Below are 72,089 nucleotides of genomic sequence, written 5' to 3' on the forward strand. Positions count from 1 at the left end.
ATGCTGATCTCTGCTCCCGCACGAGAAAGAAGAATTCTGTACTTTACTGAACATCGTTGATCTGAATCATGTATGCTGGCTTTTATCCATCCAACAAGGTTAATTCAAAAATCATATCGGGTATGTCTACACTGCAATTAAAAACCCATAGCTGGCCCATGCCAGCTGACTTGGACTCAAGCTGTTTAATTGCAGTGTAGATGTTTGGGCTCAGGCTGGAGACCAGGCTCTAGATCCTGCAAGATGAGAGGGTCACAGAGCTCAGGCTGCAGCCTGCACCTGAACTTCTACACCTCAATTAAACAGCCGCTTAACCTGAGTCCCAGGATTCCAAGTCAGGTGGCACAGACCAGTCATGGGTGTCTAATTGCAGTGTAGACACACCCATGGAGGCTAGATGGGACATGGCACTCATTTCCCACGGGCATTTCAATATTAAATTGCTACTAGATTTCTAATTTGTGAATCATTTGCCTTTTGGAAGCAGGGAAGCTGGAAACAACAACCGTGAGCGTGTCAGATGGTAGTGAGCAACAGATGAGGTACAAATACAACAGCTTTGTCAACACTCAGGCTATAAATAGCTCTCTCTGTGGTACTTATGTGTCCTCCATTTGCATTGTATCTGCACAGCTCACAACACCCTGGTGGAGGTAACAGTACTTTCCTATCTCAGTTTACAGATGGGGGACTGAGGTGCTGAGAGTTTAAGTGACTTGCCCAAGATCACACAGTGATTCTGTAGCAGAGCAAGACTTGAACTAAGGTCTTCCAAGTCCCAGGCTAGCACCCTAACCACTGACCATCCTCCCTCCCATTCAGATGCCTGAATCATTCCATGCATGACCTGATGGGGCTTATCCTGGAGCTTCATTAGTCTGGATGGAAGGATGAATGAAAAAACTGTGCCAGAACCTACATGAGAAGAAACAACTCATAGAAAACCTGTCGGTCAAGAAGGTATATAGTGCTCTGACCAAAGCCTGTTTCAAACAGCTGGAAGATGTAGATTCTTGTGTTTGTCATTTTGGGGGCTGGCATAAAAGACTGAAACAGAGGTTCATTGTCTAAAGATACCCGGTTGTCAAGAAAGAGTTAATCCTGCAGAAATTAGACAAAGTGCCATCCCTGTTTGATTTACAAAGTGCTGAGAGGGACGAAGAAGCAGGGTAGAAGCTGCTCCAGGGTGCTCTACCTGCCTCGTGAGAATCAACACAGTTTGAAAGTATTACTGTGTTTTGAAAGAATGTTCCACCTCCCTTCACCAGCCATCTAATGGGAAAACCCCTGGCACTGACAGTTTGCCCAAAGAGTTTCAAAAACTCTAATTAAACTAATTAATTACCCTTTTAAAAAAAAAATGCACATCTTGGATGCATTCAGGAGAAATCACTGCCCCTTAGCTGCCTCAGAGCAGTGGCTACACTGCAGCTCAACCATTTAAAGAACTGGACACTCCTTTTTTGCTTTAGAGATTGTTTGAAAACCCCTAAAGTGCCTCAGACATGACATGCACTCATACTGATCATTTCAAATGTGCACCGAAGCATTGCATTTTAAATCAGAAATGTTTTAACACTTTGTAAATTCTAATGTTGATGTGAGGCTCATTTGTTTAGCGAGGGAAGAAAGCTTTTGTGAAAATTGATGATAAATATTTGTTTAGAACCTTCAATGTGTTTGTGAAGGGATTGTGACAACTTTGTTATCTTGTTACATTACTGTATCATTTTGATGAATTAGTGCTTTGAAGATTAAGACCAATGCTGATCAATATTGCTCTGTAGAAAAAAATCAGAGATGTTCTCTGTCCAGCATGGCATACTTAGGGTGACCAGATGTCCTGATTTTATAGGGACAGTTCTGATTTTTGTGTCTTTCTTATATAGCTCCTATTACCCTCCCACCCCCATCCTGATTTTTCACACTTGGTGTCTGGTCATCCTAGTCATACTCCCTCAGCACTGAGCCTTTTTCAGCAACTGTTGAGCAGCCATCTAGATTTCTCCATATTGGACAATAATGGAAATGCATAACTGTTTTATATATCTTGTTGGCACAAGCCGATGACCTCACTACCCTAATGTATGTTCAGGCTGTTTGTGCTTGTTTGGTAAAGTGTGAAAAATCCTTCTGCTTGGATAAACTGAGTTAAAAGTGATATTTTAGCTGATTATTAATAGGACAATGGCCTACTTCTTTCTCTCCCTCCAGGGGTAAGGGAACAAATGGAATTAAGATGCTGAAGGAGTGGTTTTCTTTGGAAATGATCAGATTATGATGGAAAATTGGAAGGAGGCAGTGGGGAAAGTTAATGTCTGGTTACAATGCTGACTCTTACCTGGGGTCTCATTTAAAGAACTACTTATATCTGTAAATAACCTGCCAGCTCCCATGTTGTGGCAAAGGTTAGTGTGTATCGACCTTCCTCGGGGGACTGATAATTGATCATCCCTTCTGGAATGCTAGTCATTTGAAACTCTTTGCCATCAGATGAAGGAGGATGGTGCTAATCAGTTTTGTTTGTAGGATGACAGTATTTCCATCTGTAGTCTACTCAGGGGCTCTAGTATATGGACTTCCCTATAACTTGTACAAGCTTTGCCATTTTGCTCCTCCTCTCTGCTAAGGGAATGGATATTAATACACATCTGAATAATACTAAATCTGGCAACATAAATTTCCCATTGAATTTTAACAAAATTGATATTCTTTAATCCTTCTTCCCTCCCCCCTCCTCCCCCACATTTTCTAGGAGTTTGTCTGTAATTTTTCCTTGAGCATTATTAACAAAGCTGTGCCACTTGATTTCACTTTGATCATTTGAGTTAGAAATCTGGAGTCCTTGTCTCAAGTTTCTCTCAGATATCTAAGCACTGCTTTCTCAGCAGGATGCACAGTATTTAACAAAGCATATTTGCATGGACTTCTTTACCAGAGTAGGATTCTCTTTCCTTCCCCCTTTGTCTCCCCTCAGTTGTGTGCAAACTCTGAACACATTGTGAAATTTCATTTTGGTTTAAAAACCTATTACCAATGTTCAGCTCGTCACCTAGAATAATATTTATAAAAGCAGAAATAGCTACAAGTGAATGAGTGTACAGAGTAGCTCTAAATCCTATAAACAATTATAATGTTTTTCTCCAACAGAAAATATTGTTTCTGCAAAATCAGTTTGGGGTCAGTTCAGCATTAATCTGTGTTGCTCTGAGATTTTGTGGTGCCTCATGCCCCCTTTTGTCCCACATGAGCCAGACTCCTGGGCTGGACTACACTTCCCATGATGTACCATGGTTTTCCTTCAGACTGAGTTGCCACGGTACATTATGGGATATGTAGTCTAGCCAGGAAGCCTGGGAAACAGGGAAGAACGGAGGTAAGAGATGCTGTGGTGGCTCAGGAAAATGCAATTTAATGTGAAACTGGGACTAAATTTAACATTTTGAAATGTCAAATCATTTTTATTTTTTTATTTTTTGGAACTTTTCATTCCTCAGAAAACTTTGATGTTGACCTTTTGCCCTGATTCAGCATGGAAACAAATGTTGAAATAATAAATTGAAGCAGGACAGAAATTCCAATTTTCAATTAGCTTTAACAAATTCCTCTTTTAGCCTTTTGGTGAGTTACAGTAGAGAATGTTGCATGCTCTTGTGGTAACAAGCCAGTTTCTGAACTTTGGTTAAAGTACGGTGAACTTTCTGTCGGACCTACTCTAAAACTCAGTGGAGTCAAAGGAAACACTCCTACACATTTCAGTGGGTTTTGGATTAGGCTGTTAACCCTACTGTTTCTCTTTGCAAATTGTCCAGGCACGTTGGTTTTTTTTCAAAATAGTTTGCACAAAATATTTTGTGCAAACAAATTTTAATCTCACTGGGGCTCAAACTCCATACTGTGAGTATTCTGTTTACCATTTACTGTTTACTATCATATGTGAGCTGTGTGATTGGGCAACCAAAGTTATGTGACTGAAAGGCCCAACTTCTAGGAACATATAGGCCTGATTCTCCTCTCATTTACACTAGTGGACAACAAGAGTCCCTACACCAGAGTCAAGTTACACTGAAGTAAAACCCAGTGTAAGTGAAATCACAGTCAGGCCCCACATCTACCTCACTCAGAAACAAAATTTTGATTGGTCACTAAATGAATTTCATTTTCTGATTAAACTAATCCAGGGTCTGGCACAAACATTTCTATGAACAACATATTCACTAAATGAGAGAGAAAAAGGGTCTGAGCCAGGTTGGCGAGATTCTATTTTAGAAGGTGCTGAAATATTTTATGAATAATTTCTCACTATTCACCCAGTTCTATTCTTGCTGTTATTAAACATTAACCTCTCTGTTGAGACCCAAATACAGGAAAAAATAGACTCTTTTCCCCCTGATTCTAAAACTGATTTTTTTTGCAAAAAAATGTCCACTTCTCTTCCTTTTCCTACCAACCCACCCAAGACCAACGTTTGTTTTAGGGATAAAATACCGTTCACATGCACAGCCCACTTGGCTACTTTTATAATTATCCAGGCTAAACTAGCAGTTTTCAAATCATGACAGTGTAAAGAAAAAGTGGTGGTATCAGAGGGACATGATATGGTCTGTGTTTGCAGAGTATTAATTGTGACTAGAATAAATATTGATTATGCACTTTGTAAAATGACTAATAAACATTTCAGTATTCTGTGAATGCCTGCTGTTTGTCCCTGATAGATTGCTGCATTCTCCCTAAGGAAAAGCAGGTCTAAAGTTAAAGAATGCTACATTGAAAGGGAGGGGGGGTGGAATCTTGTTAATAGAAAATTGTGCAGCCTTTACATAATTTTAATTAGTCTTAATTTTATTCTTTCCAAAGACTTTAAGGGGTTTTAAAAGAGCTGTGCTGGGAGGTTTTTCATAAGTCTCCAAGTTAAAGACATACAGTAATTCTGGTAGAAAAGCATCTCACTGTATCATATAAATTAATACCAGTCCCCAAATCTCTGCTAAAAACTAAGAATATTGTGCTAGCAATGTGACCTTAGCAGTCCAGCTTCTATAGTTATGGTTGAGAGAGGTGAACAAAGAGCTTGCTTTTTGTTCTGTCCTGATGTGATCAGGATGAAAATTCCCCTCCACAATTTTTATGATTTTAAAATTGCAGTTATTCATATAGGTTTTGTTTGCCACACTCACCACACAAGAATAGCTATAAAGTTATAAATGGAGGTAAAAACCATGTTCCATTAGTAAACTTCAAAGTGTAATTGACCTGAAATTCCAGTTCTTTAATTAAAAAAAAAAAGATTCATCTTACCCCTTCCCTTCTCTGATATAAAGATTTCCAAGAAATATTAGCTCAATGGCACATCCACATCTGGCATATTGTGATCACCCTGTGATAGCTGGAGGAATATGTCTCTGTCAACCAGAGAGGTCTGGAGTGGAGCTCATGTAAACATTTTCAAACCTGCACCTACTGCAGGGCTGAGGTCCAGAGCCCTGGCACCTCCCATGGGGCTGAAGCCCCAAGGCTCTAGGAAATACTCCAAGAATTTAAGCCCCACTGTCAACCTGTGAATTCCTTTTTATTTTATGAGTAGCATTTATGATTGTAACTGGATTAGAACTTCCTTTTTATAGCAGGAATAGACTACCTCAGGAAAGCTTAAACAGGGTCATCAAAGAATTAGCAGCACTCAATAGCTCTACCCTGATAGAACAATGGAGTTGGTCCTGGCTGAACCACTGAATTAACTATCCTCTGCCCACCAGTCCCACACTGGGTTGCAGCATGGAAAATCTCCTTTTGAAGAACAGGAAATAAAAAGGTCTGGCTGATTTTTAAAGTGACAGGTTTTCTGAGCAAGGGGGAGACATTCCAATGTGGTAAGTGGAAGACCCAGCTGGAGGAGTGGGGGTAAGAGAGGTTTTGCCTTCCCCCAAGGACACTGACGAAACTCAACGACTCAGGATGTGGGGCAGGCTCATTCTAATGTTAGTTTTGCCTAGATCTGCACCTCCCTTATACTGTCTAAGAGTAAACTCTGTGTGTGTCAAGTATCAGAGGGGTAGCCATGTTAGTCTGGATCTGTAAAAGCAGCAAAGAATCCTGTGGCACCTTATAGACTAACAGATGTTTTGCAGCATGAGCTTTCGTGGGTGAATACCCACTTCTTCGGATGCAAGTGGTGGAAATTTCCAGGGGCAGGTTTATATATGCAAGCAAGAAGCAAGCTAGAGATAACGAGGTTAGTTCAATCAGGGAGGATGAGGCCCTGTTCTAGCAGTTGAGTGAAAACCAAGAGAGGAGAAACTGGTTCTGTAGTTAGCAAGCCATTCACAGTCTTTGTTTAATCCTGAGCTGATGGTGTCAAATTTGCAGATGAACTGGAGCTCAGCAGTTTCTCTTTGAAGTCTGGTCCTGAAGTTTTTTTGCTGCAGGATGGCCACCTTAAGATCTGCTATTGTGTGGCCAGGGAGGTTGAAGTGTTCTCCTACAGGTTTTTGTATATTGCCATTCCTAATATCTGATTTGTGTCCATTTATCCTTTTCCTTAGAGACTGTCCAGTTTGGCCGATGTACATAGCAGAGGGGCATTGCTGGCATATGATGGCATATATTACATTGGTGGACGTGCAGGTGAATGAACCGGTGATAGTGTGATATCTTCATCATCTGGACCCATGGGAAGGAGACTTTGGAAAAATTCCACCACGATTTCAACAGCTTCCACCCCACCATCAACCTCAGCCTGGACCAATCTACACGGGAGGTCCACTTCCTAGACACTACGGTGCAAATAATTGATGGTCACATTAACACCACCCTATACCGAAAACCTACTGACCGCTATGCCTACCTTCATGCCTCCAGCTTCCATCCCGGGCACACCACAAGATCCATTGTCTACAGCCAAGCACTGAGGTACAACCGCATCTGCTCTAACCTCACAGAGACCAACACCTACAAAATCTCCACCAAGCATTCTCAAAACTACAGTACCCGCACGAGGAAATAAGGAGACAGATCAACAGAGCCAGACGTGTACCCAGAAGCCTCCTACTGCAAGACAAACCCAAGAAAGAAACCAACAGGACTCCACTGGCCATCACATACAGTCCCCAGCTAAAACCCCCCCAGCACATCATCAGCGATCTACAACCCATCCTGGAGAATGACCCCACACTTTCACAGGCCTTGGGTGGCGGGCCAGTCCTCGCCCACAGACAACCTGCCAACCTGAAGCATATTCTCACCAGTAACTGCACACCGCACCATAGTAACTCTAGCTCTGGAACCAATCCATGCAACAAACCTCGATGCCAACTCTGCACACATATCTACACCAGCAACACCATCACAGGACCTAACCAGATCAGCCACACCATCACCGGTTCATTCACCTGCACGTCCACCAATGTAATATATGCCATCATATGCCAGCAATGCCCCTCTGCTATGTACATCGGCGAAACTGGACAGTCTCTAAGGAAAAGGATAAATGGACACAAATCAGATATTAGGAATGGCAATATACAAAAACCTGTAGGAGAACACTTCAACCTCCCTGGCCACACAATAGCAGATCTTAAGGTGGCCATCCTGCAGCAAAAAAACTTCAGGACCAGACTTCAAAGAGAAACTGCTGAGCTCCAGTTCATCTGCAAATTTGACACCATCAGCTCAGGATTAAACAAAGACTGTGAATGGCTTGCCAACTACAGAACCAGTTTCTCCTCTCTTGGTTTTCACTCAACTGCTAGAACAGGGCCTCATCCTCCCTGATTGAACTAACCTCGTTATCTCTAGCTTGCTTCTTGCTTGCATATATAAACCTGCCCCTGGAAATTTCCACCACTTGCATCTGAAGAAGTGGGTATTCACCCACGAAAGCTCATGCTGCAAAACGTCTGTTAGTCTATAAGGTGCCACAGGATTCTTTGCTGCTCTGTGTGTGTGTGGTTAAGACATTTTTTTTTGTGAAGACTGTGTTCCTTTCCTGAACTGTCACATGGTCCTCAGAGAATTAGACAATAAGCCAGAGTGTCCTGTGGGATGGAGTTCTGGGGGGCACATGCATGGTTGATTAGGGAGTGCATGCATGGGTGATTAGGAAGACTTGAAAGATTCAGCACTGGTCTCAGAGCGTTGGGCAGTTGGTCTGTGGAGTCCCAGGTCCAAAAAGGCTCAGACAAGGAGAGTGCACCCCTGAAATGTGCACTAGAGGGCCAGAGTTAGAGACAGTGACTGGATGCTGTCCACACCCATTGGACCTGAAAACATTTGGGATGCAAAGATTAGTTGGGACTAATGCAGCAGACTGGTGACAGTCCACTACCTGGGGTGCAGCTAGAGGTGTAACAACCCATCCAAAAAAAAAAAAAGGCAGAAATTGAAGAGGTTCTGAGATGGACAATGAAATGATTAGGGATGTAGAAAAATTTCCATATGAAGACAGATTGAAAGGATTGGGGCTGTTTAGAGGGGAGAGGTATCAGAGGAGACAATGTATAGACAGAAAAAATAATGAATAGTGAAGAGAAGTAAAGTAAAAAGCTCCTATTTACCCTTTTTGATAATACAAAGGGACATTCAATGAAACATTAAATTTAAAACTGGTGAAATGCTTTTATTAGCACAGCACATTCTTAACTGATGGAACTCACTGCCACAAGATGGTAAGAGTAAGACAATGAGCTTTGTAAGATTCAAAATAGGTTTACATTTTGGTATTGATAATGAGAATAATTTGGTAAGAAAAATAGGGATAAGTGCATAAGGCATGATTCAGGGCATTAGCCAAATACTAACTAATGGGTGTAGCAAGAAGCACCTCTGAGTGGATTATTCCATATTTGACCTGCAATAGGGTATACTGGCCCTTTCAGGGCGGAGGGAGAGGGGGGTGTTAGGGGCAAGGCTACCCCCCTGAAGAAGTTTTGGTGCAGACAGATTCCGAGAGAGAGAGAGAGAGAGAGAGAGAGAGGTGGTCCCCGGGTAACTGTTGGCAATTGGAACAACCTCAGGCTACTCTTCCCTTAGGCTCTGGCAAGAGGTGACTTGTAATATAGGGTGTTGGGCAGGCTCCCCCCTCTCTCAGCCAATCAGGACAAGTTTCAGGAAGGACGATAGACTATATCTGCCTCTCACAGAGGTGAAAGTAAGCCGGTACGATCCAGTATGGCATACGGACAAGAGCCAGTACACAGACGACCGTATCAGCAGGGGGCAGCTTCCCCAGGACAGCAATTTAAAAGGGCCCTGGGCTCCGGACAGCAGCAGCAGGAGCCCCAGGCCCTTTAAATTGGCACCAGAGCCCCACTCCCGGAGCAGCGGTGACGGCCAGGAACCCCAGGGCTCCAGCGGCGATTTAAAGGGCCCAGGGCTCCCAGCTGCCGCTATCACAGCCAGAGCCCCGGGCCCTTTAAATCTAAATCCCCACCACTTCCAGTTGAGGCCTCACCCCCCTGCTCAGGACCTCGGCCCTGCGTACCAGTATGTCCTTTAAGTTACTTTCACCCGTGGCCTCTCACCTCATAACGGGGATGATGCCAGTAAGAAGAGGGCTGTTGGCTAACTTGTCACAGGCAAGGGAGATTAAGACTGAACTGTTTTGATTCTCCTTCTAAACTTTGCAGGAGTGCTGGGAAAATCCTACCCCAAAATATGCCTGGGAAGAAAATGATGTTTTCTTGAGAAGTTTTTTGTTTCAAGTTTTGTTTATTTGAAATGCTTTATGGCCAGCCTGGGTGGAAATAATTTAAATGGCCAGATGGGAGAAGTTGGCTCTAGGGCACAGCCTGCCACAACTGGCATAGTCATCTGGATCTTGCTGATGAAACCCCCTTTTAAATGAAGGTAAAATGGAGGAGATGCTAAAATTCATAGTGCAGCAGACCCAGGGAGCAGCCCCAGAGGCCCAGTAGCAATTTATGAAGAAGCAGCAGTTGCAAGAGCACCTTGTGTTGAGTCTGGCTAGACCCACCCCTTCTGTTGAGTGGAGTGCACTTGCTTCCCCAACAGCAAGCTCCAGCCTTTGACTTGTTAAGTTAGGACTTGAAGATGTCCAAGAGGATGTGGGCCCTGGCTCAGGGATAAGTCTGGGAGAGTTCTCCCATCAGAAGAAGAGAAACAGGTGAATCCCTGGTGACCCCTGGAGTTCCAGGTCTCTGGATCTACAAGGGAAAGCCAAGTGCTCATCCCCCAACAGATTAGCACATTTTCCCAGAAAAAAAGGAAAGGCCTGAGGAAACTACAAGCACCAGGGAATGTTTCTGGTACTGACAGCTTGGACAAAGAAATTCTGTCCATTTAATGGAATGTGATATCTCGGGACAGACAGACTAGTAGCCTTACTGCAGATGCACCTCATAAGGCATCTGTGACATTTCTGTTGTCTGTCCAAATTGAAGGAAAAACCACATTCTGACCTACTGGACTCAAGATGTGCCCAGACACTGGCCTGAGGGGACCTGATATCAGCAAAGTACTTGAAAAACACAGATCCTCTTGTTATTTCATGTGTTATTGGCCACTGCCAGAGACAAGACTAGCTGGACCACTGGTCTGATATGGCATTATAGGGACAGCGGAATCCTGATCACCTGATCCACTGTGGCAACACCAAATATTTGGATAATGGGAACCTGGATAAACATGCAGTCATGCTGACACTTTGAGGAAGGGAGGGACTGACAGCAGGGGTCCAGATAATTGGGATTCTACTATATTCAGTAGTTAAAGCACAGTCTGAATTAATACAAAACACTTTTTTTCCTGTTGACATTTGAGAGTTTTAGTGTCTGATGAAACAGCAAATGCAAAAATAGGAGCTTTGAGCAACAGAACAGTCAATTAACCTTGAATAAATCAAATTGAATAAAACATAGGTAACCTGTGAATTTCCACACTGGAACAGGCCAATAGCCACCTAGTCCTGTATCCTGTTTCCAACAGTGGCTAATGACCAATGTCTCAAAAGGAGGCATCAAACTCCTATAAAGCGCCTAATTGTTCAGTACTGAACTATGGAGGTTGGTGTAGGGCAATTTCTCTCCCACACAGCTTGTGATCAATTCATGTTCTAAAGCATAAGGATTGACAGCCCTTGTATTTATTTCCTCATTAGTGCAACTGCTGATGCTATTCCTATTAGAAAATGCCTATTTATTTTTTAAAAAGCTGTATTTGAAATAAGGACAAGTGAACTTTGGGTGAATTTTTAATTTGAACATATGATGCAGGTTTTCCTTTAAAAAAAAATAACCCTAGTTAAATTTAATCGCCTTTGGGAGATGGGGGTGGGAAGTATAAATTACAGGTAAACTGTTTCACAAGCACAAACTAGTTTTGCAAATCTTGCAAGCTCCAAAAGTAGATTTCAAAGTTTTGAAAAACTTTGAACTTTGTAAATGTAAACCAAATCATGGGAAGACATTACAGCAAAGTCACTTTTAAAAGTCTATGGCTCAGGGCTGGGGGGCAATGATGTAGATATGGAATTATTTACTTCTATATCACTAGGTCAAATGCAGCCCAGAATTCTTTGCCATCTGACTGCTGTTCATTATCCTCATGTGAAATGAGTGACTGACTTATGTCCATTCCTTAGTAGACATTACCAAACAGTATTGTTTTTAGCATTAATCGACATTAGCTACCACAGCAGAGGTCAAACATTGAACAGACATAGAAACTGAACTACCCTTTACTGCTCTGGGGCAGGGACTTCCCAGGACATGACTGAAGATGAAGAGTGATCAAGAGGTATCTTGCACTGCTCTTGCCTCGAGTTTGTCATTTGAATTAACAGACTTCAGTGTCCATGGCTGGGTAATCTGTCACCTTTAATCCAGGGACTTCACCATGAACTTCCTTCTGGCACTGGCCAACATGACCATATAACAGTTCTGGAGGAGAAAGCCTGATGAATGTGGGGCTGGGGGCGCTCTGGAAATGCAGGGTCTATTTCTGGTATCTTGTCCATGCATGAGCAGACTTTCTCTGAGGGGTTTCCACTGACTTCTTGGCTCCTTGTTAGAGCAGTGGGTGTTATCTGAGATTCTCTGCTCTGTCCTCCTCCCCAGATCCTTTATGTTGCCCCTATAACCTGCAACTCCATCCCTGTTTTTTCATTGTCACCCATACTTATTTCTAGGATATGTGGCCCCTCCCCTGAAGGGGTTGACCTTTGACTATGCTAATTGGTTCCCCCCACCAATCTGGAAATCGTAAGTTATATACAACCGATAAACCAGGTTTAATGTGGCAGCTAGAACTCAGCCTTAACTACAGAGGGCATTGTGTCTGTCCCCCACAAATACCATGAAGCATTAGAATATGTCATTTCAGATGTATCTATTCAAATAAATAAATAAAGTAAATTTTATGATGCAGGACGCAAAATCGCTTTTCATTGTGTTTGTTTTCATTCACTTTGCAAACTTAAGTAATTTTCAGTTGAGTGGGTCTCCCAGTCATTTGTGTATTAGAAAGTTCTATGCACGCTAATTAAAAGATGTAAAACTCCAAGATGAGAAACTGTTCTAACCCAGTGAGTCCACTCTATGCACATCTCAAGACTAGTTTTATTCATCAACTCTGAGCAGCTGGTCAAATGGTGCACCTTTATCTTTGACTGCTATTTAAAAAAATATAAGAGAATTACCTCTTCTCAATAATTTCCATGTTAGTCCCAAAACATGAAAGGGAATAAAACAGCAGAGACAGACTGAGGCAGAGATTAGGAACCTGGGGATATAAAAGGCAATGAGTTTCTGTAAGGCTTGCTAGTGGACTAGCACACTCAGCTTTCTTTCATGATTGAATTCTATTTGAAATTATAAATCAAAGGAGTAGCCTATCAGAGAGCTGGAAAGTGTGTGAAATTAAAAAAAAAAAATCTGTTATTTAGAAGAGAAGCCCTAGGCTGATGAAGAGGTGTTTCTGATGCTGTTTGACTGCATGTGCAGATAAAGCATCTGTACTCAGCACAAAACTGTAACTTTTCATATAATCCACCAATACTATACTCAGGCATGCAAGTGTCTGTGGAAATGCACAGGCATATATCACATATCACGGCTGAAGAAGGGACCTTTTAAACAATTACAAATAGGAATGAATCAATTGGTCTGGTGGTAAAAATACTATCTGGAATCAGCCATCTTTGGCAAACCCTAGTCAGCCAGCGTTATGGTAAGTATGAGCAATGAAATAAAATATAGTGGACATTTCTGGAAGGTTTGATCAGTTCCTGCTGAGCAGCAAAGGAAGAGGAAAATGGTCAGCAGGAGCCACCACATTAAATGTATTTCAGAGACCCAGTACAACTTCACAAGTGTCCTATAAATACAGTATAAAGGAATTCAGAAAGTAATAGTTCTGCTGGCAGACACTGAAGAGAACAGTGAGGGGGGATGGTTTCCAGCCAGTGTGTCAGCTGGGACATCAGGCTAACCCATCTATAATTTATTAACCGTAGTTTTCCAGTGAGACCTTCCAACAAGAATGTTCCTCATGTATGCAGGTGGTTACTGTATTGGGGTCAACTGCCTATTTCAGTTCCCATGTTATGGGCTCCAAGTAAAATTTGTTTATTCCCTAAGGCTGTTGTACAACAACTCTTTTTTTTTTGCTCTGAACATCCACTTGCTAACTTGTTTTTGTTCCAATCCTCCCCCTTCCAATCTCTTCATCTCAGTTTAATTCTTATTGCCTTCCATGCTTGGCTTTCCTTTCTTCCCTCTTCTCCTATTCCACGTATCTCCCTTTTAAGTAGTATAGTCTTCATGTCCCAGAGTCATGAGTTTCTCTGCTGCAAGGGCTAACACGGCTGCTAATTGTGATGGATGCTGTCTGCTGGATCAACACCATAAACTCATTCCACACAGGTTGTCCACTAGACTTCAGATGGAAACAACCTTTGGTCACTTCTGGCCTGGGCCACAGCGAAATGATGATCTAGGCATGAAAGGCTCAGTATCATTTCAAACCTTTGAGCCATCCTAGGGTGACCAGACAGCAAGTGTGAAAAATCGGGATGGGGTGGGCGGTAATAGGAGCTTATATAAGGGCTGGTCTACACTACGGGGGAAAATCGATCTAAGATATGCAACTTCAGCTACGTGAATAACGTAGCTGAAGTCGAAGTATCTTATATCGAATTACCTACCGTCCTCACGGCGCGGGATCGATGTCCGCGGCGCCCCATGTCGACTCCGCTACCGCCGTTCGGGTTGGTGGAGTTCCAGAGTCGACAGGAGCGCATTCGGGGATCGATATATCGCGTCTAGATGAGACGCGATATATCGATCCCCGAGAAATCGATTGCTACCCGCCGATACGGCGGGTAGTCTGGACATACCCTAAGAAAAAGACCCAAAAATCGGGACATCTGGTCACCCTAAGCCAGCCAGTCAAATCAGGCAGCACAAGAATTTGAATCATTATCATCAATGAAGTGCTCACAAAAAACCAACAGCCCTACATGTGGGCAGTAGTAATATGTTGCCAGATCCCAAACCATGCCACTAGAGTTATAAATTAGACAAGTGCTTTTGAATATTTCCAAAAGCTTATTCAGTCTCCTGAGAACTGCATATTCCATATGACAAATGCTAATCATTAGATCAAAATTATTTTAAAAATCATATGTACATGCACACATACGGGCACGCGCACACACACACACACACATATATATAGGGGAAAATGACATCTGGAAAAAGGATCTTGTTACAGGGTCTGCAAAGCATGATTAACATATGTCTGTTGACAGTAGCCTTGAACATCCTAATACATTTTCATCATCTTCAGCACAACTATCCAGCATAGTTTACCCAAAATAGCTGTTAGCATTTTCATCTGATGCCTGCATCCACAAATATATAGGTTATATTTCAAGTGAATACATTTCCCAATACCCATTAAATAAGAGTTGCTATTTTTACCCAGTATGAGCTAGATTTAAAAAAAAAACACCTCAGTTTCTAAACTCCACATTCAAAATACAGGTGGACCCCCTTGTGTGCAGGTCACTGCTCAAACCAATAAGCATGTGCATTGAAGTACGTGTTTGCACATGCCGCTACATATGGGCCTGACCCAACTGGAATTAAAGTTAATTGGAAGACTCCCAAAGACTGCACTGGGAGTTGGATCGGACCCTATATGCATAAATGAGGATCTGCATGTGCCACTGTGTCTGAACATGACATATTCTCTATTTGTCTGCATTTAAGCAAACATACAGAGGAATAGGAGACACATATGTCTATTTACTGAGGCAATATAGGGAGGGAGGGACTGTATCTCCTTGTGTATTTATACAGGACCTACCACACTGGAGCCTAGATCCTGATTGGGGCTTTCAGGCTCTACTGCAGTGTTGATATTTAATAATAATAGGCACCATACAAATGCCAAGAAGTTAGATAAAGAATGGAGCTGCCTCAAGGGTCTGTGTTTGAAGGATTCTGAGCTATTAAAAACAAAGAAAATAGAAAGAACAATATGCTAGATGCACACATCTGCACCAGTTCAAACCCAATCCCCAACCCACCAAGCTGTCAAACACCAACTTGCAGGAGAGAGAAAGATTTATTTATCCATGCATCTATCTATGTACACAAAGGTTGAGTGGGAAGAGCTCTGGGGGAAACACTTCATGGCTGAAGAATGTGTCCTTTATGTTTATTCACACACCACCATTTTATTGTTTCCCCATGGCATTGCAGTTTCTGTCTGGCTCTGGGCCAGAAGCGAACTATCCATTGCTGGTGGTTTTTGCAAAGTTTCTGGAGTACAGTAGCGTAATACATGGGGCACAGCATCAACACTGTTCTCTGGTGTACATGTGTGATTTCTGGACCCTACAAAACTTTGGGTTTTTTTTATTTTTATTTTTTTTCATATTAAAGATAGTATGGCTTACAAGTGCTGCAGATGGTGATCCGATTTGTAACTCAAAGTACACACTTCACCAAGACCAGGGTTTCACCCAGTGTGTGTATGTGAGAAATCACTGTTTGGACCCTATAAAACCCTGTAATCTAGAATAAATTGTGTATTCTACCTTGAGCAACACAGCATAGTGACACTGGGATCCTGACACTGAATAGAAATGCATGGAGCTCATACTAAAACATACATTTAGAATCATGAGTTTCAAATTTTGCTTTGGGGTTTTATGATGTGTGGAATGTGTGTGTGTGTGGGGGGGGGTAATTTATTTATTTTTTAAATGATTTATGCAGTAAAATTCTTCCCCATTCTCTTTCCCTAAGCCATGGGGCATCAGGATGAGCTGCCAAAGCTTTATTCTTCTTTTCCCCTCAGGCTTTGCACAATGTCTGAGGGCATGTGTAAGCTCTCCACTCCTGTTGTCACATCAAAAGCAGGACAAAAAGCTGCACACCAAGGCTTTCCAACAGGAGAGAAAGAGAGAACATAGGGCCATGTCTCTTCACCCTCCTATTGGGTGAAGTGGTGTCCTCACATCCCTAGATGGAGGAGCAGGAAGGAAGAGAACTCTCTGAGGCCAGAGGGGCGGGAGGGAACCAAAAGTTCTCCATCTGCTTTCAGCAAAATAGCAAAAGCTGCATTTCCTCACGCTCCCCTCTGTGTGCAGGTGGTTTGGAAGATGAATCCGCATAGCTGCAATCTACTGATAGGCCTCCAAATCCTCCAGTTCCGCCCTCCTGCAAGTGGAGTTTCCATGGCAGAGTTATGTGCTGCAAAGGTGTGTGTCCTGGGGGCCTTTTTCCATGACACAATGGAACATCACTGGTTTCTTTGCCTTTTGAGCCACATACACCCAACAGAGAACAAGGGGAGCAAGCAGAACTTGGGCCATATTGTATAAAGCACTTAGGTGTATACATTGCCAAGAACTGAGTGAAAACATCTCCATAAGAGGGGATGTAGCTGCACGACAAAAAACCACTCCGGAAAACAGCACTGAAGAACTGCTAGGAAATGCCTAGAATTTCTATTAGATATTCCTGTGAGGGATCTTGGACCTCAAACCTAGACCCATGGGTCCCCAAGCTGTGCACAGACCACAGCCACCACCCAGCAGTTCACCTGAACACCGGGAGAAGGGAGCCAGTGAAGCGCTAACTGGCAAGGGGGCCTGCCCAAGAAACTCATGATTGGGGGAACCATACAGCACCACTGATTGGCTGGCAAGCTCTGTTTAAGCCAGAAAGTCACAGGAAGTTATCTGACCAACTAGAGAAATTTCTGGCAGGCTGCTATTATGGACGTTGCCTGCTTCCCTGCCCTTTCATCTCCTCCTCATCCCAGACTCCTATCTGTTCCCAATCTCTGCTTCTATTCCCTACCCCCGACTCTGTGTCTGACTCTTGGTGTGATACCTTACTAACCATCAGGCCTGACTGCTCACACCCTGGTGTCAAGCTGTCTGGAGTGGCTTACAAACCAGGGTACCACCCTCAGGGCAGACTGTTACAAACCAGGGCATAAACCGCAAACTGGTTGTGTACTCTAGTGTCAGATTTCACCAATCAAGTTTCACGTGTGAACGCCTCAAGCACTGTAACAGTCTTAACATGGAGTCATGGACAGTCCTCTTGGGCACACCAATCTGTCTTGCCACCCAGGCAAGCCTGCCTTTGTGATAGATGGGCCTTTATCACAAAAATCACACTAATATTCAGGTATCAGAGGGGTAGCCATGTTAGTCTGGATCTGTAAAAGCAGCAGAGTCCTGTGGCACCTTATAGACTAACAGACGTATTGGAGCATGAGCTTTCGTGGGTGAATACTCAAATGCATCCGACGAAGTGGGTATTCACCCATGAAAGCTCATGCTCCAATACGTCTGTTACTCTATAAAGTGCCACAGGACTCTTTGCTGCTTTTACTAATATTCAGGTTACGCCCAGACCCAAAGGACCAGTCACTTACCCCAGGTCAATTGTACCTTAGATCTCTCACCAAAGACAATGCTTGGAGACAACCCTATAATAAACTAAAGGTTTATTAGCTAGGAAAAAGAAATGAGAGTTATTTATAAGGTTAAACCCAGGCAAACACACACACACAAATGAGCTATGGTCTTAGGTTTCAAAAAGTAACAGAAGCGGCTGTAACATGCAAGTTCTATATGGCCTTTATGGCTAACCCAAGCTAAGCAGCTTTGGGATCCCTTGCTTATGCTTAGAAATACTGCCCTCTCCAAATTCCAAGCAGCACAGTGATACAGATCCTTCTGGTCGGGGATTTTTATTCCCTTCTGCCAGAGTTCAAACTGTAATGGGAGGCAGGTGTGTTCACATCCCGTCTTCATGGATGTGGGCGGGAAGCAATCAAAGTTTTTGTCCACTGATGTTTCATAATGGTTTGTCTGGTGACTATAGGCCTTTTGTTGGGTAGGAGAGGACACCTCTTGTGGTAACCTAGTATTTCACTCTTCGTAATGCTTCTCTTCTGACTGTGGGGTATCCAGTTTCATAGCAAACACTTTTATAGTTACAAAGTAATCACTTAATCTCACTTGTAATATCTAGATCCCATGTTCTAAGGTAATATTTAATGTACATAGCAACTCTCAAGCATTTCATAAAGCCCAAACACTGAACACATTCTTATAAACTTAACATCTGTTGTAACAATGCTAACACACAGGTGAGCCAGACTGGTTTCCAGCTATGCACTTGTCAGTGTTCAGTAAGTTCTAGAGGCCTTGGCATGAGCTGCCACCTGGTCTGCCAGCATCACACCTGGTCCTTACAACTCCAACCTATTTACATGGCTACATTTTACTAAGAATTTTCCTTAATGGCACAAACTTCAGATTATTGCCCTTTTCCCTCTCCCAAGAAGTAACTGGGGACCTGTGCATGGGTGGTAAGAGTTTGGATTTTTATTAGTTTTCTACAGTCTTATTTATCATCAAATTCCAACCCTCTGCTACATCTATGGGAACTCTTACACACCATGTCCAAAGAAGAGAGAATATTAACACTCCCCTCCATCCCCCTTTCTTCCATTCTGTAACTGTTAAAGTTGGAGACCTGGAAAGGCAGGAGATTTGCTGACATCAGGGCAAGCATGAGTTCCTGGTGATGCACTGTACAGGCCTGCTACCAGCAGTTCTTGAATTTTTAATATTCAATTCCTCACTCAAATAATTTAAAAAATGTAATTAACTTGACTGTTTGTTCAATAAAATTGATTGAATATGTAATCAATATTCATAGCTATTAAATACTGAAAATAGCTAAATAAATGCAGTCAAGAGATTTACATGGTTTTCTTTTTTTAATTGCTGATGCTTTTTCAAAGGGAGAGACTTCGCCTAATCAGATGTTAACTCTTCAAGCTAGCTTTTTACCTTTTTTCATTTCTAAATATTCAATTTTTTAAGAGCATCCCTTTTTTCTTCTCTTAGGGGTCAGGACCCAAGCTAAAAGACTTCCCTATGTGTGGGGTTTTTTGGATCTTCCAGTTAAGATATCCATGAAAGAATATTTTCTTGGGGCAGGGGCTGCTGCACATTGAGCTTCAGCCAGTGCTCTCCATAGCTCTGATCCAATGCCCAGCAAAGTGAATAGGTGTCCTTCTTTTGACTTTACTGAGTGTTGGATCAGATGTCCTATCTGTCCTCAAGACCCACACATACATTTCTCAAAGGGTCCATTAGCAAAATTGCTACAAATACCAATCCTGATTTGTTCCCATTTACCTGGGATTTCCTGAAATGCAGCCATGTGGGCAGGTACATGTAACTCCTTCCACTTCTTACACCACTTAGTTCTCATCTTGAGCACAGTGTGCTCCCTCTCTATCTGAGATGAGATCAGTTGCAAGAACTAGATTATGACTGTCAATTTGCTGATGCCTTGCAGAAATATTTGATAAATTCAGTATGAAAACAGTTTAGCACGTACGGTCTGTTTTCTGTCCCTTGCTGAATGGACATAGGAATATTTACATGAAAATTGCATCCTTATTTCTTGATTCATCTGCACCTGCTGCTTATTTCCCTACCTAAAGTCAATGTGGGAGCTGGGAAAAAAACTCAGTCATTTTACTCAGTAACAGTTGAGGAGCACATGCAGAAAAGGGATTTATTCACTGCATGTTTTGCCCAAATTGTGCATTCCTACAGCAGGTGTACACTGTCCTAACAACAATGCAATATACAATTTGGGGTGGAGTTTGGTTCCAAACTGTATGGTAATGCAGACCACCATCTTATGTGAATCAGCATTTGCACTAACCAGGACATAATTTGTCACTCTCACAGCTGTAGTAATTTATCACTAATCCCGTGTTTCAATTAGAACACTGTGGTAGCATCTCTCTACAACCTTCTCAGCTGCCTGCTATAAATAGACAAGTATATTCCTTGCCTAAATGATGACTAGATTGTTCTCTCAGGGCTCTGTTTGACATCTGAGTGCTTGCTGGAGTTATTTCTCATTGGTTGTGCAGGGAATAGACAGAGTTGGCATGGCATGTGTCAGTCTCTCTTCTCACCACTGCAATATAACATAGAGATGACTCTAAACAAGAGTCTTCCTTTCTCCAGCCATTTCTGTTCATGCAGGCTAGTTCTGGACATGGATCTCTGCTTCATCCAATGGCACTGCAGAGTTTTGAGGATAAAAGCGCTTTAAAAATTAAAGTGCGATAGTCAAGCCATATCACTCTTTGAGGCCCAATATGCTAGGAACAAGCACAGAGCAGCCAGCCAGTACTAATGGACAGCCATAAACCTCAGTCCCAAATAACTTCCTTTTAAAAACAAGGTGAGTTGCTGCTTGCATGTGGGGTGGGAAAGCATAATACCAAACCACGACCTCAGCAATAACCTCAACTGCAGGAGCAGGCTGCTCCACTGCAAAAGCAGGACTGAGCAGAAGCTGATGCTAGGTGCCCACCTAATCCTTAATCACCAAGTTGGTTTTAGATCAAACCCAGTGAAACCACAGATTTCCCAAGATTCAGATGAAAAACCAGAATGTTCTGACTTTTCATTGCAAACATTTTGCGGAGATCAAGGTAGAATCTTCTCTTTGGACCAAATCCTGCTGAATGCCAGCATTCCTCAACACACACGCTGGTCCCAGCTGCAGACACACCATGCTGAGAGACTCCTCTCCCTTCATGTGCCAGAGAGCTGTGCTCTGTAGAGGTTCTTTCCATTCCATTGCATAAGGGAAAGCAAGTTGCCCAGGAAGGAAAGGGAGCATGTCTCCACTAGCCAAAACCACTGCAACTTCGATGGCAGCTGTGGAATGTCTCTGATAGAGTTCTCTGTCCTGCATGTGAAGATGGTGTGTGAGGGGGAAGAATGCATTCAAAAACTATAGTGATAGAACCCAGACCTGTGTGGAGATCCCCTGCACAAAGCCTGTTTACTTGAGCTTTGTGTAGCAGGCAGCGTTTGTACCTTTACAACATCACAGTTGGTTGCTGTGGGAATTAGATTAAAAATACAAAGCAGGAGAATGAGAGGAACTGTTCAGGTGAATGAAGTGAGCTGTTAAAAAGCATCAATCTTGTTTTCATATACATTACTATTAAAAAAGAGAGGGAAAACAGACTGCAAATATTCTATAGAAGCAGAATGGATTCTCATGGACCACTATATATAATTGCTCTTCAACTGTTCTTTAGGTTCAGTTGATACTAGTCATTCAATAGCAATTAATGTTTGGATCATTCCCTGGGGATTCCCCATTAGTGAAAGCTGATGGAACCCAGTAGAAAGCAAATGGACACTAACCCCAGTTTCATTACTGAGTCCCCTGTAAATATAATGGATTAAGGGGACACAGCGGAGACAAAGATACTACAGTGAGAGACAGATCAACTGATTATTGCTATTACAACCTGATACTTATAAGTTTTAAACATTTTCCTGCAGTGAGATTCTTCTTCCCAAGTATTGCTAAGGTGATGCAATCATTTAAAACAATGCTTTCTGCCCTACATAGAGCTAATAAATTAACGTACTGTGCCACAGCCAATTTAGTTTTCCTTTTAATATTTTGCTGTGAAAATTCCATTGTTCCACCAATATTTTTGCTGGCTATTTCTTCATTGCTTTACTTTTGGTGTCATGAGGCAAACGTATTTTCCACTAAGTGATAGTGCAGTATTTGGGCTGGTTTCAGTAGTCACCACTCACTTCTGATGTGGGGTTTTACTTGCCATTTTTTGATGGATGGTTAGAAAGCTGAAGGGTATGAGGTTCTGCAATTGTACGGCGGCCAAAGAGGTGAAAAAGCACAACACAGTCAGTCATTTCAGCCAATCCAAGCTTTGCAATGTTTGAACACTGGGAACTTGGAGGGGGCATAAACATACCCTTGCTACTACTTCAGCTATTGAATGTCATTCTTGTTTTATTTGTAACCACTGTGTTCTATGAACTTCTGCAGGACTCAAAAAGACAATTGATTTATGTCAAAAATACCCTCATTATATAAAATTTGGCTACCATGTGTGGATACAAGTGTTTAGTATCTTAGTTTCCTCCAGCATTCCTATGTTTTCATCCTCTGCACTGACCTCAAACTAGCTCAAGAGAGAAAGATCTTCCCCAGGATTTCCCTTTTCCACTCATGTCAAAATGGGAGTAGACTCAAGAATGGCAGCCTTCCCCTAAATCTGAGCTTCAGAAAACTAGATTTCTTGCCTGTGATGAGTTTAAATGTTATTACTGCCACAGAACCCTGCACTGCTTTTGACAAGGATCTTTAAGACAACCATAAAGGGGTTTATCTCCTTATAGGTCAATGCTGATAAGAACGCTCATTTTCCTTTCTTGGACCAATAGTATTTAAAGGTTGCAAAAGACCTGGTTTCAGGAATCTGCACTATATACACCTCTACCCCGATATAATGTGACACGATATAACACAAATTTGGATATAACGCGGTAAAGCAGTGTTCCGGGGGGGGGGAGAGGGGGAGGGAGCTGCGCACTCTGGTGCATCAAAGCAAGTTCAATATAACGCGGTTTCACCTATAATGCGGTAAGATTTTTTGGCTCCCGAGGACAGCCTTATATCGAGGTAGAGGTGTATTCACAAATTGTCTTGAATTTAGGCAAAAAGCTCATCCCTTCCTTGGGACTAAAGAGCTGAGGACTTGCAAATCTTCTAATATGGACCTGTGGCTCTGTGAAAGAGCTGCATGAATGATGGAGAACATAAGGCTGTTAAAGATATCAGAGGTTTCAAAATAAGAGAACTTCTGTTAGTTCAGAGTGGGGTTTTTTTAATTGTTGTAAAACTATGTTCCTTTTAGGTTTACTGAATGCAATTTAATGTGAAAAGCAGCAGCAGAGGCTGCTACATTTGTGAAATCCCCCAGGACAGTTGTTAAAACAAGATGTTATGTCTGAGATTTTTTTTTCCTTTGTAAAGTATTTCTCAAGTGAACAAACAATTTGTGTCTGTCAACACACACTGGCTAAACAGTTATTAAGACACAACAAGGGTTGTGGTATATAGGATGTGATCATTTGCATAGGGACAGCTTAGAGAACATGACACGCTAAGCTTTCAAGATTACATAGATTACATAGATCCCTGTCTTTGGGAAAAATAAAAAGGTTTGTTTGCTAGTGAAACGACAGTAATATCAAAACCAGTTAATCTCAACAGATGTGTGCAAAGCTGCTTTTAGTTAATTTGGAGAGCTAGCAGTCCAGCAGGTATGGTTAGGTTTCGATATTTCTTAAGAACAGAGAAGCAGAAGTCAAGGCGGCTGGTCACCACCAACATATGTCCAATATTAAAGAATGTGAAAAATGCACACATTTCCTTTTTAATAAATATCCTGCAATATGCCAAACAATTTGGAGAAGAAAAAGCTTTAGGCATGGGATGGACTTGCACATTGCATAAGTACTTAAAAACGGAGGTCACAATTACGGGTAAGAATCGAAATACAAATTGGAGATCAAACAGGTGTTCATTGAAATAAGAGAGAGAGAGAGAGAATATATAAGCTTAGATTCTGCCAGTACCTTTGGGAATGGGAAATTCCTCCCAAACCCTAAGTACCATCTGAGGGCGGCGGGGTGAGGGGAGGGAACCTAGTGAACTTATTCTATTTTATTGGAATACAAGAACAAATGGGCAAGAACACACACACACTATTTCCTGTCCATTGAACACTCTTTCTAAGCTGGTCTTCAAGCCCATTATTCTCTCCACACTCAACCCCCCACCACCCCCAACCCATTTCTACTCCAGTGTCTACAAGACATTATTCAGTTAATAATGCCTGAACATACCAGGCCGTGTTCGTCCATTGATTTCAAAGGAGCTGCAAGAGGGCTGCCTTTGTCCTATTCATTTCACAATTTTGCCAAGCGCAAAGATTCTAGACCACGGGCAGGGAGAGTCAGAGATGTTCTGTTTTTGAAATGAAGAGTCAAAAAAGCGAGTATGTTTTTCTTCAGCGTATTTATACATTTCCCCAGCACAAGATGCCATTTGCTCCTCATTCATCCCCTTCACCAGAAGATCAGAGCTTAACTTGCAGCTCGGTCAAGTTTGACTCCTCCCTAAGCCCTACTCCTCGAGCCTGAGAAAAGGCACTTTAGCAGGATCAAAAGTGTTTGTATTTCCTTTGATGTGTACAGTACATTGGTTCAATCAACATCATCAAGCTGTTTGCTTCTTCTCTATGGCTTTGCTTAACTACAATATAGCTAACACTTTTTTTAAAAAATAAAAAGGTATTTCCAAAAGACACAAAAGGATCTGTAAGATTATTCATTCTATAGCTAACAAACCCAGCTGATGTCCACCATCAGCCACCCGCTTCACTAGACTAGATGGAATTTATTTAACACGTTATGGGGAGGGGAGGGAATGATATGCTCTCACCTTAATTGTGGAGCAGATCAAACTACTAAAGGGTAAAGCTGAACAAGAATGTGGGTTTGGGGTTTTTTTGTTCCTTTGCTCAATGTTTAGAATTTAAGAGTGCCTAGCATTCTACACAGTGTTACTCTAATCTGTTTTCTTAGCTTTTAGTTCCTATTAAGAGTGCACTAGTATTAGTCTCATATCTAGGACATTATCTGGAGTATTTATATCCTGACAGTCTATGGATAGACAGGCCTTTCCCACTCTTTATCTTTTATGACTTTCAGCTATTACTATTATGTGTGTGTTAAGTCGCAGCAGGGTGCTCAGCACAGAACAAAGCGCAAAGCTGGAGAACTGCCCGTAGTTCTAAATTTGTTACACACATCTTTCAGGAACCTCAATCTGCTAATTACTGTGTCTGCAAAGCCTTGGCCTGCACATTCACTACAAGTGCAGCATTGCCAACCCTTGCAGGTTCATCGCTAGTCTCATGATATTTGGCCTTTTGTCTGAAAGGCCCCATCCTCTTGGAGCCATTTGATTATGTGAGACTCAGCGGGGGAGAGGGGAGATGTACATTTCAAGCCCTTATGTTTGCAGAAAAAAAACCTTGAATACTTGAATCATAAAGGCTAAAAATCAGAAGGCAAAGAAAAAACAATCCAAAATTCATTATTTTTTAAACATCTTGTGATTTTTGAATGTTTGGCACTGGCAATACTGAATTATTTCAGCAAACAGCTTCCATGAAACAACCTATTTTGTTAGCAATAACTACAGAGCAAACAGGCAGAACTATAAGGAACAAAGCTTTGTTAAACGTGTAAGGGAGGCCAATAATACATGTTGAGGTTCTGTAGCCCCAAGGTTGCATTTGGGAGCCTCTAAGTCCCTCACCAATCTCTGTCCCTCCTAAAACCTGATCCTCTTTATCCAGTTCCATTCATCATATTACACACTTATTTAGAATTCTAACATACCTTGTAAATAAATTTGCTGAGATCCCATATTTACTTTGAAGCTAGTTCTGGCTGCTTTGGAGAATTCTTTATTGGCCACTGTTCCTCCTGCAGCTCCTTCTTTTGTAAAGTTTGACTCCTGTTTCCAACTGTCTGACATATGATCTTTAGTCCCTCTGTAGCCTGTTCCTTCAAGAGCAGGATAGGATTCAGGATGTAGTTCTTCTGCTACTATCTGTACCCCTAGGTGAGCGGGAGGAAAATTTCTCTCTTAGAACAGGCTTTATGCCAAGCTGCTTCCAAATTTTGTGTTTCATTCAGACTAAAATTTAGAAGTTCACTTTCAGTCTACATTTTGGATTCAGTAACAGTCAGTTCACTGAGCTCTGGGGCAGCATTATCCATATTCTATTTATATAGCACTGTTGTGATCTCCTCCCCATCTACCAGGGCCTGTAATAGTTGCTTCATGAAATCAACATACAGTTTTCCTCATCACTGGAGTCCTTTTTTGCATTTCTTTTCCTTTTGCCTGCACTGTCTGGCAAAACATTTTGTTCTTTTGCCAAAGTGCTGGATGATCTCTATATGCATGTTCACGTCCACGCGTCACACAATGATCTTAGCTGTATTTGTTGCAAAGAAATGAAATCCATTCTTGTGCTGCCTGATTTACTTATGTTTTCATCTTATATCCATTCATATTCCACTGCAGGATAACCTCATGTACAGTTTGACTCTCCTCCTTACTTCAATCCTGCCCCTGAAATTTTTCTTGTTCTGCCACTTTATGTGGCATCTTCTATCATTAGCTCAGTCTCTGAACAAATATTCATGTACCTCCCCACTTCTGCAGCCCACCACCAACTAAATAATTTATTACAGGGCCAAAACTGCATGACTGACTCTTGATCTTTCATTGCCTTCCTGTGTCTTTTGCCTCTCATTTGGGAGAGGAAACTTTCAGAGTTTTCATTCTTTTAGGTACACAATTTTAAAACTGTGCTAGGACCCAATCAAAATCAGTACTGTCCAGGGGGGGTGAGCTTGAATATCTAGCATTCTACGCTAGCTAACATGTACACTGCTCGTTGTGTCTGCATCCACTGCAGTCATATACAAACATAAAAATATCTGTATGAAACATTTTTATAATTCTTCCATCTTTCCCCTAAACCTTAATCCTCATGGCTGTTTCAGGATGTTCATCCTTGCTGTCTGTGCATGTGGAGTTCAGGAATTGTGGTGAAAATTCTTCCCAATTGCTCTCAAATCTATCCACTCATGGTCCCATGTGTGCTCTTAAATAAAAAGATTTACAGGCTTTATTAACAACTAAATTATTTTTATTTAGACATTACAAACAGCACTGACAGCCTGCTATAAGCAGCAGTCAGCTTCAGTCCACTCTGCCCCTTCCAGTCCAGAACCCCACTTTCCACAATGGAGGATGACCTTTGAACTCTGCAACCACACACCCCACATCAGAACATAACAGAGACAACCCCTCTCAGCTCTGTGGGGTAGCTAAGAGGAGCTAGGCTAGGGGCCTGAGGTATAGCCAGGAGACACCTGCAAGGAGCAGGAGAGATTGGGAGGCTTTCCAGTCAGAGGCCTGACCTAGAATTCTGAGGCAACCAAAGAAGTGGCCCGGAGAAAAAGAAAGCCAGGTTTGGAATGCAGAAAACACATCATTCCACAAGTGAAAATGTCTGGCTCTGAACCTGGAGAGAGGCATTGGGGTACCTTTAACATCTCAGCAGTGCCATTAGGGAAGGTGAACTGATTGACCAATATAAGGAATATTGTATTTGAGCTCAGCAAGAGATCTGACAGGATTGACTGAACCTGACAATGGCTTAAGGGACTACAGAGCTCCAGGAGGGCCGGGTGCAACCTTATTTTGTTTCATATTACCTCGTTTTGTTGACCCAGAAAGGCAAGGTCATCTTATATAGATTTGGCTGGAGGACTTAACCCCAATCCCTAAAATCATCCATCCACCAAGAAGGGAAATGGATAAACTGAGGCAATGACATCACAGAAGAACTCTATTACATGCTGGTATCACTGCGAGACCCTTCCTAGTAAAAAGAACATGGAAGAGATTCTGTACCTGGTGGCACAACAGGAAGCCATCATGGAAGAGCAGCATCAACATCACAGGCTGCCCTGCTTAATCTTTTAAGAAGAGCCCAGTTGATGGGGAACTAGCCATCAGTTGGCTACCAGGCAAGGCCTAGCAGTTCTTTATCCAAGTGGAGACCAGATGACCCTGAAGCCTATCATATCATATATGAGGGAGTAGTGAAAGCAGCCAGGTGGGGCTAAGCATCTTAGGCCACCCATTTCATTCTCACTAGGGAAGCTCAAGACACATACCAAGGACTCAATGAGAAGGCAGCCAGAGATTATAGCATGATAAAGATTTCAGTTAGGACCAACTGGTCCAACACAGCAGAGGCCTATTGCCATCACTTTCTGTACTAGGTTTGCCTAGTTTGCCCAGGGGATTGTCCTCTAACACCTGCCTAAGAACTTTGCAACCTTGCCACTCACTGCTTAAAATCCAAAGCTTGGACAGTTGGGAGATTACTAATGTGATTGCTGAGAAACCATTCCAAAACTTTCTGCTACTGAAAATACAGAGGAGGGTGCATTGCTTCTGACCAGCCATGGTGAACGAGGACATGGACAGGATTATTTTGGAGGCTAAGGAATCTGTAAGGTCTGAGGCCATTTTCTGCAGCCACATTAGGACAGCTGCAGCCTTAAACTAAAAAGCAGAAAGTCACATCCTCACATTCCATCTAAATTATATTAAAACAATGTAATATTGGGCTGTTAAAAAGACGGTCCTGTCCTAATAGTACTCACAATCACCAGTTAAAGAAACAGATCTTAAAATATTTAAAGAAAACTTTGATAGCTTTCTGTCTGACGAGGAATCACTTATCAACAGTTGTGACTCTATTTACAGAAACAAATATTGCAGAAGTGCGGAGGTCAAGGAACACCAGTCTGTTAACAGGGAAACATCCACTGGTGGTGAAGGCATGTTTGGAGGCAAAATATGCATCAGATGCGAGGTTTATCTGTTGGTGGGAATGGGAGAATGAATGTAAAAATTTAAAGCACAAAGTTGAATTATTAAGGGAAAAAAAGTATGTAAAAACGTTGGTTGCTAAAAAAAGTAATCGGTAATAATTGGTGAGTCTTAATCAACCTCCAGCATGTAAGCCCAGCTGAATGTACCTGGGTATTGTATAAAATTTGATGTAAGGAAAGGAAGACCATTACAGCACCTTCCCTGATTACTAGAAAGGGCAGTACAGAAAAGGCCCAGTGAAAGTATAGCTGCCCTTAGATTATCTCAGTGTGAAATACTGAAGGTTATTGGATTTGCTTGGCAGCCAGGAGGGGTGGGTAGCCTTAAAATAAATAAATAAAAAGACTCCCAAGTAGCATATTGGAAACTGGTTTGCGTGGACCTGGATTCAGAGTTGGAATACTGGATGCTACTAACATAGAGGTAGTGGCAAAAAAAAAAAAAAAGTTATGTTACAGCTGAAATACAAGAAGTGGGAAAGCTCATCAGTGCATCCTTGTCAAAATTAGGAATGAGGAAACAATTATTTTCTAAAGCACTGCCAGCATGGCAACAGTAAGGTGAAAAGGATTTGTTACTTTTACTAGGGACTGTGGAAACAATAAAAGAAAATGTGTCCTTAGCATTAGCTTGTACACAGGCCCCGAAAATAAGTTAGCAATTGGCCATCCAAGTGATTTGGGAAGGCATGCAAGGAAATTTGCCTTTGGAAAGAAAAAGTTGTTGTGGGAAAATGTTACAGAAGAGGAGAGACAACTAATGGCCTGGTGTAAATTGATAAAGTTTACACTGAATAAAGACCAAATGCTTCTATGAGCATACTTAATAACCATGCACCCCATTGTCACTATTGATATATATCCGGTGGTACTGTAGGAATCCAGTTAATAAAATATTTGGTTATGTATTCTGCTGATCATCATTCCTGGGCATATAAAGAACATCAACAATGGAAAACTACTGACATGTTTCAGTGTGTGGCCCACAGAAATTTGGGATATGTGTGGGATAATTGAAATTTACAAGAAAGATGAATGTTTTTATGTTAAAGACAAAGGAACCCAATTTTTTGATATATTCACTGAACAAAAGTCAGCTGTTGTATATGCTTGAAGGGGATGTGTTTATATTAAGTGTCATTGTCCAATGGTAGTAGTACTTTATTATATGATTTATTTAGTTAATAGATGTTTTTGCAATATTACAAAGATTAAAAGTTGTGATTTTGAATACTATATCTGCATGGACTGTAAACTACTTGAAATTTAAACTACAGTTGTATCATAATGTAATGTCTGTAACCTTAGGCATGAATATGACCATGACAAGAAAAGTGTTGGTCCATCTTATGTTACATTCACATTTACGATATATTGCACAGACAAGAGAACAAACATATATTGAAGTACATGTTTATATAGAAATCACTCATGTACTAAAAACTATTGCAGATGCAGGACAGCACTCTTGATGGGAAACACTATTAGAGTGGTTACCTTCTGTAACTGGTGTGCTAAATATAATGGTTCACTCCATAGTGGTGATCATTGGAATCCACTTGGCTTTAGCAGTGAACATAATAGCTTTGGCTTGCTGGATGAAGATAACTGTTTGGAGAATACAGGAAGTTGGCATACAAAATCAAATAAAGCCCTTGTTATACCCAGGAAGCAAGCCCAAGCTCATCAGGTCTGAGTATTGGACTCCTGTAATAGTAATAATGGCTTTGGTAAAAGCATCATTAAGGAGGGCACTGTAAGGTCTAAAGCCTTCTTCTGAAGCCACATTAGGATAGCGACAGCCATAAACTAAAAAGCAGGAAGTCACATCTTCACATTCCATCTAAATTACATTAAAACAATGTAATATTGGGCTGTTAAGAAGGCACGCCTGTCATAATAGTACCCACCATCATCAGATAAAAAAATAGATCTTAAACTCTTTAAAGAAAACGTAGATAATGTTCTGTCTGACAAGGAATCACTTATCAACAGTTGTGACTGCGAAATCTATACTTCTGTATTGTTTTGCCTTTATGGTCCCTACTTCTCTATTGTTTATCTGTATGGTTTCTGTCTCATTCTTTGATAGTTGATTTAAACCTTGCAAAATTAGTAATGTAACAGACAGAAACAAAGTTGGTGGGGTATTATTGGGCAAAGCATTGTTTCACAATATATTAGGATTCAGAGAATTATTTTATAATACTTTAGTAAAATGATTTGTTAAGGTCTAGCTAAGCAGAACTCAAGTTTCACTATGTAAACTGGGGTCCATAAGGAAGTTTTTTGGAACCTAACTCCAGGACGCAGCCCAAGATCAGAGCTGCCAAACCTCAACACCCTGCCAACTGTATTGGGCAGAAGCTGGAATCCCCAGACAACCTGATCCTGATTGGCCACCAGAAAAAGTTCATCTGCCTTATTGGTAGTGGTGAGCATTCTATGCTTAGCATATGTATTCTGTTTTGGTAACTGTTAATAAATAGAGTTTAAGGATATTACTATTTAAGGCTCTTTCACCAGGAAAAGACCTCACAAACTTGCAGAAGGTTATACCCTGAGCCTTTGGAATTGGGTAAGGGTGGGTTTTTTAATTAACCAGGTTACGCCCTGTTGTATCAAGCAGGAAAGGTACTAACAAGCTTCAACAGGACTTTATTTTTAGAGTAGAAGCTCTACTCTACTTTAGAGTGCAAGCTGCTGCTGCACACTCTGTAACTCTCACTCAGTCTCCAACTCCTCCCCCCTCCTTCCTGTTTCCTGTCCTTTCAGACTCCCAACAGTTAGTGCTCCCAGTTCTAATCATTACAAGCATATCTGAACACCACACACTCTGAGCCCTAGGAATGGGGTAAGGGTAAGTGCCTTTTGCCTGGAGCCCTAGAAACCGGGAAAGAGTGTGGGGGTGCCTACATTAACCAGGTTATGCCTTGAGCTCACAGAAGGATAAAAGTGGGTGCCCTAGAATGAGCAGGTAATAAACCCAAGAGATCTGAATGAGCTGACACCAGAGAAGTAAGCTTCTCATTACGCTGGCCAACAAAGTTCTTTATACAACCTTAATGGTGGCCTGCAGAGAAAAGAAATGGGGGCTTGTATCCTTTTTCATCTTTTATCATTTACAAGGAGACCCCGAAAAGTGTTTTTTGTTTGTGTGTCCCATAAAATACATTTTGTCAAATCTCCAATCCCCCCTGACCCCCCATTTGCTGAGAAAGGTGCTCAAACTTAACTCTTTCTAGGCAGGCAGCTAAATGATAACATTTCCCAGGACAACCTGGGAGATTCCAATCTACTAAAGCCAATATTGTGTGTTCCTTCTCCACTAATCTAGGAGATTTAAAAACTCCAGCACTCAATAGTTTTAACTTGCAAGTAATTCTAGCAGCACATCAAGTGTGAATATAATTATAGACTCAGAATATTACTGCTTCTATTGTGCTGGAACTGTTTTACGCTCCTTGTTCAGATAAGATAGAACAGTTCAATGTGAATACATCTTGAATTAATACCGTCAACGGATAATGAAAGGGGCTGATTGGAAAATCACTATCAAGGTAAAAGTGCCCGAGAACTAAAGAAAACGCATGCCTGGAAGAGCCAACTACAGTTTTAGCAATGCCCATAGTGAAAACATGAAACTGTAAAACACTGGGGTGGAGGGTGAAAAACATTTTTAAAATGGAAATGTAAGTAGTTCCAATTATACACACATACGAGTTTCCTTCCAACATCCTCCCTGTATGTATTTTAAAGGGATAGCCTCTAGTAGTTAATACGCCTATTAAAATGTTTCCAAATCCAACATGAATGGAAACATTTTTATTAATGATTAAAGCTTTAATCAATAAAGAACAGCTGTGTGAATGTAAACATTATGATGCAGTGTTTGAAACTTAAAGGAGATGCAGCATTTTACTAGTATATGTATGTAAGTAAATACTCAGGGCATGGGCTATCTTCCTCTATATTGGGAAGGTGACTAATACATTTTAGGTGCTACCTCACGATATATACTAGTAGTAGTAGTAGTAGTAGTAGTATGTTGGCTCCAGTTGGCTATGGTTTCCTGCTAGGACTACCAGTGTAAGTGAAAATAGGTGCTTAAGACTAGCTCTTATGGTTGCAAAGATAACCTTCAAAACGTGAGCTGCATGTAAAATGCATGTACCCTTCCTGAGGCTGCAGACAGCTCCAAGCGAAATGTGGACTACCCCATTCACTGAAGGAGATGCTAACGCTGAAATTTAAGAGTGAAAAATTAATGGCAACACTACTAATCACCCTGCCAATCATTTTAAAAGAAACATCCTGTTAATATCCTTATCCGATATTATTGGATATAGTGACTGAGATTAGGGCAGGGAACCATGGGAAATCTAGCTGCTGTCAAGGTGGGGGGCCGGGGGCACGAGAAAGAGGGGGAAGCAGCATTCAAATTCTCTTCCCACCAATTTTAAAGTGACATTAAACAAGAAAAAGAAAGAACGGATGCATTTAAGGCTCAACAAAGTGCCCACCCACTCGCCTGCATGGAAAGCTGCTTCCCCTCCCCCACATCAGTGTTACTTGCCTTATTCACATGCACAGATGCCCAGGACAAGCCATGAACTGGCCCCTAAGTCCTTTACTATGTGTAGAGAAATACATGTCAATTAAGTTTTTCTTTCTCCTCAGGAGCATCACAGTGTTCTGTTAAAGTGGATTTCCTGCTGTGCACAGAGGGTAGAGTGTCAGTGGAAACAATCTGCTATGTGACAGTCTTGCCCTTGTTACATGCTTCTCTCTAGCACTGAAGAGCAGATCATTGCTTCAAGGACTGTTTACAGGTATGAGTTTTAGATCTGTAGCCCACCAGCAACAACTTCTCAGTTCGTTGTTTTGAGGCCCTGGTTAAAGCTATTAAGCTTGCTAGGCAAATCACATCCGTTCCAAAGTGGTGAAATTAAGGATATCAGAGACATTCCAACTAGTGAATTTGCTGTGGCATCTTCATTTCATCTACTTAGAATGATGACCCCCCTTTAAAATTAAAGGAATCTATGTGTCAAAGCAGGAAGAGTCTTCTAACTCAGAAGTTTGTTAGGGTGGTAAAACAATTAGTGTTGTTGATCCTGTATTCAATTCCTGAGGCTATGGAATTCATTCAGGACAATAAGGACCTCTATGTCTTGAAAGCCTATTGGAGATAGCAGCTGGGGTTAACTCTTGTAGTTCTGAGTCAGTGAAATGAAGAGAACAGAACTCAATAAAAATTGTACCTTTATCTTGCTGGCATAATGGTACTAGGATAGATTATTAGCTAATTTAGACTAAGCATTTTCAAGACTTGTCTTTATTGTCACTTGGACTATTTGTAAAACACCTAACACTATGATAGTACTATAAGAATAAAATTCATTATTGTGAATCATAATTAATCATACCCTCCCCAAACTGCTGGGTAGATTGAATCATCAGGTGAGGATGCTGAACAATTCATTATGAATAATGTTCATTGTGAATTTAGCTCCCTTTTGCTGGTGAATTGTTTGTGGACTAATCTTCATTTTCTTCAGTTCAACTTATTTCAAAATATTCACCAAATAGTTCAGCTGGATACATTTTCAACCTCTGGATTGCTTCCGTTTGTTTTTCACTTCTGTTATGTGGTTGGTCAGCTAAGTCACATGGTATTGTTTCTACTCCCAAAGTCTGAGTGATACACTTTTCAGTATGACTGTTCAAGGGAAGAATAATTTATTCTAAGGTTTGTAACATTTAGAATTTGCAACTATTTTCTCCAAATGCTTGAGTAATAGAAACTATTATGAGCAGTAATTGAGATCAATACAAAATGAAATGAAACGAAATGAACTCTGCACTTCTGGGGTTCAGATTTTAGTTTTGATTGTTCAAGCTGTTCTATCCATCAGTGGCTGAAATCACCCAAGTGCTAGTTGATGAAGTTTGTTAAGCTCTCTAATCTCAGCAATGCAATGTAAATCAATGTGCTTGTCATACTGTATCATCTCTAACAAGAAATACAATAGCCTGCTTTGTATTTTCAGAGACATAGCTGCTATTTGGCTCCCAAGTTGAGCCAGTGAGTGTAACCAGGCAGTGAACAGCAGGAATTCTGCAAGGAACACACTTCAAATTATTCCAACAAAGAGCAGCAACCCCTTTCAAGAGACTTTGTTTTTCTTGCTGAAGTCAATCTGTAGGGAAATGTTTGCTGGATTAAGTGACTAGATTAATAACCTCTACCGAAAAGGGGATTCCCATTGCCAGAGTGAGCCCTGTATAAAGAAAAAAAATGAATTGATAAAGGAGTGTTGTCTTAGAAGAACTTGATTGCAGACACAGGGGATGACATTGGTGCTCACAAAGCAGCCAAGTACCGCAGGCTACCAATGTCTGACAGAGGCTAGACAAAGCAGACATAAAAGTGCATTAAGAGTTCATTTCCATCAAGCAGGTAAAGAGTGTTCTCTATGACTCAAGGCAGAGCAGGCAAAGCCTATCCTGGGGAGCCCCCACAGAAGACGGACCTGGTAAATCCACAGCATTTTAGGATTTCCCATGGGAAAACATCCGTATGCTAAATCTATAGAGAAAGCAGTAATCTCTTGTGAAACCTATCTGCAAACTTAGAGCATGTGGATTTGCCTTAAAAACATAGATTTAAATAAAAATACCAGTGTAAAAATCACTTCCAAGAGTGTAGGCCAACTCAGTTCATTAGCAGAGCCCTTTGCTCTCCTCAGATCAATGCTGAAGCCAAGAAGTAAGTAATCCTGCCAGAGGAATCACTAGAAACAGACAGGTGAAGGGGTGTCTTCAGTGAAAGGACCATTTTCTCCAATCAGTCATGTGGGTTGTTAAAGAACAGGGCTGACAAAGTGATGACAGCTTTAGAAACCAATTGTTTGCTTGCCTTGCGCACAGAAAAAAATCAATCCAGCAAAGGTGCCTTGTCACTATCTTCAATTTGACAGTTGTTAGTTTCATTTAAAATCACACCATAAAGAAGGAAGCTTTTTAGTTAAATCTCTGATCAAGAAGATCTGCAACCAAAACAGAAGTAGAGAGTGGTCAGAACACCATCTCTGTACTTCATGGCTGTCCTTTTAGCAGAACAAATACATTCAGTATAAAACCCCTATCACCAAACTCTGGGCTTGTTTTCCTTTGATCATCTACCTAGCAAGCCACTTCAAAGTCAAGAAAGATTCTTGTTTGGCCTTCAGTGTCAGTCTTTAGAAATTAAGGTTGCACCACAGTAATACTCTAAAAGTGAAAGCAGCTGTAAAATTCCACTAAGCATCTGATATGCTCCACTTATACCACCCACTTGGCTTGTCTCCTTTTATCCAATACAAATTGACAATTTGTTTTCAAGAATGCTACCCAGCTCCCTATATAAACATACCACATTGGTCTGTGATCTTTTCTGACTGCACAGGTAAAAGCAAGCTTGGGTCAGGTTAGTACTTGAATGGGAGACCTCCAAAGAATGTGTTAAGAAATGGTGATGGTGGTACAATAGCCAACATTTTTCCCCTTGGACTCAGTATGGTTGAGGTTGGCCCATTAAAAAAATATGGCAAGGGATGGCACTGGGACTTAGGTTCTAGTCCCAGATTTGTCACTGACCTCATACATAACCTTGGACAAGTCACTTCACTTCTCTGTCCCTCATTTTGCCCATCTATAAAATGGAGATAATGGTACTTACCTTCCTTTGTAAGGGTTTTTGAGATCTACTGATAAAAAGAGCTATGTAAGCATTAAGGGCCACAATACTAGATTTTAAAACATATTCTGAAAAAACAACTTGAAAATCATGCCAAGTCTGTTTATCTCATGTTAATCAATGGCATTTCCCTCTTCCCTGACAGGTTACAGTTGGATACTTTCTCATATAGAAATGTAATCTGGCTTCCATTAATGAAAAACATCTTATGTTTCTGGTAGATACATCTACAAGATGAGAAGCAATTGTTTTTCTGATTAAGCAGCGTAAGTGCCTGAAGTGCAGTGTAAAACAATTGACTGATATGGAGCCAAGCAAAGTCAATTTTTCAAATTTCCAACCATTTTCTCAGTCAGTTTTGGTTTTGCTGCCAGATGAATGTTCTTCTAGCTCTGTTTCTGAGGCTCAATAGGGACATCTTGTGGCTAGATAGACAATACAGAAGTTAGTGTACCCAGTCTTAATGGATGTCCCCAGACAAATCCAATTTTGTTTTTCATATGTGAAAGTGCTAGTCTGAATACAAGATGAAATAGAGGCATTCACATTGATCGCACATATATTGTGTACTTTTCTGATAACAGGCAGAATGTACTTTGTATTTCCAATTGTTTTATTTTATCAAAACCTGCTAAAACGGTCCCCAAACTAGCTCCTTTATCAACAAACCCAGTCTTGCACTGATGTGGTGTTTAGCAGCAACCAGATTCAGTAAGACTGAAATGAGCAGAAAGTCAACTTCCTGCCTCACATACATAACTATCAATTTTGTAGATAGCTATTTTAGCTGATTGCTCATATCATACATCAATGTTTTAAATGAAACCATGATAAAATATTTCAACCTACCCTAAGTATTTTTGGAGTGTGTGTAGGGAGTGCTGAAGACAAAAAAAGAAAATTGAAAACTGTTGAAGCAATTTATTGATCCTTGACTAGTTGGTAAATAATCGTTTGGATGACATACTGATTTAGTTTTCACATACACACAGGCAAATTAGCCAAGTATTTTAATGTCATCATCTAGCATATAAATATATAGTGAAAATAAAATTGTCCCACGCATCACACACTGCATGGCACAATGCTGTTAAAGTGTTATAATCAGAGGCATATCCTCTCTCTGATTTTACCCTGTCCAGCATCTACCTCTGTTTCTCTATTTCCAGTCTCAGTCATTTTCTTTCTTCCAATCATCTTCAATAACGGTTGACCCTGAGGCCAAAGTCACCACTATGCAGGATGTATTTAAAAAATACATATCCATCGAATCTTATGTAGAAGGACTATAAAAGCAATGCAAGACTTAAGTCCCCACACGCTAGGATGCAAAAGCCTTTTGAACCATCGTGCAGCATAACTTCTAAATCACTAACATTAAACACCTGCCTGCTAGGCAAGGTGGGGCACTTCCTAATAAGGCTCTAGCCTACCATCTTTTGACCCCTAATCCCTTTAGAATGCGTTGACATGGCTAACTCAGGAAGAACAGGGGTTTAAAAAGCCAGTTCTTAAGTGCCCAGCAGAGCTAGTCAACAGTAGCAGCAAACAGGGGAGTTTAGCGACAGAGTTTACAGAAGGAGTGTGAGAGCCAGATACACCTAACAAACATTCTCTAAACTTAGACCAGCAAACATTCCCATCCCACACCCCAAAAATCCTGTCAATGTAAAAAGAATGCAAGCAGAATTCCAGCAGCAGAGTGGGAGCTATCTAGTTTATGACACTGAATGCTGCATGTATGATTACCTGCCTGATGGGCAGGAGGTGTACATGTTCATTCAGTGCAAGCAGCTCATGCCCCTGAGACCAAGTAACAGATCTTGAGACAAAAAATGTGCTGGAACAGGAGGAGCAAAGGGAGACAACAAAGTAGATAGAGGCAGCTTTCCAAAACACATTAGAGTGGTCCCACACCCAGTCTGACAGCCTTTGTGCTGCTGAGGGTGAAAGCCTCAGGGAAGGAGAACATCAAGCTGGAGTGGAGGAAAACAACCCCATAGTTGGGATGCTCCTTCCAGATGATGTCCAGGTATCCTCTCACATTGAAGATACCCCTTCAAGGGAGGGAACTCCTGTTATTAGAAAGAGACAAGTAATAGGATATTCAGTTATTAGAAATATAAATAACTGGGTTTGTGATGACCGGGAGAACTGCGTGGTGAATGACCTGCCAGTTGAAGACCTCTTGAGACATCTAGATAGAAGTATGTGCAGTGCTGGGGAGGAGCTGATGGTCAAGATACATGTAGGTACCAATGACATATGACAAGGTAGAAAAGAGGTCCCCAAGACTGCTAGGAAAGGGATTAAAATCCGGGACCTCAGTGGGAGCTTTCTCTGAAATGCTTCCAGTTCCACAATGCTGGGCCATTTAGAGAGGCAGAACTGCAGGGTTTCAATGTGTGGATGAGATGACATTGTTTGCAGGAGGGATTTAGGTTTATTAGGAACTGGAATCTTTTGGGAAAGGAGGAGCCTATATAGGAAGGATGGCTCCACCTAAGCCAAAACAGAACCAAGTTGCTGGCATGTAAAATTTAAAGGTCATAGAGGAGTTTTTAAATTAAAGGCTGAAGGAAAGTCGACTGGTGCAAAGGATCATGCGGTTTGGACAGAGACATCCCCTAGGAGAAGATTTATTAAAGGGAATATTCTATATCCTAGTAAAGAAAAGAGAATAGAAGTTGGAAAAGTACAATAAGAACTGAAGAGAAAAACAGTCAAATGAAAGAGTCCCATTTAATTACATTTTATGAAGGCAGAAAATTAAATATTGATAAATTATGACAGTGCTTGCATACAAATGCAAGAAGTCTAAATACCAAGATGGGTGATCTTGAGTGCCAGGTATTAAATGATATTATATAGTAGGCATCATAGAAGCTTGATGGAACGATGGCAATTAATGGAACACTGTAATACTATCATCAAAATGTATAGGAACGACAGAATGGGTCATGCTGGTGCAGGATTGGTACTATATGTGAAAAAAACAACAGTTAAATGTAGTAAAAATCTTAAATTAATAAAACAGCACCAAATAATCTCTATGGATAGATATTTTATGTTTGGATAATAAGTATAGGAACATAAGAACATAAGAATGGCCATACTGGGTCAGACCAAAAGGTCCATCCAGCCCAGTGTCTTGTCTACCAATAGTGACCAATGCCAGGTGCCCCAGAGGGAGTGAACCTAACAGGTAATGATCAAGTGATCTCTCTCCTGCCATCCATCTCCACCCTCTGACAAACATTGGCTAGGGACACCATTCCTTACCCATCCTGGCTAATAGCCATTAATGGACTTAACCTCCATGAATTTATCCAGTTCTCTTTTAAACCCTGTTATAGTCCTAGCCTTCACAACCTCCTCAGGCAAGGAGTTCCACAAGTTGACTGTGTGCTGTGTGAAGAACTTCCTTTTAAACCTGCTGCCCATTAATTTCATTTGGTGGCCCCTAGTTCTTATGGGAACAATTACATAACTTTTCCTTATTCACTTTCTCCACATCACTCATGATTTTATGTATCTCTATCATATCCTCCCTTAGTCTCCTCTTTTCCAAGCTGAATAGTCCTAGCCTCTTTAATCTCTCCTCATATGGGACCCGCTTCTCTGAACCTTTTCTAGTGCCAGTATATCTTTTTTTGAGATGAGTAGACCATATCTGTACGCAGTATGCAAGATGTGGGCATACCATGGATTTATATAAGGGCAATAAGATATTCTCTGTCTTATTCTCTATCCCCTTTTTAATGATTCCAAACATCCTGTTTGCTTTTTTGACTACTGCTGCACACTGTGTGGACATTTTCAGATAACTATTCAGGATGACTCAAAGATCTTTTTCCTGATTAGTTGTAGCTAAATTAGCCCCCATCATATTAAACTGTTGTATGTAACCTATTGCTTAAATCAGCCTCTGTACAAGATGATTGATGGATAGCTAATGTAACCTGGATTTTTAAAAAATGGTCCAGTGGTGATCCTGGCAAGTAGAGGCTGATAAGCCTAACTTAAATACCAGGCAAATTGGTGGAAATTATAGTAAAGAAAAGAATTATCAAGCCAATTAACATGATATGTTTGGGAAGAGTCAACAAAACTTTTGTAATGGGAAATCATGCCTCACCGATTTATTAGAATTCTTTTGTGGTATCAACAAACATGGACAAGGGTGATCCTGTGGTTATAATGTACTTGGACTTTCAGAAAATCTTTAACAAGGTCTCTCACACAAAGTAAGTAGTCATGGGATAAGAGGGAAAGTCCTCATGAATCAGTAATGGGTTAAGAGATAGGAAACAAAGGAGAGGAATAAATATCAGACTCCCCCAAGGATCTGTACTGGTACCAGTTCTGTTCAACATATTCAAAAATGATCTGCAAAAAAGTGATTTGCCAGTGAGGTAGCAAAATTTGCAGAGGATACTAAGTTACTCAAGAAAGTTAAGTCTGAAGCAGACTGCAAAGAGTTACAAAGGGATCTAAAAAAAACTGGGAGATTGGGCAACAAAATGGCAGATGAAATTCAATGTTGACAAATGTATAGAGCCCTCTGCAGATACAAATTTATATCTGTGGATGCGAATATCTGCAGATATAAATTGGTGTCCTTGGAACTGCAGGGCTCTCTCTGGTACTGCAGCAGTGAAAGTAGCAGAATGTGGGTCTACCACTCCCAGAAGCCTGTGCCCCGTGCCGGCAAATTCTCCAGCATGGCTGTACCACCTCCAAACAGGAGGCACAGATAGCTGCATGGAAGGGCTGGGAGTGGGACTGGGGGCGGTACAGCTGCATGAGAAGAGCTGCCGGTGAGGAGCGCTGGTTCCTGGGAGTGGTGGCCCTATGTTCTACTCCTTTCACTGCTTTGGTTCCTGGGAGAGCCCTGCGGTTCCACGGATACCAATTTATATCCACAGATATCCGTATGCGCAGATATAAATTTGTATCCACAAATGCAAAGTAATGCAGATTGGAAAACAATCCCAATTACACATACAAAATGATGGGGGTCTCAATTAGCTATTACCACTCAAGAAAGATTTTGGAGTCACCATGGATAGTTCTCTGAAAACGTCTGCTCAGTATGCAGTGCAGTCAAAGAAGCTAAAAGAATGTTAGGAACCATTAGGAAAGGGATAGATAATAAGACAAAGTATCATAATGCTATTATATAAATGCATGGTATACCCAGACCTTGAATACCATATGCACCCCACCTCAAAAAAGATATTATAGAATTGACATAGTACAGAGAACAAAAATCATTAAGGGTATGGAACAGCTCCATACAAGGAGAGATTTAAAAGAATGGGACTGTTCAGCTTGGAAAGAGATGACTAAAGGAGGAATATGGTATATATGTCTTTAAAATTATGAATAGTGGGGAGAAAATAAATAAGGAAGTGTTATTTACCCCTTCAACATAACATGATCCAAAGGTCACCCAATTAAACTAATATGCAGTAGGTTTATAACAATCAAAAGGAAGTACTTCTTCACACAACACAGTCAGCCTATGGAATTCATGGCCAGAGGATGCTGTGAAGGCCAGAAGTATACCTGGGTTCAAAAGAGAATTAGATAAGTGCAAGGATCATAGAATATCAGGGTTGGAAGGGACCTCAGGAGGTCATCTAGTCCAACCTCCTGCTCAAAGCAGGGCCAATCCCCAACTAAATCCCCAAATGGCCCCCTCAAGGATTGAATTAATAACCCTTGGTTTAACAGACCAATGCTCGAAACACTGAGCTCTCCCTCCCTCCTATCAATAGCTATTAGCCAAAATGGTCAGGAACATAACCCCATAACCCCATCCGTAAACCTCTGCCAAAACCTGGGAATGGATGAGAGGAGATGGATCACTCTATTAACTGCCCTGTTCTGCTTACTCCCTATGAACCATCTGGTATCAACCACTGTCTGAAGACAGGATACTAAGCTAGATGACCATTGCTCTGACCCAGTATGGCCATTCATATGTTCTTAACATAGCATACAATAGGTGTGACTATGCAAAAAAAATGTCCATTTCTTAATAAAAAGGGAGGGAGTGTTCTCTCCATAGCAAAGCACTGAAAAAGTTAAACTTAGTTATGAAAAGAATACTTTAAAAGAAAATAACTCTCAGTAAACATGACTTAAGCCTGGACCAGGAAGGGCAAATGATTGCCAGAAAAAATTGGATCCTGCTAGGCCTCATATACAATTAAATAGTGATTTCCTTAGATCCTACTGTGTGGAGGAACACTTTCCAAAAATTGTCACACCTGGCGGAGCCTGTTAATTGGACATATTGTTGCCAGTTATACTGAAATAAAAGTGTCTCCACCAGAGTGCAGAGATGTTATAGAATAACCGATTCACAGCACTGCATTTTTGTCCCCATTTATGGGATTTCTTGCACTCCAGTTTATTCCAGTTGATTCACCACTGTACACTAAACACTTATTTCTCAATAACCATACTGAGTAAGCAAATCACAGGAGCATAGAAATTGCCATGTCGGTGTCCATCTGGTTCACCAATGGTTCATCTCCAACAGCCACCCGCACCAATTTCTACAAAAGGTGCAATAAACCCTGAAGCAGGCAGATGTTTTACTATAGCAACACTGGACATTCTGATTTTCCAGATATCCAGCCTGTTTGGAGTCCTGCTAAGCTCGAACCTCATTGATATTGTGTCAATGAGTTCCAGACTGCTCATTGTGTTGAAAATTATTCTAATGATTTTGTTTTCAAATGATGGAAATATTTATATTGGTTCTTGATGCTATAAAGCCCAGCCCCGATCATCCCTTCTGCAGGATAATTTCTGGATTCCCTTCGGAAGACTCACCCCTAACACTGTCTCAAGTTTCAGAGTTTTGTCCCCACCAAGCGTAGCAGATTTTTGTGACCTGAGTCCACCACCTGTACCCAACTCCACCCCTAGTTCCATCAGACCCAAGCTCCCATGGATGTCCCCACTCTCTTCCCAGACATCACTTCACCACCCAGAGACCCTCAAAGGGGGTTGCTCAAGGCTTTAATATCCAGTTTTGGTCCCCCTACTACAGAAGGGATGTGGACAAATTGGAGAGAGTCCAGCAGAGGGCAACAAAAATGATTAGGGGGCTGAGGCACATGACTTATGAAGAGAGGCTGAGGGAACTGGGGTTATTTACTCTTCAGAAGAGAAGAATGAGGGGGGATTTGATAGCATCCTTCAACTACCTGAAGCGGGGTTCCAAAGAGAATGGAGCTTGGCTGTTCTCAGTGGTGACAGATGATAGAACAAAGACCAGTGGTCTCAAGTTGCAGCGGGGGAAGTCTAGGTTGGATATTAGGAAACACTATTTCCCTAAGAGGGTGGTGAAGCACTGGAATGGGTTACCTAGGGAGGTGGTGGAAGCTCCATCCTTAGAGGTTTTTAAGGTCCGGCTTCACAAAGCCCTGGCTGGGATGATTTAGTTGGTGTTGGTCCTGCTTTTAGCAGGGGAGTGGACTAGATGACCCCCTGAGGTCTCTTCCAACCCTGATATTCTATGATTCTATGATAGGGCTACAGAGAAAGAGAATGACATGCATTCCTCCAGGCCACACCTCTCATCTGATCATTTCTCCCCCCAATCTTCCCAGTCTCTCTGCCACAGATAGGCCTCCATAAAGTGGAGGGAAGTGTTCTGCAAAGGAAACTGAGTCTTCTTCATTGAAGTGAAGACATCTTTGAGTGGACAGTTTCCCCCCTCCATAGATTTCAAGGGGCATAATCTGATTCTCCATCTTTACAAAAAAACCTAAATCTGGGGCTGATTTGATCTGATGTCAGGCTAATAAATGGTTTAAACCAAAATAATAGAAAGTGGAGAAAGACACCTACTTCTTTTATATATTTGTCTGTTTTTCAAACGAAGGGTAGAACTGAGCCCTTTGAGTCTGCCTCGTGTTATCTGCGATTATCATTTCCTTGTTTTGAGTACTATATTTATTTCTATTTTTAAAAGCTTTTAAAAATCCTCTACATTTCCATAAGAACCCTGCAAAACACCTCACATACATCAAACACATGCAGATGTTCATCTGTGCCATGGATGTATAAAAATGAAGAGACCAGGAATGAGCTGGGGTTGGAATGAAAAGGAAATTGTTTCCTACCAATCTTTAGCATGCATGGGTTATCAAACTGCAGCGCAGGCTTGTGGGATTTATTCCTGTCTCACCTCTCCACACATTTGCAAAAGGATATGCATTCAGGGCCACTAATCTAAGAAAAGAGTTTGCAGTGAAGTGAGACAGCATGACAAGCAATATAGGTAATGGAAGAGCTTTGCAGTCCCACAGAAAAACATTTTTGCTTTTGTTTCATATAGTTTTGGTTACATGCCTGTTATTTGAATCCAAGCCAGCACCTGCTGTGACTATGCAGTTGATATCACAGAAGGATTGAAACTCCTCAGAGTGCTGTCAACATTAAAGCATCTTTGATTAAAAAAAAAGAATGATTTACTTCTGCTTTTCAAATGTTTTCATCTGCATTATTCTTGGTTGAGTCAAGAGTTTCCTTTCTATTCACCTCTACTCATTTTTATATTCTATAGATAGGGCTAGGAGCCCACTTTATCTGGGGGAAGAGGGAGCATAGTAGGAACTTCAACCCACATTTGTGGGATGTGCATTTTCCCCTACATTCAAGATATCCCAAAATAAACCTGATACTCCACAAACAAAAGGTTTCATGCCAACCAACAGCTAATGTTACAATTGTATTGCTCAACCCACCCAGACCCCATAAAAAAGAGATCTTCCTCTGAATTGCCTCCCAATAATTACATCAGTGTATAGCTCAGGATTTTATTAGAAAACAGCATCTCACATTTATATCAGGGAACTAGGAGTTGCTATTTATTTGTACAGTATAGTGTTGATTGTGCGAATTAATTTTGAGTGGTGATAGTTTTAGCACTGCTAACGGGTGCCAATAACATACAATATGTAACCATTAATGCTGCAGGGTTTTAATTAGTATGTTGCAGACAGAAAGGATGCTAAGTTAGCATCATTATTCACAAACAGTTACTGTTTCAATTTGTTATGATACACATATATTTCAGTCTCTCTTTTCTCTTTTTAATTGTTGCTCCATGCTATTTGTGTACTGTATTGCTCCCTTAAATGCTGTCTAAAAGATGCTATTATTGTATGATTGATGATTAAACATATATAATTAGAGGTGGAATTCCCCTTCAGTAAAATAGCAGGCTGAAAATCCACCAGTGAACTTTTCATGTCACATCAGAGGAGTCCCCATGTGTGTAAGTATCTTGCTAAAGAGGAAAAGTAAAAACAACTTTTAAGAATCAGTCAAATGGAACAAGAATGAATATATATGGACCTAATCCCACCTACTGCACTTTCCCTATAATATGGAAAAAATAAGTTAAAATTATTTAGACAAGTTTTAGAGGTCTTCTAGTTGCCAGGCCTGATGACATATATCCTAGAATACTCAAAGAGCTGACTGAGGAGATATCTGAGCCATTAGCAATTATCTCTGAAAAGTCATGGAAGACTGGAGAGATTCAAGAGGACTGGAAAAGGCCAAATATAGTGCCAATCTATAAAAAGGGGACTAAAGGACAATGCTGGGAACTACAGGCCAATCAGCTTAATTTCAGTATCCAGAAAGATAATGGAGAAAATAATTAAGCAATCAATTTGCAAACACTGAGAAGATAATAAGGTGATAAGTAACAGTCAGCATGAATTTGTCAAGAACAAAATGTGTCAGACAAACCTATTAACTTTCTTTGACAGGGTAACAAGCCTTGTGGATAGAGGGGGAAAGCCTTAGTATATCTTGACTTTAGTAAGGCTTTTGATATTGTCTTGAATGACCTCATTAACGAACAAGGGAAATTCAACCTAGATCGAGCTACTGTGAGGTGGGTGCATAAGTAGTTGGAAAACCATTTCCCAGAGAAGTTATCAGTGGTTCACAGTCAACCTGAAAGGGCATATTAAGTGGAGTCCCACATGGATCAGTCTTGGGTCTGGTTCTGTTTATTATCTTTATAAATGTATTCTCTATGCCATTATCTAATTCACTGATGAAGTTTGAGGATGATACCAAGCTAGGAGGGGTTGCAAGTGCTTTGGAGGATAGTATTAAAATTCAAAATGATCTGAACAAATTGGAGAAATGGTCTGAAGTAAATAGGACAAAATTCAATAAGGACAAGCAGGACACAATAAGTAATTCTTCCGTTCTACTGCATGCTGATACAGCCTCAACTGGAATATTGTGTCCAGTCCTGGACACAACATTTCAGGAAAGATGTGGACAAATTGGAGAGAGTCCAGAGGAGAGCAACAGAAATGATTAACGATCTAGAAAACATGAGCTATGAGAAAAGATTGAAAGAACTGGTTTGTTTAGTCTGGAGAAGAAAAGACTGAGGAGGGACAGGATAACAGTTTTCAAGTGCATTAAAGAGAACATTTTTTCTTCCTCCTCCTTGTAAAAACCTTTTACCTCTGAGGATAAGACAAGAAGCAGTGGACTTAAATTGTAGCAAGGGACATTTAGGTTGGACATTCGGAAAATCTTCCTGTCAGGGTAGTTAATCACTGGAATAAATTGCCTAGAGAGGTTGTGGAATCTCTCATATTAGAGATTTTTAAGAGCAGGTTAGACAAACACCTGTAACCGATGTTCTAGATAGTACTTAGTCCTGCCTTGAGTGCAGGGGATTGGACTTGAAGACCTCTTGATGTCCCTTCCAGTCCTACTATTCTATGGCTCTATGAAGTGGCTGCAGGTCCACAGTCCAAATAAAGCAGGATGGGTCAAATGCAAGGCTAATGATCTAGCCTCATTTAAAAAACCTCCAAACACCTAATTGGTTTGTAGAAGTGGAACCAGGCTACCATTCCAGTACAAATGGCTGCTCCATCAAGAATACTGCCAACCCTCATGCTGCATGAAGTATCCTGGTGAAAGACAGTCTCTGGAAGTCAGGATGTGAAAACATTTGAAGTATTTTCTTACTTCCAGCATCAAAGTCAGTTATTGGAATGTGAGCACAAGGTTTCAACTATCAAAGATCTTGCAGATCATGAGGGAGATGGGCAACCATGGACTTGAAATCTCGGTCATCAGTGAAAGCGGACTGAGAGAAGCAGATAAGGAGTGCTTCAAGCAAGAGCAAAAACATTTCACCTATTCAGCTTGAAGAGGGAGTAGCATTCATTCTGACAGATGCTGTAAAAAACATCACTAATCAGCTGGAAGGTTATCAACTAACATGGTATAGACCAGATTCCAAACCAGATTCCTAAAGATGTCAATCATACACTGCTATGCTCTGACAGAAGAACACAATGATGAGGGAAAAGTTAAGTTCTATAATTTCCTCCAAAGTGTGATTGACAGAATACAAAAACATAATTTACTACTTATGATGGGCAACTTTAATGCTAAAATAGGGTGTGACAACCAAGGAATGGAAAGAGCAATGGGGAAGCATGGGTGGGAATCATTAACCAAAATGACAAGAATGTCAGAGAAGTACAAGAAAGCAGACAAAGCAGTAGAAAGCAACACAAGGAAAGGTAAATGGAGATCTGTTAAAGATCCAGCAACAGAAGCTGCAGCTGCTGCTCTAATAGGAAACTGGAGTCATTTACCAAGTGACTAAAACCCTATGTGGAAACTTCAAAACAGGAAATGGGACAATAAAAAGTAAAGATGGAAAAATGTTTACAACTGAGGTAGGAACAGAGCAGATGGAAAAAGCACTTCAAATAAACCCTCAACAGACCTAGCACTAGAGTTTGATAAAACATGTGATTAACTCGGTATCAATATTGGTCCAACAGAGATGCTAGAAGTACAGGCTGCAATCAAGAAGCAGAAAAACAACAAATCGGAAGGAGATGATTAGATCACAGCAGAAATGCTAAAAGCAGTTGACACTACCACCCTAAGAAAAGTGGCAGAGCTGTTCAGTGAAGTCTAGGAAAGAGATCTCGACTGACCAGTGGAAACATGGAATAACTGCCAGAATACCCAAGAGGGTGATCTTATTGATAAGAATTGAAGAGACGTTACACTACTATCTGTTGTAGGGAAAGTCTTCTGTAGTGTTATAAAGAGGATGAAGGAGGCAGTGGATGCAAAGCTTACAAAGAACAGGTTGGATTCAGGGCCAAGAGATCGTGTGTAGATCAGATAGTCACATTAAGAACCATCTGAATGGCAAATTCCCCCTTCAATTTAGTTGATTTTCAAAAGGCATTTGATAGCCGGCATAGATGTACATTGTGGAATATTCTTCAATCTTATGGAATTCCAGCTAAAATCATCAACATCAAAGATCTGTACAGTGATGCAAAGTGTGCTGTCTGAACAACCAGACATGAGTGTTCAGTGTGGACTCTGACATGAAACAGGACTGCTGCTTTTTGGCATTGCCAGAGACTAGATAATGAAGATGTGTATTAGCAACACAAACAGTGGCATAGCACGTACAGATGGAAATTCTCTTAGATATAGACTTTGCTAATATTGCACTATTGAGTGGCACTCCTGAAAAGTTATGAACATAGGCAGACCCCTTAGCAAAAACAGCAGCCCAAGCGGGGCTCAAAATCAGTTACACCAAAATGTCCTTGAAACCTAGATGTCAAGCAGTGATACCTTATTAGAAGGCAAAAACCATCAAGCAAGTCAAACAATTAATTTACCTGGGCAGCGCCATACTAACCAACGGAGACCTCAAGAAAGAAGTGACATCGGGGATAGAAAAGGCATCACCAGTGGTCACTAAACTCCACCTGTGGTAATCAATGATATACAGCACCAAAACAAAACAGAGTCAACTCAACTCACATACATTCTGTGCTAACATATAGCTGCAGGAGCTGGAGAGCTGTTAAAATGTCAGCTAGAAAACTAGAAGACTTTGAAAATAAGTGCCTACAAAGATTCTGGGAATTGGATGGAGATGCAATTGTCAATGAAGAGATCTGAGAAATTATCAACCACCAGCTCTTCTCCATTAGAAGAAGAAAGCATTGGACATATTTGGGGTGTGTACTCCAGATGCCAACCCACAATGAACCTGTCATGTGGAAACCAAGTGGTGCAGGAAAACAAGAGCAGGCAAGAGAAACCCTATGAAGAACTTATAGCAGAGAGGGCAGAACAGTCAACCTCAGCACTATGATTCAGGAGCTGTGGCACACCCCATTATCAGGAGAAGTCGACAACTCGGTACTTGACAGAGTGCTTTGCATTGCTCAACAAATGATGCTCCCCATTCACCAGATCAATTAATTGTGTTGGCCAGATCCAAATGGAGATTTTTCCAGCCCTGTCCAGTCACAAAGATGGCTCTTGTGTCTTAGATTCTTAACAGAGGGAGATGGGAAAAAATTGGGATTCACAGCTCCTAGGAAAATATGCATACACTTTGCTTTGCCTCACGCTGTGGTGGCTTCAAGCAGGACCTGAATTATGATATCTTATTTGACTGTTAAATTTTTGTTCTTTGAAAATGTCAATACGTTACTGAGCCAAATCCATCTCTGGTGTTGCTCCATTCAAGTCAATTACACCATGACTTTGGGTTAGACTGGTTCCTTAAAAAAAAAAAGTCTTATCCTTCATCTCTTATTTTCTAACACTGATGTACTGGTTAGCTTGCTATGCAGCATGTCCCCCTGCTGCTGGAAAAATGACATCAGCAAAACAGAACAGGAGTACTTGTGGCACCTTAAAGACTAACAAATTTATTTTAGCATGAGCTTTCGTGAGCTGCAGCTCACTTCTTCGGATGCATAGAATGGAACACGCAGACAGGGTGTTCCATTCTATGCATCCGAAGAAGTGAGCTGCAGCTCACGAAAGCTCATGCTAAAATAAATTTGTTAGTCTTTAAGGTGCCACAAGTACTCCTGTTCTTTTTGCGGATACAGACTAACACGGCTGCTACTCTGAAATCAGCAAAACAAGTGTTGAATTCAGTTCAGGTATTTATACTTGATATATCTAAGCTTCCATGACACCTCTGGGTCTTTTGGAAAGCAACCTTATAAGCAACAGTGTTTCCCTGTCCCTACTCCCAACTTCCTTACGTGGCTTTTGAAGGGGGAAAAGAGGTAGGTGGTGTTATGGTTCATATATTAGCCTTTCATAGCCAATGTTTGTTGAACCAGGTGAACTCCACTTACAAGTTGACATTTGCAGATGTGGCCTACCACATCCTAGCTTGTTCATTTTAACCAGATTCTTAATGAGGATTCATGTGGGTTTTGGGAAGTGGGGTTGATGGCTTATATGTGAGATGGGAGGGAAGGGTATTCTAAGGGCACAAGAGAGTTACTGTGGAGGTAGAGATATTTGTTACTGGCCTTTCAGGAGTAGAAAACCAAGACTGAGCACTTTGCCAGGAGAGAGATCTGTACAATAAGAAGCTGATCGCTCTTTGGTACTTAGCTTTTATTTAAAGGAAATCTTTCGCTTTTCATTTTCTTTCTCTTCTTAAGGGAAGGTAACATACCTGATTTTGCAATTTTAATTTCATTACAGCAGGGCCATAAACTGTCAGATAAAGATTAACTATATTAAAAAGAAAAATCCACAGGTAATAACAATGTCTAAGTAGTAATTAATATTCTATTTTTGTATATACTGTACAATGAATGAACAAATTTTCTTGGCTCACCAGAAAATACTATCAATTTCACTACTGGATATTAATTCTTTCAAGTGGGAAGGGCCCTGCCCAAAGACAAGGGCTCAATATATTGACAGATTCAGGTCTGTAAAGTAAGCTGCAATTTATGCCTGATTATAAAATTCAACACTTATTTTCTCCAGATCAACACTGTTTTATTTTCTAAATTACAGGGACATTTCAGGGTAGGTTCTGATAGCAGTACCAAAAAAACACCAGACCAGTGTTTGTGGTTGATGCATTAGCAGTCACATTTGCAACAACGTTTCTACTCCAGGAAAGAGCCAATTTGAGATCTGATATATGTGCCTCCTGTGCTTCCACTCAAAGTGAAAAGAAAAGGATTATGTTTTAGCTAGAAATAAGAGGTGTTTGCCCAAGTTAGCTGTTCAAATTCACCTGGCCAACACTTAACAGGAGCACTGCTAATGAACACAGTTTAATATGTATGTTACACTTGCAGTAAACCCTGGGGCATAAGCCAGGACCAGATTAACTTTTTGTGGGCCCGGCACCAAACATATTTGTGGGCCCCCCTGGGGAATAAAGGGGCCAGCAGCAAGAGCACAGCAGGCAGGGTGGATCTGATTTAAATCACTAGTCAGGAAGACTTGATTTAATCATGGTTTTCTACGTAAAAGTGCATTCTTGTTGGTTGTTATAACCTTCATACATATTCTTCACAACTCAGAGACAGATGTAGGTTTCATTTTCAGAAGGTACACACTATACCATTTTTAAACAGTGATTTATTTTGAAAACTTTTCAGATTAGTTTTACAGCTATATCAGGAAATGAATGATTGTTTGGTTATTTCATTTACCAAAGGTAATTGAAGCAGATATTTATGAAGTCATTGGGAGGTGAACTATCTCCAATTCAACAGGTTAATCATTAATATTTGGAGGATTTTCTTGCCAGGCTGTATTAGGAGGAGAACATCACCACCAGACCGAAATTTAAATTGTTTTATTTAACTAAAACAACAAACGTTAAGTATTCTGGATATTTTTCTTCAACAGCAAACATATTTTAACAAAACATGCATATGTCCCTTGCTTCTCACATTTATCTCCAGACTTCTTCTTGTCCAGATCTATTTCACCCCCAACAATCTTCTATTCATTGAACTTTTTGAAACTTTTCACTTTTAAAGAGAAATAAGGGATTGACTCTGTGTACACAAATTTGCAGAGGGACAATAGAGTTGAGATCTGTTATTTCTCACCTCTATAGATTAATTATTTATTAAAAACATTTTTGCTGTTAACAGGCATGTTACCTCTGGAGACACAAATCCACAGTTTGAGAACTGCAAAGCTAAACATCTCTGATGGTATCTTTTAGACTGAGCACTGTGTTCCATTGAGTAGATAGAAAGATTAACCTAAATAATCTATACAGAAGCCTGGGGAACCCCATAAGATTGGGTCCCTAATCCATGAACTATTGGAACTCATTTACAAAACTTTTCTTAAACATTACATGACTATATTGTCTCATACTATAAAATTAGACTTTATAATACCTATTCCATAATGAGATATAATGCATCTTAATTAAAACTTTAGATATGTTTTTTCCTCAAATCCAATTTAAATAAAAAAATCCAATTTTTTTTTAAAGTAATTTTATTTTTATCCACCCTGACAGTGGGGCATGGGGGGAGGGGAGAAGGGAAGGATTGGTCCCCAGCTGGAGCGAGACAGGGGCCAGGGGCAAGATGAGCACAATGGGGCATGGATTAGTTCCTGCTGACTGGAGCAAGGCAGAGGCTGGGGGCAAAAAGTACAGCAGGGTGGGACCTAGAGTTAGTCCATGGAGCAAGGGAGGGGCCAGGGGTAAACTGCAGGTGCAGCAGGGCTGGGGAGGGGGTAAACAGGATCGCCCACATAGAGTGGGTACCTACCATCTCCCTGGTTCTAACCCATTCTCTTCGTCTCTTTCTGCACTGAGCTGAGGGTAGGGGTGCACTGAGCAGGGGATGCAGGGTCTGGGAGGGAGTTAGGGTGCAGGAACAGGTTGGGGTCCAGGGTCTGACAAGGAGCTAGAGTGAGGGAGGGGACTCAGGATTGGGGCAGGAGGTTGGGGTGTGGAGCGCTTACCTGGGGCAGCTCCCATTTGGTGCAAGGGGTGCAGGTGGGGATGGGGGCGTGCAGGAGCTCCCATTTGGTGGTCAGGGTGAGGGTGGGGATGTGAGGTGGTGGTGCAGGAGTCAGGGCATGAAGTGTTGGGGGGAGTCTGGGTACGTATGGGGTGCAGGAAGTCAGGATGGGGGCTGGGAGTATGTGAGGGGGTGCAGGAAGTCAGGATGGGGGCTGGGAGTATGTGAGGGGGGTGCAGGAGTCAGGGCTGGGGGTACTCCCAGGCCCAGCCCCCTGCCCTAAGCAGTTCATGGCAGGGGGCTGGAGGGGGTATGCCCCAATTACACTCTCTTCCCCAAGGCCTTCCTCTGCCTCTTCTCTGCCTCCTCCCCTGAGCAGCGAGCACGCTGCGGCTCTGCTCAGCTCCTCCCGCTCCCCTTCCTCCTCCCTCCTCCCTCGCAAGGGCAATCAGCTGTTTGGCAGCAGGGAGAGGGAAAGGGAGGGGGAGGGGCAGGAACGCAGCACACTGGGGGAAGAGGCAGGGATGGGGGAGCTTGGCAGCCAGCAGAACCAAGCTTCTGCCCCCGCAAGAGAGAGCAGCGGACAGGGGGTAGAGAAGAGTGGGCTGGGTGGGGGCTCCTTTGGACTGTGGGCCTGGCGCCATGGTAAATCCGGTACTGGCATGAGCCTCCTCCAATGTGGAGTCAATAAGGAGCTGACTGTCTATATGCAAATTTTCATATCTTTTAATGGATGCAGATCCAGATGAAAAATATAGCATTTATGGTTCTATAACCCATGGATTTGTCTCCCTCAGTGACTCTGGATTTATAAAACAGTGACTGAAATATATTTACATATGGCTAATTTTCTCATTTCAATAAGTAATCCAATAAGTTGTTTGTGTTTAACTAAAGCATACCTTCCAGAAAGACATCCAAATCTGGATTTGGAGGTATGCTTTGGTCAAACAATTTATTGAGTTCACTCAGTCAGAGAAGAGAAACATGAATATCTGACCAATCAAAACTAAGCACTGCTCACTACTCAGGCAGTCATCAAATAAAGGCAGGGAAATCATGATCCATTCATAGTATTCTATAAAGAAAAGAGTCTAAATTCATTTAAAAAAATCATTGCAAGTTATTTGCTCAGCTCTATTCTTTTCTCATCTAAATCTGATCTCATTTAGTATACTGCTTTATGTTTGGCCTACTGTTGACTAGGTAGCCAATGCAGGTTGAGACAGAATGAAAGACACAATTAGAACTAAAGACAAATGTGTCAATTGGTGAAAGTTAAACAATGATCATATTTGTTAGCAATACAGACATGGAAACCCAACCAGACAGACAAAAGTATCCTGCACCTTTCAGCAAAAATAAAGCAAGCCATGTCATTTGTGCTACCCTTAGCATCCAGATAGTCCTAGTGTTTTCAATAATTTGCTTTTTACAAACTAAAAACATAATCAAGTCCTCAGTGGGAAATAGGCATCACAGCATTAACTGCCGCAGTTCATGTGTATCACATTTAGAATATACTGAGCATTCATTAACAAAGTAACAAAAGGTATTATTTGAATACGCTGACTTCTGCCACGATGAATTATAGGATAACTATGTTCAATGAAATAAGTTAAACAAATGTTTACATTTAGGATGAAAGGGCAGTAGAATAATAAGTAAATGCAGAGTTATATTTCCAATATATTCATCACAGTGGAAGGAAATAATTCTGCATTCTTTTTCTTTCTCCCAGCTGCCAGCTGCACAACACCCAAAACACTACTGAGAGCCAAGTCCAAAGGCTTTCCCAGGATCCCAGTTGGTGGAAGTATTATACATAAGGGAGCACTCCTTTCTTTCATCCCACCTATCCAGGCCCTTCCAAGTTTCAGTCTCCTCTGGCTGTGTGAGTGAAAAGCATGGTCTTTTCCTACAGTTTGCAAACTAAGTTTAATTTGATAGATTTGATGGTTATTTGTTTTGGAATGTTGAGCCCACACTCCCAGTTACCTAATTCCCCAAATCGGTGAATGTCCATGCACTCTAATTCCAGTTATGTACTAACGCACTTCATTTCAGTACGGAGTGGCGGACCATCACTTACTGCTGTTCCCCATTATACAACATCCTCCACCCTCTTTTGGGAATATAAGACTGCCATTTCAATTTGTTAAACTAGACAACCTCTGATCCATAAAACCTTACATAGCTTGGCTACCAACAGACTGTCTCTTTTCAGGTGCTGCGGGGGCAGTTGAAATTGGCTGGAGCACTCCCCCAAATATCAAGAGGATGGTGACTGAGTATTTTCCAAGTTAACTGATTTGGGAATCAGCTGTGCCATGTCTGTTTACCTTTACAAGTCTATTGTGATAATTTGGTCTACCAATTTATCCTAGTTGCGAGCTCAACTGTGAAAAGTGAGCACAAGTTCATAAGATGTCAAAATAACCTAGAACAATAAATATGGCTGGGAAAAGGTACAGAAGGGAGATAGTAGGCATTTTTGGTTGGACTAGTGCAGTCTGATATAACTCAAGGACTGTGTTAAGATGTTTGATAAACAAGAAAAGTGTGGAATCAAAAATCAATGAGCCAAAATTGGTGTGTTGGAAAACTAGGCCTAATTAGTGACAAAATAATGAGGGGGTGAACTATTTGGCTCCTTGTTCCCCTTTGATGTCCTCAACAAAAAAACAAAACAAAACAAAACACAAAAAAAGACATTGGGAGAAAAAACTGGCTACTTGAATGAGCTTCACCATCACGGCTGCTACCCCATTCCTCTCCTCGGTCCCCAGGCCTTCATCATCCTGATCCTGAGAGAGATTCTGACCAGACCAATACACAGAGAGGGACCCACATGATGTTGCTACCTCTACCTGCCTTGGCTGAATCCCAGACACCAGCTGGAATGTGAATTTTTCCCCGCCCCCCACATCTGTCCCTTTCCTTCCCCACCTTATTTCTTCTTTCCTATCCCTCTTTTTTCCCCCTTCTTTCTAATGAGAGAGTCTTAGCTGTATATTTTACAACATTACTCATTTTCAGATGTGGGCAGGCAAAGTAAAGTACTTTTCCTTTAAATGTCTGTTTCCTTTAAGTGTTGCTGTAGCTGTGTTGGGCCCGGGATATGTGAGAGACGTGTGACCAGGAAGAGGCAATTAAAAGCAATGCCTAAACATTCCAAAGCTGGTACAAGTTTTCCAGGTCTCAGAGTGGCTGGTAAGACTCTGTACTGTGCCTGTGTTTCTCCAGCAGCGAGGATGCGCGTTGACACAACATCAGACAGAAGCTGCGTTCTCTTTTTTTTGCAATTCTTTTCTCTTCCCTCTTGTGTCTGTTTCTCTTGTTTCATCTTCTACGAAACAAAGTCAGACTTTAACAACCACAACAGTAGTGACAGCTCTGGCCCATCTCAACTAACAACATCTCTTTTCCCCCAAAGGACAATTATTGCCATCTTTGATACTGATACCATCTAAAAGACATCAAGCAAGGCATTTTTTTTTCTACAATCTCTCTCCAGCTAAAGGGACAGGGAACAAGAGATGTTAAAACAAAAGTCTTATTTAATACTTTACATTGCAAATGTTTGTCCTTTTCTATATCTTTAATAAAAATTTAAAAGGATGTTTAAGGGTGTGTTTGCCCTAGTACTAAACGGGCCTAGGTCTCCGTATCCCAAACCCCAAAACATTATTTAACACTGGTTAATGTTGGACAGTGACTGAATTATGTTAACCCCTTTGGTCCATTTATTCCTTCTGAATTTGACAAGGCAAATAACATCTCTGTTCAGGTATGAACTTGAGGGTGTATTTAGACAAGAGGGAAAACAGGCTTCCTTTGGCCTATGAGAGAGAGGCAAATAAATGTGCTTCTTAAGTTGAAGGAGAACCAGTTGGCAATTTATTAAGACTTACATTGACAAAGGCATTTTGAATCTCACAGGAGAGAATTAAGGAAAGAGAAGTTCTGTTAAGGATTAAGAACAAGAGACCAAAGGCAGTGAATAGGAGGAGAAAGTCAATTTCTCAATGCAGAAGTTTCATAATGAATTTCCCAAGAACTTGATACCGGGACTGGTGCTGATTAATATATTAATCATGATCTGGAAGATGGAGTTAAACACAACAAGGTGACAAAATGGGCTGGCCTTAGGGGTGGGCCATGGGGGTGACCATCCAGGTAGCTGTGGTCAGGGAAGCACCATGAAGCAGCGCAGACCTGCACGCTGCCGACTTTCAGGGGAGCGCCGCAAACTTGCAGACTCTTGCTCCTGGTGGATGAACGTACGTACGTGAGAGAGAGAGAGAAACAGTGATGCACAGATACTGCTCGACCTCTGCATGTTCCTCCATGACCCTCTGTGTGGCTATGGGCAGGGAGCGAGGAGCAATGCCAGAGAGAGGAGCTGCTGTTTTTCTACCCTCCTCTTATGCAGCCCAGGTGGGGAAAGTGATCTGGATGCAGGAAGCACTTGGCGTTGCTCCTCACTCCTCCCATCAGAGCCCCATAGGGGGCTGCAGAGAAGCAATGTTCTGGAGGTGACCAAGGAGTACTGCCAGCTGCTTCGTGCAACCAGGTTAGTTTCCCCATGTGGGCACAGGAAGAGAGTGCAGGGGTTAGAGGCACGGGGGGTGCAGAAGGGGTTGGGGTGAAGGGGCTATTCATTATTGTTGTTATTGTATATTTTACAATTAATTTCAGACACACATCTCAGAATAGATGCCTGAAATCACACTCAGTTTTTATCAGTGACTACCATCTCTCAGCTTCTTTGGGTCCATCTCCCCCTTCATCTGCCTGGATTCTCCTCTTCCCTTATGTTATTCTTAAGAGCATGCAGAAACCTACCACCAGGAGCCAAAGATTTGATCCTGAAACCTTTACTCTGCAAGAAATCCCTCCTCAGACATTTAATCCCATTGAACTCCTAAAGGTTGCACAATCTGTCCTCAACTCTTGCAGTAGCTCAGCAGTTCAGAGGTTTGGAGCAGAACTAGATATGTGTTGATTTGTCTGCAAACATGCTAGTGTTTTGCTTCTGCCATTAAGAACAAAGAATGTTTCTATGCTCCACCATACAGTTTTTGTATCCTGAAGTAGAATGACGTATACTAGACTCCTGTTGGCTATATGTAGCATGTGCTGAGAGAGATAAAGCATGTTTTCTTCCCGATTCTGAGACAGACATTGCAGATGTGTCATGTTGTTGAAGCTAGAAAGTATAAGTTTGCAGAGGAGGAATTTCCCTACAAATTAATTCCTAATAATGATAATTTCTTTAGAATAAGCACTGGAATCAACTTTTGCAATATTGATTAGTCTAATCAAATCATTATTTTTGTAAAGGCTGTTTAATAGACAATTTATGTCCAAGTCCCAAATTTATACCATGTTTTTTGCGTGTGTGTGTATATATATATAATTTTTTAGCTAACATAGAAGTTGCTAAGTGGGAGCCAATGGTGATAGGGGAATGGGGAACCCATGGAGGTCAAGGGCACTGGGGGGCAACCATAGGGGCCTGGGGCAATGGGGGGGATACTGTATGCACAAGAGCCAGGGGCATCAAAATACAAGTTCACCCACAGCGCTATTTTCCCTAAGGCAGGTCCTGGTGGCAATATGGGCCTGGACACAAAATTTAAAAGTAAAAAGTCTATTAAAGACTGAAGACTAACAAAAACTAGATGACTAGGCAACACAATAGTAGAGCGAAGTAGTATAAAGGGAAAATCTGAATTATTCTTACTTGTTGATGGGTTTTTAATTAATGAAACCACTTGGGACAAGCAATTAGAACATAAGAATGGCCAGTATCCTGTCTTCCGACAGTGGCCAATGCCAGGTGCCCCAGAGAGAATGAACTTCGGTACTCAATGACTGGAAGTTAGCTAATGTAACGCCAATATTTAAAAAGGGCTCTAGGGGTGATCCCGGCAATTACAGACTGGTAAGTCTAACGTCGGTACCGGGCAAATTAGCTGAAATAATAGTAAAGAATAAAATTGTCAGACACATAGAAAAACATAAACTGTTGAGCAATAGTCAACATGGTTTCTGTTAAGGGAAATCGTGTCTTACTAATCTATTAGAGTTCTCTGAAGGGGTCAACAAACATGTGGACCAGGGGGATCCGGTGGACATAGTGTACTTAGATTTCCAGAAAGCCTTTGACAAGGTCCCTCACCAAAGGCTCTTACGTAAATTAAGCTGTCATGGGATAAAAGGAAAGGTCCTTTCATGGATTGAGAACTGGTTAAAGGACAGGGAACAAAGGGTAGGAATTAATGGTAAATTCTCAGAATGGAGAGGGGTAACTAGTGGTGTTCCCCAAGGGTCAGTCCTCGGACCAATCCTATTCAATTTATTCATAAATGATCTGGAGAAAGGGGTAAACAGTGAGGTGGCAAAGTTTGCAGATGATACTAAACTACTCAAGATAGTTAAGACCAAAGCAGATTGTGAAGAACTTCAAAAAGATCTCACAAAACTAAGTGATTGGGCAACAAAATGGCAAATGAAATTTAATGTGGATAAATGTAAAGTAATGCACATTGGAAAAAATAACCCCAACTATACATACAACATGATGGGGGCTAATTTAGCTACAACGAGTCAGGAAAACGTTCTTGGAGCTATCATGGATAGTTCTCTGAAGATGTCCACGCAGTGTGCAGAGGCGGTCAAAAAAGCAAACAGGATGTTAGGAATCATTAAAAAGGGGATAGAGAATAAGACTGAGAATATATTATTTCCCTTATATAAATCCATGGTACGCCCACATCTCAAATACTGTGTACAGATGTGGTCTCCTCACCTCAAAAAAGATATTCTAGCACTAGAAAAGGTTCAGAAAAGAGCAACTAAAATGATTAGGGGTTTAGAGAGGGTCCCATATGAGGAAAGATTAAAGAGGCTACGACTCTTCAGTTTGGAAAAGAGAAGACTAAGGGGGGATATGATAGAGGTATATAAAATCATGAGTGATGTTGAGAAAGTGGATAAGGAAAAGTTATTTACTTATTTCCATAATACAAGAACTAGGGGTCACCAAATGAAATTAATAGGCAGCAGATTTAAAACAAATAAAAGGAAGTTCTTCTTCACGCAGCGCACAGTCAACTTGTGGAACTCCTTACCTGAGGAGGTTGTGAAGGCTAGGACTATAACAATGTTTAAAAGGGGACTGGATAAATTCATGGTGGCTAAGTCCATAAATGGCTATTAGCCAGGATGGGTAAGAATGGTGTCCCTAGCCTCTGTTCGTCAGAGTTTGGAGATGGATGGCAGGAGAGAGATCACTTGATCATTGCCTGTTAGGTTCACTCCCTCAGGGGCACCTGGCATTGGCCACTGTCGGTAGACAGATACTGGGCTAGATGGACCTTTGGTCTGACCCGGTACGGCCTCTCTTATGGTCTTATGTTCTTATGTAACAGAACAGGTAATCATCAAGTGGATCCATCCCATCACCCATTCCCAGCTTCTGGCAAAGAGAGGGTAGGGACACTATACCTGTCCATCCTGGCTAATAGCCATCAATGGCTTTTAGCCAGGATGGACCTATCCTCCATGAAGTTCCACAGATTGAATGTGCATTGTGTGAAAAAATACTTCCTTTTGTTTGTTTTAAACCTGTTTCCTGTTAATTTCATTTGGTGACCCCTAGTTCTTGTGTTATGAGAAGAAGTAAATAACACTTCCTTATTTACTTTCTCCACACCAGTCATGATTTTATAGATGTCTATCTTATCCCCCCTTAGTCAACTCTTTTCCAAGATGAAAAGTCCCAGTCTTATTAATCTCCCCTCATATGGCAGCCATTCCATACCATGCCAGACCAGCAGCTCAGGCAGCAGATGGAACCCCAGACCGGCAGTGGGCTGAGCAGCTCATCCTGCTGCCAGTCTGGGGTTCCGTCCGCCGGCCTCTGCCAGCCAGGGTCCCGGCCGCCAGTCCCGTTCAACCCGTGGCCGGCCCAGGTGCCATCCATCTAAGCCAGCAGCAGGCTGAGCAGGGCCAGCGGCCAGAACCCCAGACCAGCAGCAGGCTGAGCGGCTCATCCTACTGCTGGTCTGGGGTTCCCACTATTCCATTTTGTAGTAATTTGAGATCAGTAAGGTAAAGATGTGGTCAGTGGTTCTTTTCTCAAGGAAGAAGCCAATTTGGCTTTTATGGACTATGGAGATGCCATACTATGTACTATTCTTTTATTGAGGGGTTACACGATGGTTTGCTGATGTTGCTTTTAACCCAGATATTTAGTAGCTCTTGAGCATAAGGACATCTCTACTTTTGTATATTGGGGTAATCAATCCATCTTGTGTCCAGATCAGAGGACTAGCTTAAATTGCATCCAGAAAACTTTTGTAAAACTTTCGGAGCAGTGTTTCAGCACTTTGTCTGAGATATTATCTGGGACACATGATTTACTGGGCTGGAGAACTTTCAGAAACTCACTCAATTCCTGCATTGTTATAAGAGCATCCAAGTGGGTTGATAGTTTTTACTAAGTCTTCAAGAGTAATTTTTTTGTAATATATATATAATGTTTTGTTGTTCTGTCAGATATCCAAGTTTTTAGTGTTCTTTCCATAGTTTTCCATTTTGGATGACTAGTTGTTTCCTTGTTTACTTTAAATTATTTCCACCTTTGCCAGAAGGAATTGGTGTCTATAGTATCTTTGTGCTTAATTTTTCCTTTCATGTGGTCTGATTTTTTTTCTACTGGAGTACTGGTTTGAGTTCTACAGGGTTTTATGCTCAGCTATACAAAGTTAATGTCATATGTGTGTCTATTTTCAGTTGCAGAGTTCCCTCACTTTTTTCAGCCTCTATCAAGCCATTTTTGTTTCCTTTTCCTTCCCTTTGAGCTGAAATCTCCTTTTTCTTGTTGTATGGCTAGCAATTGTTTTGTTTCTCAGATGAGGATTCTTTAGAAGTCCTTTGTGGCTGTTTAGCCATGGTGTTAATTTTAAAACATTAATTAAATTTTCAGTAATAGTGGTTTTCAAGGCTCTCATTTTTTTCCCCAATATTGTCCCCAGATATGTTTGATGAGTAGTCCATAGAAGTTCTGTGGTGTTTTGTTATTCACTGGCATTCAGTATGATTGGTTTAGTGACAGGACCAATTAACTATGGTGTAATAAGAATTACTGGGGTTTGACTATTGGTACTCATGTTACTGAACTCTAGATCCATTATGGGATAATCAATTACATTATTTATCATTAACTCAGGAAAGGGCAATTTGCCTAGGCAGTTCCCTCCTGTTTTCCCCATTGCGGGTGTATAGACCAAGGCTCTTATGCATATTGAGAAGTTTCTTTTCATTCGTGTTGACAATCCCATTGAAGCTGTGCCAGTGTTTTGGTGGGATGCTGTGCTAAGGTGCAACATCTCCAGATATGCCTGTTTCCTTTGGTGGGGATAAAGCCTGGTTCTCTGCCTGTACATGTGTTTACGTCTGAACAAAAACACCCTGTATTCACACCCAGCACAGTATTGCAATAATCTTGTGCAAAATATACCAGTATTGCAATAATCTTGTGCACAGTATTGCAATAATCTTGTGCAAAAGGTATCATTTGAAAGCTAATAACAGATAAATATTCTTGTATAATGTAAGAAATGTGTGTTAAGATTTATTAACATAAGATGAAATTCTGCCTAGAATGTGTTTACCCAAAACAAGTTGGGGGGTGGGGGAGGTTGTAAACCTGTTCCTCAAAGACAAAGGAGAAGCTGACGACTCCAGCCAGGTGCCCAAGTTGGTTGGCAATCACCCAACAAGTGGCCATTCTTTGGCAAAAAAGCAGGGCAGGAACAGATGGATCTGCATTTTAGCAAGCAGCATGGAACCTCTTTGTCTCCGTCCTCACAGCCTGAATGAACTTTATCTAGGGGTAACCTTCAGGAAAATGTATTTCAAAAGGTGACTGGACTATGAAAGTGAAGGGCAAAAACACCCTATGTTCTCTTCCCCCCAAAGAAGACAAAGGAACCAGCCCTTTGACTTTGGGGAGGGATTCTGACTTTGGGGGTCAGACATATTGCTGGGAACTGTGGAAAGGATTTTACCATGAACTAAGTCTAGCTTGTTAAGTTTTATCTACTAGAAAGCCTTTTGTTTTATTTCTTTTGTGACCATTTCTGACTAATATTTGTACTCACTTAAACTTTGTAATTAAGCAAAATTTGTTTTATTTTTTAATCTAAACTAATCCAGTTCTGTGTTTAAACTGAACTGTTTGGTAACACCAGTTAAAGTAGCAAACAGTTGCATTTGGACCCCTTCCAGGGGCAACAGGCCTTTAAGAACTGAACTGCCCAAGAAGAGGCTGGACTGTGCAAAACATACATTTTTAGGAAGATTCAGGACTAGGAGTGTTTTGGGATCACCCTTTAAGTAGTAACCAAGGCTGGTGGAAGCCAGAGCATGGCTGTGTGTTGCTGACAGGCTGCTGGGCTCAGAGCAGCTAGGCCAGGACTGTAGCTATATGCAGACACTCAGGGTGTGACCTGCATGCTGCTTGGTTGTTTGTGGGTAACCCAGGTTGGGATCTACAACAGCAAAACATTGTGAGGCACCCAAGTTTGTGGGGCAGGCAGTGATGACCCCTCACTGATCTGAGCTGCACACCAGAATGTTAGTCTCTACAGACCAGCTTTCCTGGGCTTGAAAGTTGTTGGTTTCTGATGGGATGTTTGTGAAATCTCTGATAATAAGGGGAAGTTGGTAGGTCACATATGTAGGGCAGAAGTAGAGATCAGAATGCAGATGCAGGAGGCCTATGGATATTTTGCCTCACAGGTGAATCTGCCTTTTCTCAATGACTGTGTTGTATTTTGCTCATTCTTCTTTGATCTATACCAGAGAGACCCCTAGAACAACTGCCACTTTTTCTGTTTCCCTCTGCCAACTTTGATCTCCATAAGTAAATTGGAAAAGGCTGAGGAAAAGTGCTAGTTGCAGAGGTGTATGTTAGGAGAACTATTATCACAATTATATACTGAAGGGCTCCTAGATGTTTACAGGCAGCCTTTCTTGGAATTCTATCAAAATTAACAGGTAATTAGGATGATTTCCCTTCTTTTAATAGAAGGACTCTATATAGTATCTGAATACTTCTGTTTCTCCCTACATCAGCTCTGTATACTGATGAGTCATTCTTGATAGAAAGGACTCCTCTCCAAGGCTTCTACAAACACTTCAGTAGAACACAGGGGTTTTTTTTGTTTGGGTCTTTTTTGCCCCTTAGAATTGGCCTGATTGCGCCAAGTACATATCAGGGAAGGATACCCTAGACAGCTCTCTTTCAGTTTACACAGCCCAAATACTGCACTATATAAGCATATTTAATACACTTTTCAGGAATGTAGTATAAATAATCCTAACAAATACCTAGTGGTTTTGCCTCCCTATTTAGCTATAGTTCTAAGAAACCATTTTCATTTAAATAGGAAAATAATAGACCAGAATCTTTCCTCTCTAAGCACCCAAACCACCCTTCCCTATGAAGCCATTTTTATTTTTATTTTTTTAAGGCCTCTACTCTCTGGCCCCTCACTCTTATAGGGTGGTGGGTAATTGCTTAATTTATGACAGCTGGTCCAGCCCTGCTACGCTGACAATCCCTAGGCTTAGGGCTTGCAGCTGTGGCTTTTGCTCTGCTCAAAGAGAGGAGAGTGTAAGTGGGTTATGTCCTTCCTGCCAATCCTTGAAGAAGGTCTGTACATTTCAACATCAAGAAGAAGCTGGGGTATTGATTAATTTAAAAGAGATTTTCTTCCCCAAATTTGTGAGAGGTTTCTGGTTACAATGAAGAAAAAAACATAACATTTCTTTAGCATGTTGAAATCATATGATGTTGTTCTAGTGGGTCAAAAGGCTGTAGTTATATTACCCCAGCTGATTGGTGTTGTTTTGTGGTATAACTAGAACTTAGGCCTGACCAAAGCCAATAGATTCAAACACCACTAAACTCTGTGGTGGGGAGGGATTCTGAATTTGTTTTGTAAATGTTTTCACAATTTATAATGACTGGAGGAAATCCTAGATCTGAAAACTCCTGAATTTTGGAGTGGACCCTAATTTTGTGTTTAGACCCATCTCAGGATTTAACACAATAAATCACTCACAAACTGCAGCCATGGCACAAGATGTCAGCATAGGCAGGATGGTCGAGCAGATAGGATAGTTGTCTAGCATTCAGAATACTTAAGTTCCATTCTTGGCTCAGCCACAGACTTCCTGGGTTACCTTGAGAAAGTCTTTTAATCTACCCTGTGTCTCAGTCCTATATCCCTACCTCTGAGAGGAGTTTTGAGGATAAACTCCATTAAGGATTGTGGGGTGATGAAGGGCAATCTAAGTACCCAGACAAATAGCATGTTTAAGGGGAGAGTAGGTGAAACTCCTTCTTGAGTGCTCTCATGTTAACTGTGGTAGCATAGCCAATGTCCATGGAGAAGGAAACTCAGCAGAATTCTTTTTCCAGTGCTCCAGGTATTAAGTTAAAACACATGGTTTGTGCTTTTTCCCTCCTGCAGGTGGAGAGGTAAACTGGTTTCTTTCTTTTTCTTGACAATCTCTGTTTTCATTCTTCATTTGTGTACCCATTGTTACTACTACCTTTTCTGTCTCCATCTGCCTTCTGCTGAATGGGATGTGGCCCTTCATTGCACACCTATCAGATTGTTTGCCCAAAAGTACTTAAAATTTGGCCAGCCCTTCAATAAGGTATAATTGCACTACATGCATTCCAAGCTGCAATCAAACCTCAGGTACTTAAGACATTAGTAACATCTATAAAAATCATGCTGCCCCATTGATGTCCTAATACTTGGGGGAATAGTCTCCTGGGGTGACATGCACTTCACTCAGTTAGATATTAGGGTGCTAGGCACCTTAGCAACACTCAAGATCGATATAGCCAAAGTTGCTGGCTAAACCAGCCCCAACACCCAGACTCAGAGTTCTGGCTTGTAGCAGACTGGCTGCTACTCTACCCTGCAATACATATAGCCTCTATTTTTCTGTACCACTTCTACAGGGTGTCAGAGCCACTGGATCTGCATAGAGGCACATCTCATAATTGACCCCCTCCACACATGCACAGCTCACTGCTGGTGTTACCATCCATGCTAATCTGGGACAGGGTGTAATAGAAGCCCCCATTCTATTAGGCAGAGTAAAGTAGCTTCTGTGTGCAGCCTCTGTGACAATGGCTCCCCAAGCAGCCCAGCAACAGAGCTTAAATGAAGTAGACTATCTTGCCCTGAATGTCACCCTTGCTGCCCATATTTAACACCTATTAGTGCTAACAGCAATTACAGACCACAGCCACGTGGAGAGAAATATCTGTTTTCCTTGAGCCTAGAAGCAGAGAAATTGCTGTTTGTGCTTTGAACTGGAAAGCAAATTTGACAAACAGTAACCAGATCTCATAGTTGAATTGCACAACACCTGTGTCCTGTAAATTCATCAAGCCTGCATGGTGGGTAGTTTATTCAGTGCATGGCTGCTTTACAAGATTTGTAGCTTCTATCAGCTTAAAAAAACACCATCACACACACATCATTCTTTCAAAGACAAAATGAAAGCAGTGGGATTTAATCCCCAGGCCCTCAACTTGTTCCCTATTAGGTGATGAAACTGGTCAGCAAACTTAAGACACACGCACACACAAATATTCTTGATGGTTATATTAAATGTGAAGATGGAAGGAAAACTCAATGGACCCCCTCTTACCGTAGAAACAGCTTCTGTCAAAACATCTGAGTTAAAATAAAAATAAAAAGGTTCACCTCTGACATCAGCTGTAATGTACTAGATGGCTAAAGGATGGAGAAAGGCTGTTTGTTCAGTGTTCAACTTGTCCTGTTTTAAGGGTTAATTCAAAGCCCACTGAAGCCAATGACACTCTTTCCATTGACTTTGATGGGCATTGGATCAAGCCTTTCATCTCCTACCTCCCTAAATCAAGCTATTTTAAAACCTGTGTATAGGTAACCAGAACGTGGTACAGTTGCTTTGCTGAAATCTGTATAAAGCTTTGTGTTTTCCCCTGAAAGAGTTTTCAAACTCATTAAACAGCTTTATACGGTATTGCAGGAATGTTGCTGATACCTTTATAACGAGAAATGCTGCCCTAAGGGATACCTCTTGAAATCCTCATGCGCAGATTTCTACAAGGCCAATGCAGCCTTTTGGTGGCTTAATCCCCATAGAGATGTAAGCAGCCCAGAATGAGCTTTTTGTTAAAATATACAATGCTTCAAATTGAACGAGGCCTAGATAGCCTGCATGTTTATTCTGTCAAAAAGCAGGTCCCTCCACTTCTTCTTTTAGCTCAAGCACATTTTTATAGGCTCCGATGCTCCCTGTACAATTTCAGGGTAATACCAAATATAGTAACATAATTCAAGTAGTAATGAACACTGTGAATTGTGCATTAGGATTCAGTGCAAGCTGCTTAGAACAGACTTATCGGAGAAATCCTGTTTAGTCTGTTTTAGCTGATGTCCAATTTAAGTGGCCAGAGAGAAAGAAGCAAATGTGTGCTGGGCAAGAAGGAGAAAAAGCAGGGAAAGGGTCCAGAAAACAATTTTCAGTAAGGCTTAACCAACAGCACAAGCCCTGGTCTCAATGGATTTGCTTTAGAAACTAGAATTGCTTGGATTTTGCTGAATGTACACATCCATTTTAAGTGGGCCGCACTGTATTTATATTTCAATACCACAGCTTGATTATGTTTTAATGTATGCATTTAAGGTGTGCGCTGCCAAATTATCTCTGGCTTTTAATACTTTCTGATGTTCACACTGTTAGACCATGGTAGATAGCATGGTGGGCTAGTGAATTAGCTTTTTAATTGTCAGCAAGTAGGTTCAAATCCTAGGTTAGGTCATCACTTAAATGAGTTGGATAGTTTTCTCCTTGTGAATATTGCAGATCGGGACTGAGGTATATTGACAGGATTGCTGGAGGGCCCAGGACTGGAATAAAAGGGGTACTGCAGCTCTGGGCTGAGGAAAGTTGGCAAAAATCCTTGTAAAATCTTGCATAGTATCCGCAGTATTGGTATTTAGTAGCCAGCGTTATTAGCTCCTAAATCACTTTCAAGATTAAAAAGAAAAAGCTACAGCAATAATACATCCTAGCTCCTTCCCAGAGGGTTCAGACATAACATTCCATAGGTCAGTTCTGTATTAGCTTCTTTCTCAAGAGTTCTTAAAAAAAGGGAAGGAAAAAAAAAAGTTAAACCAAACCACATCAGAAGCCATTGGGCTTCCAAACAAAATGGCATTTCAGGTTCATGGTTAGGTCAGGTATTTTGTTTGTCTTGAACTCCTTTCAAACGAGTGACCCCTGTAGTCTTGAATGCCATCATTTGAATAGGTCCAGCTTTTGTGTGATATCACAAGCTTGGCCATTAGTGATGGAACACAGCTTGGGGAATTTCTGCCTTTTGTTTGTTTATTTGGATTTAAATAAATTAACAGAAAAGAATGCCTATTCTGAGCTTAGGCACCAATATTACCAGACCAAAATAACACATTTCCCTTCACACCTGCCTCTTATACACAAACCACCAGCCAGCTATACATATTATAAATAGAAATGTATCCACTCTTCAAATTCCCCTAAGCCCCAAAACAAAACCCACCCTTCATGACCTCAGTCCTTTGCACGTGCCTGTTCAAATGGATGGACTTTGTAACAGCAAGGTCGGCCTAGGAAAGATGTTCCTGTAGCTAAAACACTGGACTGAGCCTCAGGAGAATTGGGCATGATCTCCAGTTCTGCCACAGACATCTTATGTGATCTTGGGCCAGGCACTTAACCTCGCCATACTTCAGTTCCTGAACTGTAAAATGGGAAGACATTTTCTTCTCTATTTACATTTTAACCTTTAGGAGGCAGATTATTTAGATTAGCTGCTCTCACGCCTTATGATACATAAGGCAATCCAGTTTTTCCATCTCCATCTGTTTAGTGGCATGTTTCTTGCTTCTTTATAGTCTGTTTCCATGACATCAACACCTTTTTCAATGGTTTTCTTAAGTCCTCTGTTGTCCTCCTCTTTTCCGTTTTCCACCAAGCATTAGCCAGATAATGGCTTGTTTGGGAATATGTTTTGTCTGGGTTGTGGGGTTTTTTTTTATATCCATACAACATGCCCAAACCACTTCAGCCTTCTTTCTCAAATCATTTTCTCCACAGTCCGTTGGCCATTCCTTTGTAACACATCAGCATTAGTTACTTTATCTCTGCAGCAGACACTGAGTATTCTCTGCAAGTATCTCTGATTGAATGTGTTAAGTTTCCTGTTGTGAGCTTCACAAATTTGCCAAGTTTCCGAAGTATATAACAATTTGGTATCATGATGACATTGTATAACTTTATCTTATTTCTTTTGTGAGTCTATTTATTTTTCCAACTATTTGCCAATCTTGAAAAAGTGCCACTTGCCTTCCGAATTCTTGCTTCCATCTCATGGAGTTGGTCATCACTACTGGTTGTGCTTCCAAGATATACAAACTCATGGGGTTTTTTCATGGCATCATGATCTGTGTCACAGAACAATGTCATCTGCGAAGTCCAAGATCTTGAAGTTTTCCTCTACTCCACAAAATTCCTGTATCTTCCTTTGATGTTACTCTTCACATCACATAATTTATCACAATGCAGAAAAGAAGTGGGAGGTGATAAAATGCAACCCTGTCACACTCCAGTGATGATATCAAACCGATCAGTCTCTCCACTTTCTGTCTTTACACAGCATTTTGAACCTTCATACAGTATATTGACCAGTGACACTATCTTTCTATGAAGCCCATAATCTTGCAAGATGCCCCTAGTGATTTTCTGCGAATGTCGCCAAAAGATTGATGAAATCTATGAAGTTCAAGACTAATGTTCTCTGGTAAGCAAGCCCTCTCTCAAAAAAGCATTTCACGGCAAAGATGTGAGATCTACACATGCTCTTTTTGATCTAAAGCCTGCTTTCTCTTTACACAGTTTTCATCTATGATCTGTTTGATTCTGTTCAACAGTGTACTGCAGAACATTTGTCCAGGTACTGAAAGTATTCCTTTCATTCCTTGCCAGTTGTCATTCCTTGCCAGCTACCACATGCCAGTTGGTTGCCTTTCTTCAGTAATTTATAGATCACACCTTGCTTCCAATCCTCTGAGCAGAGTCCTTTCTCCTAAACTATATTATAAAGCTTATGTGGTTCAGATACTACCACATCCTTGCCAGCTTTATGCATTTCAGCAATGATCTCATCTTGACCAGGGTGCTTTGCCGATTTTTGGGCTTTTCTTTCCTCCATCTCCATGTGCTTGGCTGTATGCACTATTCTTCCCTTGATCCTCTTGGTTCAAGTGAAGTTGTGGAAGCTTCCCAGCAAACATCTCTAAAGTGTATCCATTGTTCCTCTATCATCATTCATTACCCATCGCTCTTGAAATCTGTTTGAGAGCTAGATTTTAAAATCCCTCCAGAATCCCAGTTGAGGCCATTTCTTCACATCAAATACCATTTCTCTTTTCTTGTTAGCTTACCTTTTTAGCTTTACTCTAACTGTTCCAGTGGCAAGATAGTGGTCTTTTGCTATATCACTACTTGTAAAAGATCACATATGGCAATATAATCCAATTGTTTCTCAGTAATTCCATTACTTGACTTCCATGTTAGTCTGTGTTTCCTGTGAAGAGGGAAGAGTATCCCCTGATACAGAGTCTATGCACGCTGTACAGCTTGATGAATCTTTCACCATTCTCCATCCATCCCTCAATTCTGTGTCTAGCCATGAAATTTTCATATCCAAGATTGTCACTACCAGCTTGGGCATTCATATCTCCAAAACCAGAACAATATCATAAACACAAACCTGATTTAGTATGGCTTGCAACTTATCATAGAATACATCTTTTGCTTGCTCAGCATGATCACTGGTAGGTATGTAACACTGAATGATAGTTGCTTTAGCATGATTTGTAACAAAATGTGCTCTTATAATTTGTGAGTCAATTGTTACCCATTCTTGTAGAGCTTGTGTTGCCTTTTTAACCGAGGAGGGTTCCAATTTCCCATACATGAATATCCTCTTGCCTTCCTGAATAGAGCACCATGATACCATCTGAATTAAGTCTACCTCAGCCAGTCCATCTAATTTTTCGCACTCCAATAATACTAATATTGAACTGAGTCATTTCTCTGACTATTTGATGCCGTTTCCCAATGTCCCACTTGGGTCTCACATTCCAGCACCCAGTCTTAGCTTTAATTCCAGCGAGAATCTAGCCATATCATTTGTTCCCAAATGAAGGACAGTCAGCTGATTCTTTTCCGCTCCTGTTAGGATCCTTTTCAGCCTCAGGTCCACATCCCGTATCTTAGCACCCGGCAGACAGCACACCCTTCTGTTCTCCGGATCAGCTCTAGTTACAGGCCTGTCTATTCTTCTCAGTAAGGAGTCCCCAATCATATAGACCTGCCGTTTCCTGGTGATGGTGTGATTCTCTGGTCTAACCCCTGTTCCCTCTGGCTGCAAGTCCTCTCAATTTCTATTGTCCCTTGC

The 72,089-nt window shown here is 41.2% G+C and overlaps 1 long non-coding RNA gene across 2 annotated transcripts; it reads left to right on the plus strand.

Moving 5' to 3' along the window:
• The first annotated feature begins 27,906 nt into the window (after nt 1-27,906).
• LOC123351429 lies at nt 27,907-56,968 on the plus strand. 2 transcript variants are annotated; one of them, XR_006574025.1, is made up of 5 exons: nt 27,907-28,131; nt 28,791-28,899; nt 33,599-33,750; nt 55,236-55,388; nt 56,284-56,968. It is a non-coding gene; the product is annotated as an uncharacterized LOC123351429 (long non-coding RNA). The 2 variants fall into 2 exon arrangements; XR_006574024.1 differs by lacking the exons at nt 55,236-55,388; nt 56,284-56,968 and adding an exon at nt 34,972-36,059.
• Nucleotides 56,969-72,089: the final 15,121 nt, after the last annotated feature.

This window comes from Mauremys mutica, chromosome 1 (genome assembly GCF_020497125.1).
Source record: "Mauremys mutica isolate MM-2020 ecotype Southern chromosome 1, ASM2049712v1, whole genome shotgun sequence".
NCBI lineage: Eukaryota > Metazoa > Chordata > Testudines > Geoemydidae > Mauremys > Mauremys mutica.